Source organism: Nicotiana tomentosiformis, chromosome 6 (genome assembly GCF_000390325.3).
Source record: "Nicotiana tomentosiformis chromosome 6, ASM39032v3, whole genome shotgun sequence".
In the NCBI taxonomy this organism is placed as follows: Eukaryota; Viridiplantae; Streptophyta; class Magnoliopsida; order Solanales; family Solanaceae; genus Nicotiana; species Nicotiana tomentosiformis.
This window is the reverse complement of record NC_090817.1, coordinates 115,982,081-116,054,169: the sequence shown is the minus strand read 5'-3', so window position 1 is coordinate 116,054,169 and position 72,089 is coordinate 115,982,081. Positions and strand designations below refer to the sequence as shown.

Below are 72,089 nucleotides of genomic sequence, written 5' to 3'. Positions count from 1 at the left end.
CCACGCTTGACGATCAACATGGTTTTCGGGGGAAACGAGATTAATGGTGTGACTTTTTCGGCGGTAAAGAATACGAAGGTATTAGTAACCCACAGTAAGAGACTCCGGGAAATCGCTGAGGACGACACTATTTTCACGGAGGAAAACATATATAGACTATTGTTGTCGCACAACAATACCTTGGTAATCTCTTTAAATGTCTTAGATTTTAAAATTAAATGTGTTTTGGTGGACCCAAGAAGTTCAGCCAATATTATCTAGTGGAGTATGTTGGAGCAAGCTAACCTGACCAGAAGTATCATTCCGGCCACAAAGCTCCTCGTCGGGTTCAATCTGGCAAGCGTAACAACCCGAGGAGTGATCTTGTTGCCCACGAATGTCGAGGGGGTGATGAAGATGACCCTTTCCGAGGTAGTAGACGGCGATATGGGCTACAATATTATCCTGGGGAGAATATGGTTGCACGAAATGAAGGCCTTTCCATCGACATATCATCAATTATTAAAGTTCCTAACTCCTGGGGGAATTAAGAAAATAAGAGGAGACCAACCAACGACAATGGAGATGAATGCAATCTCAGTTTCCAGTAGCAAAGGGACGGAACATGCAACATAGCAATTACAGAAACCGACGCATGCTCTCGAGCCGAGCGAAGTTAACTAGGGGAGGAGTCGTCGGAATCGTATGAGGTACCAAGATATTTCTAAGTACTAAAAGAAACGGACGCAACAAAATCCACAACAGAAGAACTTGAGCAAGTCGCATTGTTTGAGAAGTTCTTGGAGAGGAAGTTCCACTTGGGGACAGGACTAAAACCCGAGCTCAAGTCTGGATTTATCGAATTTCTTAAATTTAACATTGACTGTTTTGCATGGTTGCATGCAGATATGATAGGTATCCTGTTAGAAGTGGTCATGCATAAACTAAGCTTAGATCCTAACATCCCTCCGGTAAGGCAGAAAAAACGTCCTATCGCCGATATGAGAAATAAATCCGTCTAAGTAGAGGTAACTCGTTTGCTTGATATCGGTTCAATCCGAGAGGTAAAGTATCCTGACTGGCTAGCTAACATAGTAGTAGTTCCAAAGAAGAATAATAAATTTCGCATGTATGTAGACTATAAGGATTTAAATATAAATAAGAATGATAAATTTCGCATGTATGTAAACTATAAGGATTTAAATAAGGCGTGCCCGAAAGACTCGTTCCCATTATCGAACATTGATCAAATGATTGATACGACGGCCAGGCACGAGTTAATGAGTGTCCTCGATGGTTACTTTGGGTACAACCAAATCAAGATGAACCCGGAGGATCAGAAAAAAACTTCATTCATAATGAACTTCGGCATATATTGTTATAATGTGATGCCTTTCGAGCTAAAGCACGCTGGAGCCACTTATCAGCGGCTCGTAAACAAAATATTTGAGAAACAAATAGGGAAGACTATGGAGGTTTACATAGATGATATGTTGGTTAAGACTTTGAACGCAGGTGATCATCTTAAACACCTGCAAGAAACCTTTGACATCTTAAGTAAGCATAACATGAAGATTAACCCCAAGAAATGTGCATTCAGAATCAGCTTCGGTAAGTTCTTGGGATTCCTGGTGTCGCAAAGGGGAATCGAGGTTAACCCCGATAAAATTAAAGCCATCGAAGACATCATGAACTGGCTAACAAAGCGTGAAAGAGGTTCAAAGGTTGACAGAAAGACTGGTCGCTTTAAGTAGATTCATTTCCCGGTCTTCGGAAAAATGCCATCATTTCTTTTCACTCCTAAAAAAGAAGAGAAACTTCGAATGGACTCTGGAATGTCAACAAGCTTTGAAGTATTTGAAGAGGTATTTGTCGAGTCCTCTATTACTGTCAAACCGGAGGAAGGCGAACAACTGCTGATCTGCTTAGCGGTCTCGAAGGTAGCGGTAAGTGTCATTCTAGTCCGTGAGGACGAAGGTAAGCAATCTCCTATCTATTATGTTAGTAAAATTTTAACACGAGCAGAAACTCACTACCCACATTTGGAAAAATTAGCTTTTGCTCTCGTAGTCGCCGCTCGAAAACTTAGGCCTTATTTCCAATGTCATCCGATAGTAGTGGTGACCACCTTTCCCTTGCGGAATATCCTTCATAAACCTGAACTTTTAGGTAGGCTGGCCAAGTGGGCAGTCGAAATAAGCGAATTTGACATAGAGTATAAACCTAGGACTGCGATTAAGTCACAAGTATTGGTCGATTTTGTGGTCGATTTCAGTCTGGGACTGTTTCCTTTGGCTACCAAAGAAGCAGTAATGGTGTCAGAATCGACATCAGGAGTTTGGACTTTGTTCACAGATATAGCTTCCAATATGAAATGGTTCGGGCTCGGCATAGCGCTAATCACTCCCTCGAGAGAACCCTAAGGCCGGCCATAAGAACTGTTCCTCCGACTAACAATGATGCAGAGTATGAAGCTTTAATTGCAGGACTCGAACTGGCTCGGGGACTGGACTCCGAGGTCATAGAAATCAAATGCGACTCCCAATTGGTAGTAAATAAAGTCTATAGGATCTTCGAAGCCAAAGAGCAACGCATGCAACAATATGTAATGAAAGTCCAGGCTCTGCTTGCACGGTTCAGGGAATGGTCGATTACCCACATCTCGAGAGAAGAGAACGTGGAGGCAGACACACTAACCAATTTGGGATCGTCCACAAAAATGAAGGGATCAGACTCTGGTATGATCGTACAGCTTATGCATTTGGCATTGGACACAGACAGCTATTACAAAGTAAACGCGACCAATTTGGTCTTGGACTGGAGAAATGAGATCATAGACTATCTCGAGCACGGAAAATTGCCTGAAGATCCCAAGGCATCTCGGGCGCTGCACACTAAAGCGGCTCGATACAGCTTCAAGGGAGGTCAATTATACAGAAGATCTTTCCAAGGTCCATTAGCCCGATGTTTTGGAGCTTCCGAAGCTAACTATGCCATGCGAGAAGTCCATGAAGGGATATGCGGAAACCACTCAGGCGCGGATTCCTTAGTACTAAAATTAATTAGGGCAGGATACTACTGGACCCAGATGAAACAAGACGCCAATGCCACGCATCGTTGGTACATCAACTGGCAGAGCCACTACACTTAGTTTTGTCACTATGGTCGTTCATGAAGTGGGGGATGGATATAGTCGGTTCGTTGCCACCGGCCCCCCGATAAGGCAAGATTTCTTTTGATTTTAACTGACTATTTTTTTAAATGGGTTGAAGCAGGTCCTTATCAGAAGATCGGTGAATACGAAGTGGTAGATTTCTTGTGGGAAAATATAATTTGCAGATTCGGGATACCAGAAGAGATAGCCTGCGACAACATGCCACAATTTATAGGGACAAGATCACAAAATTCCTTGAAGACTTAAAAATCAAAAGGGTCACAGAGTCACCCTATCACTTGAGTGCACACAGTCAGGAAGAATCAACAAACAAGGTGATTATCCAAAATCTCAAAAAGAAATTGGAGGTAGCTAAAGGAAAATGGTCCGAAGAGTTACTAGGAGTACTATGGAAATATCGAAAAATGGCCAAATAAAGCACGAGTGAGACTCCTTTCTCTCTTATGTACGAAGCAGAAGCCTTGATCCAGGTGAAAGTAGGGGAACCTACCTTGAGATATTTTCGGGCGGACAAAGAGACAAACAATGAAGCAATATTGGTCAGATTGGAGTTGCTCGACGAACGTAGGGACTTGGCACATATAAGGATGGCAACCCAAAAGCAGAGAATGGAAAGATATTACAATCGAAGAGCCAACCTCTGTTATTTCAAAGTAGGAGACTTGGTTTTAAGGAAAGTAACTTAAAACACACGGGAGCTTAACGCATGAAAGCTAGGTCCAACATGGAAAGACCCCTACCGGGTTTCAGCTGTCATCGGGAAAGGGTCATATGAATTGGAAAATCAAGACGAAGCAAAGTTGTCGAGCAACTGGAATGTGGCACACCTCAAAAGATACTATTGCTAATGAGCCTCGCCTACACTGAAAGTATGTGCTGTACTCTTTTTCCCTTCGCCCAATTTTTGTCCCAATTGGGGTTTCTGGCAAGGTTTTTAACGAGGCAGCAATGGAAATCATGCTACGAAGGAAACTTTGTTAGCAGAAATAAAACCTTTAAATAAAAAGGCATGCAAGCAATGACCCATTACAGAGCGGTTAGATAGTCTTTTTCTCGGTAACAAAGTTCCTGCCGGGAAGTAAAGTTTGCTATCCGGCAAAGATTACCCGACCGTTCACAAGTGAAAGCTACTAGGGGATTGTTAGATAATCTTTGGCTCGATAGCAAAAGTTCCTAAGGGGAAGTGAAGTTTGCTATCGAACTGAAGATTATCTTACCATTTACTAGTGTAATCTTCAAAGGTGCAAAACTTCCAGTGTTCAAATTCGTATTCTTTGCATTCGAACACTGGGGGGATAATATGAGAATATGGCAACAATGACTGCCACATCAACCGGGGACACGAAACCTGAAAAAATATTATATCATCAGGACTGAGGACTGTGCGGCCAGGCCCATAGAAATATGTTGTACAAGTTAGCCACAAGTAATGACAATTTCTTTTTAGCATAACGAATGCTTATGTACTTTTTGAAATGGAAGGAATAAAGTAAAGTCCTTTTATTTTTATCTTATTTATCGTCCTATCGATGAATTAATTTTATCATTTGAAAGATAAACAAGTACTTCAAATGCTAGTGCCGTAATGAAAAGGAGACATCCTCTTCAAGAGCACTGTAAATATAAGAGGGCCCTCTCTTATGAAACCCTCACGGTAAAGGGTTGATTCATGTAACGACTCTGTCGGTCATTTTGAGAGTTATAGCCCCGTTCCCCCATTTGTTTCTGCTGCACTTGTGCTCTACAGTTGTTATATGTTTTATCGAGTTGGTTGGTTTGGGTCTGGAGTAATTTCGGAGTGAATTGAGACACTTAGTCTCTTAATTGAAAGTTTAGGTTGGAAAAATTGACAGGATATCGACTTATGTATAAACAGCCTCGAATTTAAATTTTGATAGTCCCGTTAGCTCCGTTAGGTGATTTTGGACTTAGGAGCGCATTCGGAATGTGATTTGGAGGTCCGTAGTAGAATTAGGCTTGAACTGGCGAAAGTTGGAATTTTGGTAATTTTTGGCCGGCAGTAAAAATTTTGATATCGGGGTCGTATTTGATTTCTGGGAATTGGAGTAGGTTTGTGGTATTATTTAGGACTTGAGTGCAAAATTTGAGGTCAATCGGACGTGGTTTGATAGGTTTCGGCATCGTTTGCGAAATTCGGAAGTTTAGAAGTTGTTGAGGCTTGAATCCAGGTGTAATATGTGTTTTGTTGTTGTTTTGGGTGATTCGAAGGTTTGACTAAGTTTATATTGGGTTATATGACTTATTGGCATGTTTGGTTGCGGTCCCGGAGGCCTCGGGTGAAATTTGGGAGGTTTTCGGACTTGGTTTGGGATTTGAGAGGCAGCTGAAGTGTAGTTGTTGCTGGTGTAACCGCACCTGCGGAGTGGGAACCGCAGGTGCGAGCCAGCAGAAGCGGCCAAGGTGGAGTAGAGCATAGGTCGCAGGAGTGAAGGTTATCCCGCACCTGCGTTGGTCGCAGAAGCAGTATGCTGGGCGCAGGTGCGAGGTTAAACCGCAGGTGCGATGGGTTTTCCACGCCTGCGATAGGCGTAGATGCGGTCTTGTAGTCACAGAAGCGGAGGTAGCCGGATAAGTGACTTCCGCAGAAGCGGAAATTTTGTCGCAGAAGCATCTCCGTAGGTGCGGGTAAATGGCTGCAGGTGCAAAATGTCTGGGCACAAGGTTTAAAAGCAATGGTTCGCGATTTTAGTCTTATTTCAATATTTTGGACTCGGATTTAGGCAATTTTGTAGAAGATTTTTGAGGAGATTATTAAGGTATGCTTCTTGTACTCGTTTTGGATCATAAATCTTGTTTCCCACTGATTTTCCCACCTAATTAGCGAGATTTTGAAGTGAAATTTGGAGATTTAGGGCTTGAGAATTGGAGGGTGGATTTTGGGGATTTGGGTGACCAAATGGTGTCGGATTTTGATGAATTTAGTATGATTAGACTCGTGAGTGAATAGGCTTTTGGTTTTTGTGACTTTTGTCGGATTTCGAGACATGGGCCTGGGGGCCGTGTTTGACCTGATTTCGAATTTTGGGCTATAATTTAGTAGGTTTCTTGTGGAATTGATCCCTTTAGCCTTTATTGATTATCTCGTACTATTTGGGCTAGATTCAGGACATTTGGAGGCTGATTCGAGGGGTAAGGGCACTTCAGAGTAGGATTTTGCACAGTTGAGGTAAGTTATAGTCTTAAATCTGGTCTTGAGGGTATGAAACCCCGTAATTTGGTATGATATAATTATTTGGAGGTGACGTATATGCTAGGTGACGGATGTGTGAGCGTGCATCGTGAGGGATTGTGACTTGGTCCGTCCTGTGAGACTGTAAAGTCGAATAGCCTATTGTTGCTTACATGTTTTCCTTGTCTTCTAGCAATTTGACTGCCATTCATGTTAGAAATCATGTTTAGGCTATATATTGGTGTTGTAGAGACCCTCAGGGGTCATGATACCTGTTGAATCTTCCGGCTTATTGATATTGTACCTAGGCGTAGGATTTCTTGTATATTATACCTTAGTCATTGTTATTCCCTGTTGATACATTATAGCATTATGTTTTGGGTTGATTCTATTTCATTACCGAGGGCCGTGAGACTAGAGAGGTTCACGATTAAGTGAGGCTGAGGGCCTGTTTGTGAGGTATTGATATGATAGCACATGAGTTGTCCGTGCAGATTCTGATATGATACTATAGCACGTGAGCTGTCAGTGCGGATCTTGATAGGATACTATAGCACGTGAGTTATCCGTGGAGCACGTGAGTTGTCCGTGCGGATTATAGCGCTTGGGCTGTAGGAGCCCCTCCGGAGTATGTACACCCCTAGTGAGCGCAGGAACCTATTAAGTATGTGTATTGAGTGCTGAGAGCTGAGTGTTGAGCTATTGAGAGCTTGAGTGACTGTACCTTGAGAGGTTGCATTTGTCTTCTTTGTTGCTGTATTTAGCTGATTTATGCTACTGTTCTGAACTCCCAGAAATTATTATAACTGGTTTTACTTGAACTTACTAAATATGCAACTGATTTGACTCATATTGCCGGAGTCAACTAATGTCTGCTTTCATTGTTAAAATTACTGAAATGAATTGTATTGTATAGCTCGTCACTGCTTCTCAGTTCCTTTTTTATTTCTGTTACTTGATGAGTTGGTTGTACTCATGCTACACCCTGCACTTCATGTGTAGATCTAGACGTGTCCGGTCATGGAGGTCGTTGAGTTCGTGCGTGATCGAGTATCGGAGACTTACGAGGTAGCTGTCGGCATCCACAGACCTTGTCTCTCATTCTATGCTATCTTTCTTTTCTGTATTGACACTTAGACACAGACTCTTGTAGACGTTGTTTTTATTAGACTTGCCATCTAGATTCTCATGACTTGGTGATACCTCGATGTTTGGGGCTATCTTTCCGCATTATATTTAAGTCAAACTCCTATTTTTTTTATGAAAATCATGTTATGAAAAAGGCTTTTGATTTATCTTTTTGTGAAATGTTGAAGTATTTTTTTGAAAATCGGCTTGCCTAGTATCACCGATAGGCACCATTATGACATGTTAGAGTTTTGGGTCGTGACAAGTTGGTATCAGAGCCTAGGTTACATAGGTCTCATGAGTCATGAGTAGGTCAGTAGAGTTTTGCGGATCGGTACGGAGACGTCTGTACTTATCTTCGAGAGGCTGCAGAACTCTTAGGAAAACTTCACATTCTTGAATTCTTGTCATGCGAATCTGTTGATTCTGGTAACTAAATATTTGTTGTTTCATTATCTTACAGATGGTGAGTACTCGTACTACTGGGCAGGATGGGCAACCACCAGTACCACCAGCCAGGGCCGCGAGAGGCTGAGGTCACGGTAGAGGTCACGGTAGGGGCAGAGGTGTAGCCCGCACAATAGCCGGGCCAGCTCAGGCGCCACCCGTGCCCATCGTGATTCCTGGACTTCCGGAGGCCTTAGCTTCAGATATACCGGCCTTGCTCAGGCGGACTCTATTTCGACGGCAGCAGCCACTTCTTAGGCTTTGGGAGGCACTCAGAGTCCCGCCGCCCGCACACCAGAGCAGGTGATACAGGGACTCCAGACATCGGGGGCACCACCAGCCCAGTCGGTCATAGCTGCTCAGGACTATGTGGTTCCTGCTATGCCTGAGGATGAGCAGTGTAGATTGGAGAGGTTTGGGAGGCTCCAGCCTCCATCTTTCAGTGGTGCAGATTAAGAGGATGCACATGGGTTCTTGGACAAGTGTCAGAGGATACTCCGTACAACAGGTATTCTGGAGACCAGTGGGGTCTCGTTCACCACTTTTCAGTTCTCTGGGGCTGAATTTGGTTGGTGGGAGGCTTACGAGAGGCATAGGTTGGTCGACGCATCACCCCTTACTTGGAAGCAGTTCTCCGTTCTCTTCGTGGAGAAGTTCGTGCCTCAGTCCCACAGAGAAGAGTTGGGCATGCAGTTTGAGCAGCTTTGTCAGGGTGATATGTCCGTGATGTAGTATGAGATGAGGTTCTTAGAGTTGGCCCAACATGCTATTTGGTTGGTTCCCACAGATAGGGAGAGGATCAGGAGGTTCGTAGATGGCCTCACTTTTCAGTTGCGATTGCTTATGACCAGGGAGAGAGTGCAGGGTGCTACTTTTGATGAAGTTGTCGACATTGCTCATCAGATTGAGATAGTTCGCAGTTAGGAGAGGGTTGAGAGGGAGGCCAAGAGACCTCGTGGATAGGGTGGATTTGGCGGTATTCCTTCTAGGTGTCAGTTCCAGCACGGTAAGGGTCGTCCATTCATACATGCTCAGACGGCTCGCCTAGTACACCATGGTTCACCATCTGGCCACGGGTCACACAGTTATCAACAGATCCAGTCGTCATTCAGTGCACTACTAGCACAAAGTTCTCACCATGCCTCGTCAACTCAGGCTTCCACGGGTAGTTCCTCAAGGCATCAGGAGTAGCAGTTCTGTCAGAGGAGGGGTTGTTTCGAGTGCGGAGATTTTGGTCACATTAACAGAGATTGCCCTAGGTTTTTGAGTGGGGCTCAGCAGTAGATTACTCAGTCGATGGCACCAGCACCAACATCTCCACCACTAATCCAACTAGCTCGAGGTGGGGCTCAATCAGATAGGGGTCGCCCGAGAGGGGGAGGCCAATCAGGGGGTGTCCAAGCCCATTTCTATGCCCTCCCTGCCAGACCAGATGCCATTGCTTCGGATGCTGTGATTACAGGTATTATCTCAGTTTGCCACAGAGATGCCTCTGTGTTATTTGACCATGGTTCCACTTATTCATATGTGTCCTGATATTTCGCTCATTTTCTGGATATGCCCCGTGAGTCCCTAGTTTTATCTGTTCATGTATCTACTCCGGTGGGCGATAATATTATTGTAGACCATGTATATCAGTCATGTATGGTTACTATTAGGAGTCTGGAGACCAGAGTAGATCTTTTATTGCTTAGTATGGTCGATTTTGACGTGATTTTGTGTATGGATTGGTTGTCTCCATGTCATGATGTTCTAGATTGTCACGCTAAGACCGTGACGTTGGTAATGCTGGGGTTGCTGAGGGTTGAGTGGAGCGGTTTTATAGACTATGTTACCAGTAGAGTGATTACATACTTGAAGGCTCAGCGGATGGTTGAGAAGGGTTATCTATCTTATTTGGCCTTTATGAGGGATGTTAGTGCAGAGGCCCCTGCTATTGATTCTATTCCTGTGGTGTGTGATTTTTCGGATGTGCTTCCTACAGACCTACCGGGCATGCCGTCTGACAGGGATATTGACTTCGGTATTGATTTGGTGCCGGGCACTCAGCCCATTTCTATTCCACCGTATCGTATGGCACCGGCAGAGTTGAAGTAACAACTTCAGGAACTCCTTGATAAGGGGTTTATTTGGCCTAGCGTATCACCTTGGGGTGCACCAGTTCTATTTGTAAAGAAGAAGAATGGTACTATGAGAATGTGCATTGATTACAGGCAGTTGAAAAAGGTCACAATCAAGAACAAGTATCATTTTCCACGTATTGATGATCTGTTTGAGCAGCTTCAGGGAGCAAGGGTGTTCTCTAAGATTGATTTGAGGTCAGGGTATCACCAGCTGAAGATTCGGGACTCGGATATTCTTCAGATAGCCATTATGAGTTCCTTGTGATGTCCTTTGGGCTGACCAACGCCCAGCAACGTTCATGCATTTGATGAATAGTGTGTTTTAGCCTTATCTTGACTCGTTCGTTATTGTATTCATTGATGGCATCCTGGTGTACTCTCGTAGCCGGGAAGAGCATGCCTAACATCTGAGGATTGTGTTACAGTGATTGAGGGAGGAGAAGCTTTATGCAAAGTTCTCCAAGTGTGAGTTTTGGCTTAATTCAGTGGCATTCTTGGGGCACGTGGTGTCCAGTGAGGGTATTCAGGTGGATCCGAAGAAGATAGAGGCAGTGCAGAGTTGGCCCAGACCATCCTCAACCACGGAGATTCGGAGCTTTCTTGGTTTGGCGGGCGATTATCGTCGTTTTGTGGAGGGTTTCTCATCTATTGCATCGCCCTTGACCAAATTGACCCAAAAGGGTGCTCCATTCAGGTGGTCAGATGAGTGCGAGGAGAGCTTTCAGAAGCTCAAGACTGCTTTGACTACGGCTCCAGTTCTAGTTCTGCCATCAACTTCTGGTTCTTACACAATGTATTGTGATGCCTCACGTATTAGTATTGGGTGTGTTCTGATGCAGGAGGGTAGAGTGATTGCTTATACTTCACGCCAGTTGAAGACCTATGAGAAGAACTATCCTATCCATGATCTTGAGTTAGCAGCTACTGTTCACGCTTTGAAGATTTGGCGGCACTATTTGTACGGGATTCATTGTGAGATTTACACTGATCACTGGAGTTTGCAGCATCTGTTCAAGCAGAAGGATCTTAACTTGCGTCAGTGGAGGTGGTTGAAGCTTCTTAAGGACTATGATATTACTATTCTGTACCACCCTGGGAAGGGCAATGTGATGGCCGATGCCTTAAGTCGCCGGACGGAGAGTTTGGGGAGCTTCGCATATCTTCCAGCAGCAGAGAGGTCATTGGCATTGGATGTTCAGGCCTTAGCTAGCTAGTTTGTCAGATTGGATATTTCTGAGCCGAGTCGGGTATTGGCTTGTGTGGTCTCTAGGTTTTCTCTTTATGATCGTATCAGAGAGCGTCAGTATGATGGTCCCCATCTGCTTGTCCTCTAGGACAGGGTTCAGCGAGGTGATGTCAGGGACGTGACTATTGGTGATGACGAGGTGTTGAGGATGCAAGGTCGAATATGTGTGCCCAATGTAGATGAGCTGCGGGAGTTGATTCTTGAGGAGGCCCACAGCTCGCGGTATTCTATCCATCCTGGTGCCGCGAAGATGTACCAGGATTTGAGACAACACTATTGGTAGAGGAGGATGAATAAAGATATAGTTGGGTTTATAGCTCGGTGTCTCAACTGTCAGCAAGTAAAGTATGAGCATCAGAGACTGGGTGGCTTGCTCCAGAAGTTAGAGATCCCAGAGTGGAAGTGGGAGTGGATCACCATGGATTTCATAGTTGAGCTCCCACGGACTTTGAAGAAGTTCGATGCTATTTGGGTGATTGTGGATCGGCTGACCAAGTCCGCACACTTTATTCTAGTTAGTACTATTTATTCTTCAGAACAGTTGGCTGAGATTTACATCTGAGAGAACGTTCGCCTTCATGGCGTCCCAGTTTCCATCATTTCAGACAGAGGCACACAGTTTAAATCGTAGTTTTGGAGAGCTGTGCAGCGAGAGTTGGGTACTTAGGTTGAGTTGAGCACAACATTTCACCCTTAGATGGATGGATAGTCCGAGCGCACTATCAAGATATTGGAGGACATGCTACGTGCTTGTGTCATTAATTTAGGGGGTTTGTGGGACCAGTTTTTGCCGATCGCGGAGTTTGCATACAACAACAGTTATCAATCGAGCATTCAGATGGCTCCGTACGAGGCTTTGTACGGGAGGCGGTATAGATCTCTGGTGGGATATTTTGAGCCGGATGAGGCTAGGCTTTTGGGTAAAAACTTGGTCCATGATGAATTAGATAAGGTGAAATTGATTCAGGAGCGGCTTCGCACGACGTGGTCTAGGCAAAAGAGCTATGCTGATAGGAAAGTCTGTGATGTGTCTTATATGGTCGGGAGAAGGTTCTGCTGAAGTTATCACCCATGAAGGGTGTTATGAGGTTTGGGAAGAGGGGCAAGTTGAGCCATCGGTTCATTGGGCCTTTTGAGATACTTCAGAGGATTGGGGAGGTGGCTTACAAGCTTGCCTTGCCACCTAGATTGTCGAGTGTGCATCCAGTATTTCATGTTTCTATGCTCCGGAAGTACGTCGGCGGTCCGTCTCATGTTTTGGATTTCAGCACAGTTCAGTTGGATGGTGATTTGACTTATGATGTAGAGCCGGTGGCCATTTTGGAGCGGCAGGTTCGAAAGCTGAGGTCAAAGGATATAGCTTCAGTGAAGGTGCAGTGGAGAGGTCAGCCCATGGAGGAGGCCACTTGGGAGACCGAGCGGGAGATGCAAAGCAGATATCCACGCCTATTTGAGTCTCCAGGTATGTTTCTAGACCCGTTCAAGGACGAACGTTTGTTTAAGAGGGGGAGGATGTAACGACCCAGCCGGTCATTTTAAGAGTTATAGCCCCGTTCCCCCCCCCCCCCTTTTTTCTGCTGTGCTTGTGCACTACAACTGTTATATGTTTTATCGGGTTGGTTGGTTCGAGTTCGGAGTGATTTCGGAGTGAATTAAGACACTTAGTCTCTTAATTAAAAGTTTAGGTTGGAAAAGTTGACCGGATGTTGACTTATGTGTAAACGGTCTCAGATTTGAATTTTGATAGTCCCGTTAGCTCCGTTAGGTAATTTTGGATTTAGGAGTGCGTTCAGAATGTGATTTGGAGGTCCGTAGTAGAATTAGGCTTGAATTGGCGAAAGTTGGAATTTTGGCAATTTTGGCCGGCAATGGAAATTTTGATATCGGGGTCGGATTTGATTTCCGGGAATTGGAGTAGGTTCATGGTATCATTTACGACTTGTGTGCAAAATTTGAGGTCAATCGGACATTGTTTGATAGGTTTCGGCGTCATTTGCGGAATTCAAAAGTTTAAAAGTTCTTTAGGCTTGAATCCAGGTGTAATCTGTGTTTTGATGTTGTTTTGGGTGATTCGAAGGTTTGACTACATTTGTATTGGATTATATGACTTGTTGGCATATTTGGTTGAGGTCCCGGGGGCCTCAGGTGGAATTCAGGAGGTTTTCGAACTTGGTTTGGGATTTGAGAGGCAGCTGAAGTGCTGCTGTTGCTGGTGTAACCACATCTGTGGAGTTGGAACCGCAGGTGCGAGCCCGCATAAGCGGGTATGGAACCGCAGAAGCAGCCAAGGAGGAGTGGAGCAAAGGTCGCAGGTGCAAAAGTTATCCCGCACCTGCGTTGGTCGCAGAAGCGGTATGCTGGGCACAGGTGCGACGTTGAGCCATATGTGCGATGAGTTTTCCGCACCTGCGATAGGCGCATATGCGGTCTTATAGTCGCAGGAGCAGAGGTAGCCAGATAAGTGACTTCCGCAGAAGCAGAAAGTTTGCCGCAAAAGCGTCTCCGCAGGTACAGATAAATGGCTGCAGGTGCGAAATGTTTGGGCAGAAGGTTTAAAAGCAAGGGTTCGCAATTTTAGTCTTATTTAACATTTTGGACTCGGACTTAGGCGATTTTTGAGAAGATTTTCGAGGGGATTATTGAGGTAAGCTTCTTGTACTTGTCTTAGATCATAAAGCTTGTTTCCCACTAATTTCCCCACCTAATTAGCAAGATTTTGAAGTGAAATTTGGGGATTTAGGACTTGAGAATTGGATAGTGGATTTTGTGGATTTGGGTGACCAAATGGTGTCGGATTTTGATGAATTTAGTATGATTAGACTCGTGAGTGAATAGGCTTTTGGTTTTTGTGACTTCTGTCGGATTTTGAGATGTGGTCCCGGGGGCCGTGTTTGACCTGATTTCGAATTTGGGCTATAATTTAGTAGGTTTCTTGTGGAATTGACCCCTTTAGCCTTTATTGAATATCTCGTACTGTTTGTGGGTAGATTAGGGACATTTGGAGACTGATTTGAGGGGCAAGGACACTTCGGAGTAGGATTCTGCATAGTTGAGGTAAGTAATAGTCTTAAATCTAGTCTTGAGGGTATGAAACCCCGGAATTTGGTATGATGTGATTATTTGGAGGTGACGCACATGTGATTATTCCTTGTTGATACATTAGAGCATTCTGTTTTGGGCTAATTCCCTTTCATTACTGAGGGTCGTGAGACTAGAGAAGTTCATGACTGAGTGAGGGCGATGGCCAGTCTGTGAGGTATTGATACGGTAACACGTGAGTTGTCCGTGCGGATTCTGATATGATACTATAGCACGTGAGCTGTTCATGCGAATCTTGATATGATACTATAGCACGTGAGTTGTCCGTGCAGCACGTGAGTTATCCGTGCGAATTATTGCGCTTGGACTGTAGGAGCCCCTCCGGAGTCTGTACACCCCTAATGAGCGCAGGTACCTATTGACTATGTGTATTGAGGGCTGAGAGCCGAGTGTTGAGCTATTGAGAGCTTGAGTGATTGTACCCTGAGAGGTTGCATTTGTCTTCTTTGTTGCTGTATTTAGCTGATTCATGCTACTGTTCTGAACTCCCAAAAATTATTATAACTGGTTTTACTTGAACTTAGTAAATATGCAACTGATTTGACTCATATTGCCGGAATCGACTTATGTCTACTTTTATTGTTGAAATATCTGAAATGAACTCTATTGTATAGCTCATCACTGCTTCTCAGTTCCTTATTTATTTCTGTTACTTGCTGAGTTGGTTGTACTCATGCTATACCCTGCACTTCATGTGCAGATCTAGGCGTGTCCGGTCATGGAGATCGTTGAGTTCGTGCGCGATCGAGTATCGGAGACTTATGAGGTAGTTGTCAGCGTCCGCAAACCTTGTCTCTCCTTCTATGCTATCTTTCTTTTCTGTATTGACACTTAGACAAAGACTCTTGTAGACGCTGTTTTTATTAGACTAGCTATCTAGATGCTCATGACTTTGTGACACCCCGATGTTTGGGGCTATATTTCTGCATTATATTTGAGTCAAACTCCTATTTTTTTTAATGAAAATCCTGTTATGAAAAAGGCTTTTGATTTATCTTTTTATAAAATGTTGAAGAATTTTTTTTTTTGAAAATCGGCTTGCCTAGTATCACTGATAGGCGCCATTACGACAGGTTAGAGTTTTGGGTCGTGATAATTTCGGAAGAATTTATGCCCGGAACCCAAATGATATCGGGGAAAAACACACCCGAAGCCTTGCATCCCTCACATTAAAGGGTTGATTCCGAAAGAACTTATGCCGGAATCCAAATGTTATCGGGAAAAAATACACCCGAAGCCTTACATAATTCAATGCAAAGAGAGAAACTTCTGCAATACTTAAAAAAAAAGTACGCAAAGAGAAAAACTTACACGATACTTAAATGAAAAGATGCTTGTGTTAATAGTAAACGTGCCAAACAACACAAGTACAAAGATATGGAAAAGAAAAGAAAGAAAAAAGTTAAACTACTACACCACCGGAATCCGTGGGAAGGGAAGCATTTGCACCCCAAGGAGAAGTAGACGGGTCCATCACCGACTCAGTATTTTGGTCCTCACCATCTTGGACTTCAACATCATCCCCATCCGGTTCTTTTTCGATTCTCGAGAACTCAGAACCAGAATCAGAAGAGTCAGTAGCATCAGGTTGGACCTGGAAACCCCTTCAGGCAATTGACTCCAGCTCACGAGCCTTAACGATTTTGACATCAAAGTCAATGATGCCTGTTTTGGCCTCTTCCAAAGTTTTTCTCCTCATGTTATACATGGAATACTTCTTTTCAATGATGAAGGAAGCCGCTCGGCGCTAAAGTTCTTCCTTAAGATGGTCAACCTCGATCGAAAGGTGATCTCGCTCAGATATAGCGGCCTAGAGGCTGACATCAAGGTCACGAATAGTAGAGTTAAAAACTCTATTGTGCTCCATGACTCTCTTATGCCTCTCTTTTAACCGGGCATACTTCTTTTAGGCAGCAGCAACTTCTTCAGTTTTGGAGTTCAAGGCCGCCTCCAAGTTATTCAATCTCTTAGTAGAGGCAGCCCCGCGATCGGATGCAGCAAGAACAACATTGTGGACCTCAACCCTTTTTGACATAGTTTATTGAAATTGTACCCTTAATAGGGCAGCCTCTTGGACAAGGGTCATTACCTTTTGCTCGCTTTGCTGCAGCCGAGCCTCCAACTCAATGGCTTCAGCAGCTCGTGCTTCCAGTTTTGAGAGACGAGCATCAATTTGATCTCGCTCGGATAACAATTGATCTCACTCGGAGGTAAGTTCCTCCTTATCAATAATCAACCTCTGAAGGCCCTCGTAATCAAGGAAGTTAGCCTGCAAAATAGAAGTACAAATTAAAAACCTTTCCATAACTACGATAGAAGAAAAAATAAAGAAAACAAAGATTGTATCGCCGTTGCGTTGTACATGGCATTGTTCAACAAACACTCTCCCCAGAGAGATTGTATTTTATTCCTATCTTTTTCTGAAGCCATAGGCTTCAGATAATTAGCAAGTTCCATCGATCAGGATAACAGATGACATCCGGTAGAAATCGAGAGGGAGACGCTCCTCCTCCTTTGGGGATCCTCGGAGGGGGCAGAATAATTTTGCCCCAAATTCTCATGAACTGGAGACTGGGGAAGAGGGACATCCTCCTCTCAAAAAACTGCGGTCGGTGGAGATGATGTAGCAGTTGCTGGTGGCAAAGGCAAAGTTAGTGAAGTAGGAGATGAAGCTGATAGCATTGTAGGTTGAGAAACAGCTGCGGCAATAACAATGCTAGTTGTTGGTTGCTCATCAACCGAAGATGGGAGAGACCCGGTACCCAGCCTCACGATACCGGGAACAACGACTAGTACTTGGAAGCAAAAATTGGCATCTTCCACTATATATACTCCCTCCAAAGTGCCGATGCATCATCCTCAGTTCGACCTACCATGATTTTTGGCCTTCCGCCCGTATTTAAGGGCCAGTTCTTTCTATGTGCAGGTCTCGGGCGTAGTGATATCCATGATTTTCTGGACCCATTAGTCCAACCCTTCAACCCTTGGTGGTGTCCACCAAGTTGCTAAAATAGTGAAAGAAAAAGGATCAATAATAACATGGACAATCTTTAAGTAGAACAAAAGACAAACGATGAACTTACGAGTACAGTTCCATAATTCAGGAAAAGATGAAGTCGTAGCCGAGATGATGTCCCTGGTAGCAACTACAATGAATCGCTCCATCCACCCCCGGTCGTTGTCATCATCCATGCTGGTGAGCAAAGCATGGTGACCACGTTTGCTGAATTTTATCATTACCCCACGAAAACTCTTGAGGGAATAATGGTTCATCAGCCGAGCTAGGAAGAGTTCTTCCCCCATCTCCTGGCATAGCCGCCGAAGACAAGAAATAGTCCGCCACACAGAAAGGCTCACCTGTGCTAAACAGACTTGGTAACGAAGGCAAAACTCCAAGATAATGGAGTCAAGTGCCCCCGCTCAATGAGGACGGGCCCAAAGTAAAGGGATACGTATAAACTTACGTAAAACCCTTCTTAAAGAAGGTTACCCGCTCCACCAGGTCAGGAGCGATGATGTTTAAATCTTGACAACCACAATCTTCTTTCACAACAGGGATACTAGAAGGACGGATGAAAGAGGGATACACGCCAACAACCCATGTTTAAGGGTTAGCAGAAGGGTACTTCTCTTCGAAGTCCTTAGTTGTAATAAGCCTTCTGAGAATAATGGTGCTCACCGTGGGAGGAGCAGCATCTTCAACACTTCCTTTGTTCTTTGAGGAACTGTGATTTTTGGAAGAAGAAGCCATATTTAGTAGAAAGAAGTAAGAAGTCTCTTTGAAGGAGAAGAATGGTAAAGAAAGTTAGAAGGAGTTGAGTAAAGAAGTCGAAAAAGTTCTAAGAGGTTGTGAAGTGTAAAAGAAGTAAATTGAAGTGTATAAGTAAAAGAATAGGCGGCTAAAATTGTAGTTATACTTACCCTGAGATTCAGCGAAATTATTGTTGAATCGTGGCATGACATGTGTTCGGGGCATTAAATACGGAGAGATGTGCGACTAATCAAGCGTCAGAAATTTTTCAGAGGGGATTAGAGAATTTCTCGCCAAGAAAGGTATCTTTACCAACTTTCCGGTGACACAAGGTTATGACACCGGAAAGCAGGGGGACTATCTATATAGGATAAAATATGTTCATATTAAATGCTCACATGATAAAGCGACACGTGAAGCCGAAGACAAAAGACAATCAGGTCCGAAGACAACAATCTCGTTTGTCCCCGAAGGGAACGATGTTCATAAAGGCGAAATAAATGCCTACCACTCGGTAGTATTTAATGGAGAATATTCTATAGCATTAAGTATATAATCCGTTATAGAGAATATGACATTCACTGCCTACCGTTACACACCCTCATAATTGTTATTTAAGAAGGCATTGATCCTAGGACCTTGTTCCCTAGGTGCAATTATAAATAGTGAGCTCAACCACCATTGAAAAGGATACGAATTTTCTCACAAGCACATACTATACTCTGTTCAAAAGCTTAATAATATTTTTATCTTCTTGCTTACTAATATTGTTACCACTGCTTCCGGAAGCTCTGCACCCGGAACCAGGATTTCTGCTGTCTTATCTAGACTTCAACGCTAAGTCTTACATTCTTGTTTATTTTGTTTATCATTTTAGGATCAAATCGATTCACTTGTCTATAAACCACATATAAATTCAATTGTACTATTTTATGAGTATACAGTAAGACTGTACCAAAAGTTTAAAATGAGACTTTTTCATAATATCAGAGGGAATGAGTAGGATTTGACCAAAAGTTTTGAAAAAGAATTTTTCATAACATCAGGGGAGGATAAGATTAGACCTAGAGTTTAACGAAACATAAAGTTGCTCAATTTTAAACAAAATCGACCAATTTTCCTTTTCTTTTTAAATATTCTCCATATGAAAATTAGATGAATAACTACTGCTCACTCTGTTTCAGTTTATGTGAATCTATTTCCTTTTTGATCCGTTCTAAAAAAAATGACCCATTTCTAAATTTGGTAATAATTTAGCTTAAACTTACAATTGTACCTTTAATGAGAAGCTTTTATAACCACACAAATATTCTGGACCCCTTTTTGGCTTGTTTAGGATCACAAATTCCAAAACTCTTTTATTTTTTCTTAAACTCCGTGCCCAGTCAAACATGTTCACATAAATTGGAACAGAGGGAGTATTATTAATTGGGAATCCCTCTCTTCCAGTTTATGTGAACCTATTTCCTTTTTGGTCCGTTCAAAAAAGAATGACCCATTTCTAAATTTGGAACACAATTTTGCTTAAACTTATAATTCTACCCTTAATGAGAAGCGTTTATAACCACACAAATACTCTAGGCCCCTTTTTGACTTGTTTAGGACCACAAATTCCAAAAATCTTTATTTTTTTTAAATTTCGTATAAATTGGAACGGAGAGAATATCTTTTAAGCGCTTGGATTGGGGTTTTGATAAAGTATAAGAGCAGCACTAAAAGAAATCACACTTTAGTGACGACTCTTTTTAATTGCGACAAAAGTTATAGTATATATTTTGTTGTGGCGATCTGACAAGATAAACGTTTAGCCTGTAACAGGTACTGCTAAAGATTGAATTTGTCATTCCCACTGAGAATAAAATTTGAATGCAAAGTTTTATGGCAACTTAAAAATTTGACTCCAAAGTTGTATGAGCTCTTCTCTTTGCTCGTTTCTCTCCATAAATTCTCCCCCCCCCAAACTCCATTTTCTCTCCGCCCAAATCACAAATTATGACCCATCTGTTATCGACCCAAAAGCCCTAATCTGAAATTGTGACTCCATCAGGTATGTGCTCAAATCTCAAATTCTCTTTTTCAGTGGTTTATACAGTTAGCGAGAATGATGATTTCAACAATTTTACATATGATATCGCAGGATTTGCGCAAGTCTTGGCTAGGGTAAGTCGATTTAACTTCTGACATATTTCTTGGCTGCTTGTGAACAATGAAAAGGGGGATCCATGTGTGTGATTTCAGAAGAAGCAATCACCCAGTTTGAAGCATTAATGGAGCAAGGTAACACTACTCTATTGATCTTTTCTTTAACAATGATGACTTGTTGTTTTGCTGCTTCCTGACATTCATATTTGGAAATTCTGAGCAGTTGATGAAGCACTCGAAACTACTTTTCAGGTTTGCATTTGTACCATTTTCTAATTTCCTCGTTTTATATGAATTTATAGTTTCTTTACTTTCTTGTCATGCTTTGTATGCTTTTATTTAAAGTAATTTATCCTAAATTCTTATTTTTTGGGGCAATTGACCTGCTGCCTAGAGTTGACATAAAGTTGAAAAATGTAAAGTAATACAGGGTGAAAGCACTGAAGCATGGGTGGAACCATGTCAGTTATTTGAATCAAGGAACACAAGAAGAAGTTAAGTAGCTAGGCAATTAAACAAATTAAAAGATGAAAATGGTGAAACTAAAACAGAACTTCTGAACATATGCTACCACTCAATATATCCCTATTCGACGTACACAAATCATAGTGGCAATTGGTACTTAAAAGTGTTGTCATAACCTGTAGTTCTCAACGTTCTAAACATATGGGTAATAAAAAAAAATTAAGAATAGTGATCCAAGATGTTGAAGTTCGTTACTTATTTCAAGTTTATTATCTCCAACTAAATGCTTCATTCTGAAACACATATCACCCGTACCTTACATAAACATACTTCTCACAATCACATCGCTCATAGGAACAATCCCATTAAGGTAAAAACAGTGGCAAATCACGTATATAGACTAAACAATGACCTTATTTTATTCCATACTAGGAATGGCAACAAGAGGAACAACCTTCCTCACGTTAACTCCAAACTGTTCCTCCATGTCCAGTTTCTCCGGTGCCATCCCATCAGGTAGCTTCCAACTAAATGGTTGAATAATAGAAGCCAACATCAAATTCACCATCCTTATAGCAAGTGGCATTCCCGGACAAATTCTCCGGCCGGCGCCAAACGGTATAAACTCAAAGTCCCTACCTTTGTAATCCACACTAGACTTTATGAATCTCTCAGGCAGAAACTTTAGTGGCTTTTCCCAGGACTTTGGGTCTCTTCCAATTGCCCAAGCATTCACGGAAACTTGACTATTCTTGGGCACAATGTAGCCCAATACTTCTACATCGTTTTGTGCTTTGTGTGGCAAGAGTAATGAAACTGTTGGGTGAAGTCTCATGGTTTCTTTTACCGCTGCCTGGAGGTATGGAAGTTTCTCAATGTCTGATTCTTTTACTGGCCTTTCTATGCCTATTTGTTGAAGAATTTCTTCTCTTACTTTTTGTAACTCATGAGGATTTAGAAGTAGTTCTGCCATTACCCATTCTGTTGTTATAGCAGATGTGTCACTTCCAGCCATTAATAATTCCTGTCATCGGTTGTCGTGCCACACACATGCAAGAATCTATTAGCTTCATATATATTCTGTTTTGCAGAAGGTACATAATTACTAACTTTGTTAATTTATTTAAGAAGATTATTTAATACAACTTGGTACGCTGAAAATATTTGTTTCTACAAGTTGAGGTCTCTATTTGACAACCCATTGAGTTAGGGATTGTCATAAAAACTGTTCAAGTACAAATGGGATAAAATTCACAAGTAGTCACTTTTCAGCTCTGTAATTAAAAAATCAGACTTTGAAATTGCAGGTGAAATTGAAACTCTGTGACAATAGCTATTTTTCAATTACGGGGCTGAAAAGTGGCTAGTCGTGCTATTTCTACATTCTGGACCACCTAAATATTTGGAGAGAATTTTGAAAAAGTCACTCGTCATCTGGACGAGCTTGTAAAGCCTAGAAACTTTTTCTGTTTTAAAAGGGTTAATTTACATAGCCTTGAAGTACGTGCAGGATCACATCAGGATCACATAAGAATAAGGGGGCATTAATATACTTGGATATAATTTTAACCCAAGTTGAAAGTCTCCTAGCTAAGTGGCCAAGTGCCCAACTTAAGAAAAGTTGGCTAAGTTGAAGCTGGAAGAAGTCATTGAAATCGTGGCCTCAAACGTAGACATGGTTGCCCATCTGTAGCCACGCTTTCATAAGAGATCAAGAAAGGAATTACGAAACTATGGTGTGAACCGTGTGCACAGTTCAAGCGTGGCCCTTTACAGAGAGAAGAGGAAGAGGAAGGCCTAAAGGGCTGAATCAAGAGTCCACCGTGCCAACTGTTCTTTTTCACTTAAGTATAAGGTGAAACTCAAAATTCAAATTTGAAAAGGAAAGAGAAAAAGAAGAAGCAATTACCACCATAAGAGGCTTGATCGTTGTGCCAAATGGGCGCATCTTCTTCACATTGATCAAGAAGTACATCCAACAAATCTCCTTTTTTCTTCATCCCTGAGGTTCTAGCTTCTATTGTCTTCTCAATTATTGTTGGGAAGAAGAAACCATATTCTAATTCTAACACTCGTGGAGATTTACTTAGAGATAGAGAAGAAGGGTGAAGAAGTGGTCGTGCATATTATGTCTTGAGAATATAAGGAGACATAAGTTTGTGGGTTAGTGTGGGAGGAATAAATATATATGTCAAGTGTATAATATATACATGTTCAAGCAATGAAAAATACGGGAGATTTTTTCAATCAGATTTCTCCTTCAATTTCGTACATGGTATCAGAGCAATAAGCTCGATCCAACAGTCCAACCATCAAATCCATTTACATCAGATTCATCATCATAATCAGTAACCTAAAATGTTTAAAAGAACCATCACGTTTACTGGTGATACGAGCAATGCTGCAAAACCAGTTAGTTATGATGTCAATCACCATTATCTTCTCAACAACTCTGACTCACCTGGAATGACTCTAGTCAACACCGTGTTTGATGGAAGAGGATACCCAGTGTGTAGGAGATCTATTCTCCTGTCTTTGTCACCCAAGAACAAACTTGGTTTCATCAATGGAGCATGTCAATCTCCAGATCTGAAATCTCCAGGCCATGAATAATGGAGTTGTGTGAATGACATGGTCATCTCTTGGATCCTAAATGCTCTCTCAAAGGATATTGCAGACAGTGTGATATACTCCAAAACTGCAAAAGAAATTTGGGACAGCTTGGAGCAGAAATTTGGGAGATCAAATGGAGCCAAGCTTTATCATCTGCAGAAGGAGTTATCAGGTTTAGTACAGGGAAACAGTAATATTGCAGCATACTTCACTAAGTTCAAACGACTGTGGGATGAATTAGATGCTTTAAATGTTATCATATGTTGTTCATGTGTTTGTGAAGGAAAGGTAAAGTTGACTAAGTCTCTTGATGATCAGAGATTGATCCAATTCCTAATGGGATTAAATGACATCTATGCACAAGCAAGAGGAAATATACTCATGATGAACCTTTTGCCTAGCATAGATGTTGCTTATTCATTTCTCTTGCAAGATGAAAATCAAAGAGAAGTTTATGCAAATGCACATTTTAATTCTAAATCAGTATTATTCATGGCAGCTGGAGACGCCAAGTAGCCTAATGCACAACTTCTAGCTAATTTTGCCGATTTTATGATCACATGACAAGGGAAGAATTATTAGAAACTTAGAAGCCAAACACAAAGAGGAGCAGCCATATCACCAAAATATAACAACGCAGGGCAAATGTTTGTTAAGCTTCATCAAAGGTTTAAAGGGAAAAAGAAGTACAATCCAAATGTGTCTTGTAGAATAAAATCTAGAAGATTTATTGGATTTCCAGAATCCAAATAATCCAGAAGATATTTTAACTTATCCAAATGTGATTAGTAACCTAAAATATTTGAATGTGTCTAGTACAATCCAAATATGATTAGTAGCATAAACTCCAAGCATATATTTGAACTTATACATATAGACACATGGGGACCTTATAAGTCAAATACTTACAATGGATTCAGATATTTCTTTACTGTAGTAGATAACTATAGCAGAGGAATATGGACATTTTTATTAAGTGCAAAAAGCAATGCTTTTTCTATGCTTAAATTTTTTCTGTCTATGGTTGAAAGGCAATTCAATGAGAAAGTTAGAATGATAAGATCTGACAATGTATTAGAATTGGGAAAAGGTACACAAGAGGCAACTTTCCTAGCTTCAGAAAGAATTATACACCAACTGTCTTGTGTAACAACTCCTTAACAGAATGGAATTGTTGAAAAGAAGCATAGACACTTCTTAGAGATTGCGAGAGAGTTAATGTTTCAATCCAAGCTACATATGTCATATTGGGGTGAATCTATCCTAACTGCCACACATCTTATTAATAAGATGCCTTCTAGTGTTCTTAAAGGAAAGACACCATATGAGGTTTTATTTCAAGAGAAACCCAAGTATGATCATTTAAAGAATTTTGGATGCCTTTGTTATGCTTCTACAATAGCCCAGGGAAGAGGCAAGTTCGATGATAGGGCAACAATTTGTGTTTTGCTTGGTTATCCGCTTCATCAGAATGGATATAAGCTATTGGAATTGTCCACAAGAAGAGTATTTGTGTCAAGGGATGTAAAATTTCATGAATCACACTTCCCTTTTGTTGAAACCAGCACATCACAACATCTTATATTCCCAAGCTCAACATTTACTACAGAACCTACCTATTCACCTTCATCACAAGATCAATCCTCACCTATCTCTTTAGAACCTGAAGTTTGTGATATTTTCTCCTTACCATCACCAAGTTCTTCATACACTCCCTTTCATCACCAATTGTCTACTAGCCCAATTCTTTTTCAGTCTATCCTAGATACACCACACACTACCTCACCTGTTTCTATACCCAAGTAGCCTACACCATTGAGAAAGTCAGGAAGAGTTTCCAATCAACCAACCTACTTGAAAGATTATGTATGCAGTAATATCATGTTCACAAATGTAGCATCAGTTTGTTTCACTTAACCAAGTAAGCCTAGGAAATTTTGTTTCTTTTCTCTGTCACCCAACAATCAACATGTGCTGCAATCCCTCTCTACTCTCACAGAACCTAACAGTTTTGGACAGGCTTGTCAACATCCATGTTGGATAGAAGCTATGAATGCTTAAAGCTCTAGAAGATAACCACACATGGCATGTGGTTGAATTACCTAAAGAAAAAAAAGGCTCTGCCTTGCAAATGGGTGTACAAGGTAAAGCATTCGAATGGAAGAATTGAAAGGTTGAAGGCAAGGCTAGTGGTCAGGGGGGATATCCAAAGAGAAGGAATAGATTATAGTGAGACTTTTTCACCAGTGGTGAAAATGACAACGATAATGTGTTTACTCACTATTGCAGCCAAAAGAGATTGGAATATGTGTCAATTAGATATCAACAATGCATGTTTGCATGGTGATCTACAAAAGGAGGTATACATGAGGTTTTAACACCTCCTAGTCCTAAGCATGTTTGTTAACTAAGGAAGTCATTGTATGGTTTAAAACAAGCTTCCAGGCAATGGTATGTTAGGCTTGCATGAGCTTTGAGTTTTAAGGGGTATTCTTCATCATTAAACGATTACTCACTATTTTTTAAACGGACAGGAAACCTGATTTCTATCCTAGCTGTATATGTAGATGACATACTGCTTACTGGAGATGACTTGGAAGAAATTCAGCATATCAAGGGTTTTCTAAACAGTGAATTCAAGGTCAAAAATCTAGGAGACATATATTATTTTTTAGGAATGGAAATTCTGCGAGAAAAGGAAGGTTTTATTGTAAGCCAAAAGAGATTTACCCTAGATATGCTGGAGGAATTTGATGTATCTCATTTGCCTCGAGTCAGTTCTCCTCTTGATCCTTCCTCCAAGCTTCAAGCTGATGATGGGCACCCCTTGCAATATCCAATAGTATTTCGTCATCTGGTTGGCAAGTTGAACTATCTCACTAACACTCACCCGGGCCTTTATTTCGTAGTCCTTACCCTCAGTCAATACATGCAGAGACCCTGTAAGTCTCATTTCTCTGCTGCCTTATGAGTGCTCAAATATTTAGAGTTGTGATCCAGGACAAGGAATTCTTCTCTCAGCAAAACACTCATTCTCCTTGCTTGCATTTTGCGATGCTGATTGGGCCTCTTACAAGGATTCTAGGAGGCCCGTAAGTGGATTCTTCATCACACTAGGAGGAGTACCCATTTCCTGGAAATCAAAGCAATAAGTGTCAATCTCCCTATCTTCTGCAGAGGCAGAATATAGATCTATGAGAAGAGTAACTGCATAACTTACATGGTTAGTTCGACTTCTTGAAGATCTCTCTGCACCAGTAAGTCTTCCCATACCTCTTCACTCTGACAGCAAGGCAGCCATTCATATCGCCCGGTTTCCAAAACCGTCTTCCACGGATGCACAAAACATGTAAAAATTGACTGTTATTTTGTGTGTCAACAGTTCCTTTCCGGTTTAATTACCCTTTCTTTTATTCCATCTAAAAACCAACTGGCGGATCACTTCACAAAGCCACTTCCGGGGGTTTCTCACTCCGAGATTTTGAGCAAGTTAGAGGTCACAAAGTTACCCTCCAACTTGAGGGGGGATGTTTGAAAGAAGAAACCATATCCTAATTCTAACACTCGTGGAGATTTACTTAGAGATAGAGAAGAAGGGTGAAGAAGAAGAAGGGTGAAAAAGTGGTCGTGCATATTATGTCTTTAGAATATAGGGGGACATAATTAATAGGTTAGGGGACATAAATTAGTGGACATGACGGGACATAAATTAATGGGGTTAGTAAGGGGATTATAATATAAGAAGACATGAGTTAGTGGGTTAGTGTGGGAGGAATAAATATATATGTCAAGTTTATAATATATACATGTCCAAAGCAATCAATGAAAAACACGGAAGATTTTTTCAATCAGATTTCTCCTTCAATTTCGTACAATTATTTTGTCAAATATCTCATGCAACCTTAAATATGCTTGCTCTATACAATGTTTCACTCCTTGCAAATCTAGCCGCTTGAGAACCGGAAAATAATCATATAAGTTAGGTACCTAAAATATTTGAATGTGTCTAGTACAATCCAAATATGATTAGTAGCATAAAATCCAAGCATATATTTGAAGTTATACATATAGACACATGGAGACCTTATAAGTCAAATACTTACAATGGATTCAAATTTTTCTTTACTGTATTAGATAACTATAGCAGAGGAACATGGACATTTTTATTAAGTGCAAAAAGCAATGCTTTTCCTATGCTTAAATCTTTTCTGTCTATGGATGAAAGGCAATTCAATGTGAAAGTCAGAATGATAAGATCTGACAATGCATTAGAATTGGGAAAAGGTACACAAGAGGCAACTTTCCTAGCTTCAGAAAGAATTCTACACCAACTGTCTTGTGTAACAACTCCTTAACAGAATGAAATTATTGAAAGGAAGCATAGACACCTCTTAGAGATTGCGAGATGGTTAATGTTTCAATCCAAGCTACATATGTCATATTGGGGTGAATCTATCCTAACTGCCACACATCTTATTAATAGGATGCCTTCTAGTTTTCTTAAAGGAAAGACACCATATGAGGTTTTATTTCAAGAGAAACCTAAGTATGATCATTTAAAGAATTTTGGATGCCTTGGTTATGCTTCTACAATAACCCAGGGAAGAGGCAAGTTCGATGATAGGGCAACAACTTGTGTTTTGCTTGGTTATCCACTTCATCAGAAGGGATATAGGCTATTAGAATTGTCCACAAGAAGAGTATTTGTGTCAAGGGATGTGAAATTTCATGAATCACACTTCCCTTTTGTTGAAACCAGCACATCACAACATCCTATATTCCCAAGCTCAACATTTAATACAGAATCTACCTATTCACCTTCATCACAAGATCAATCCTCACCTATCTCTTTAGAACCTGAAGTTTGTGATATTTTCTCCTTACCATCACCAAGTTCTTCATACACTCCCTTTCATCACCAATTGTCTACTAGCCCAATTCTTTTTCAGTCTATCCTAGATACACCACACACTACCTCACCTGTTTCTATACCCAAGTGGCCTACACCATTGAGAAAGTCAGGAAGAGTTTCCAATCAACCAACCTACTTGAAAGATTATGTATGTAGTAATATCGTGTTCACAAATGTAGCATCAGCTTGTTTCACTTAACCAAGTAAGCCTAGGGAATTTTGTTTCTTTTCTCTGTCACCCAACAATCAACATGTGCTGCAATCCCTCTCTATTCTCACAGAACCTAACAGTTTTGGACAGGCTTGTCAACATCCATGTTGGATAGAAGCTATGAATTCAGAGCTTAAAGCTCTAGAAGACAACCACACATGGCATGTGGTTGAATTACCTAAAGAAAAAAAAGGCTCTGCCTTGCAAATGGGTGTACAAGGTAAAGCATTCGAATGGAAGAATTAAAAGGTTGAAGGCAAGGCTAGTGGTCAGGGGGGATATCCAAAGAGAAGGAATAGATTATAGTGAGACTTTTTCACCAGTGGTGAAAATGACAACGATAATGTGTTTACTCACTATTGCAGCCAAAAGAGATTGGAATATGTGTCAATTAGATATCAACAATGCATGTTTGCATGGTGATCTAAAAAAGGAGGTGTACATGAAGTTTTAACAGCTCCTAGTCCTAAGCATGTTTGTTAACTAAGGAAGTCATTGTATGGTTTAAAACAAGCTTCCAGGCAATGGTATGTTAGGCTTGCATGAGCTTTGAGTTTTAAGGGGTATTCTTCATCATTAAACGATTACTCACTATTTTTTAAACGGACAGGAAACCTGATTTCTATCCTAGCAGTATATGTAGATGACATACCGCTTACTGGAGATGACTTGGAAGAAATTCAGCATATCAAGGGTTTTCTAAACAGTGAATTCAAGGTCAAAAATCTAGGAGACATACATTATTTTTTAGGAATGGAAATTCTGCGAGAAAAGGAAGGTTTTATTGTAAGCCAAAAGAGATTTACCCTAGATATGCTGGAGGAATTTGATGTATCTCATTTGCCTCGAGTCAGTTCTCCTCTTGATCCTTCCTCCAAGCTTCAAGCTGATGATGGGCACCCCTTGCAATATCCAATAGTATTTCGTCATCTGGTTGGCAAGTTGAACTATCTCACTAACACTCACCCGGGCCTTTATTTCGTAGTCCTTACCCTCAGTCAATACATGCAGAGACCCTGTAAGTCTCATTTCTCTGCTGCCTTATGAGTGCTCAAATATTTAGAGTTGTGATCCAGGACAAGGAATTCTTCTCTCAGCAAAACACTCATTCTCCTTGCTTGCATTTTGCGATACTGATTGGGCCTCTTGCAAGGATTCTAGGATGCCCGTAAGTGGATTCTCCATCACTAGGGGAGTACCCATTTCCTGAAAATCAAAGCAATAAGTGTCAATCTCCCTATCTTCTGCAGAGGCAGAATACAGATCTATGAGAAGAGTAACTGCATAACTTATATGGTTAGTTCGACTTCTTGAAGATCTCTCTGCACCAGTAAGTCTTCCCATACCTCTTCACTCTGACAGCAAGGCAGCCATTCATATCACCCGGTTTCCAAAACCGTCTTCCACGAACGCATAAAACATGTAAAAATTGACTATCATTTTGTGTATCAACAGTTCCTTTCCGGTTTAATTACCCTTTCTTTTGTTTCATCTAAAAACCAACTGGCGGATCACTTCACAAAGCCACTTCCGGGGGATGTGAAATTCCATCTAAACTATTGGAATTGTCCACAAGAAGAGTATTTGTGTCAAGGGATGTGAAATTTCATGAATCACACTTCCCTTTTGTTGAAACCAACACATCACAACATCCTATATTCCCAAGCTCAACATTTACTACAGAACCTACCTATTCACCTTCATCACAAGATCAATACTCACCTATCTCTTTAGAACCTGAAGTTTGTGATATTTTCTCCTTACCATCACCAAGTTCTTCATACACTCCCTTTCATCACCAATTGTCTACTAGCCCAATTCTTTTTCAGTCTATCCTAGATACACCACACACTACCTCACCTGTTTCTATACCCAAGTAGCCTACACCATTGAGAAAGTCAGGAAGAGTTTCCAATCAACCAGCCTAATTGAAAGATTATATATGCAGTAATATCATGTTCACAAATGTAGCAGCAGCTTGTTTCACTTAACCAAGTAAGCCTAGGGAATTTTGTTTGTTTTCTCTGTCACCCAACAATCAACATGTGTTGCAATCCCTCTCTACTCTCACAGAACCTAATAGTTTTGGACAGGCTTGTCAACATCCATGTTGGATAGAAGCTATGAATTCAGAGCTTAAAGCTCTAGAAGACAACCACACATGGCATGTGGTTGAATTACCTAAAGAAAAAAAAGGCTCTGCCTTGCAAATGGGTGTACAAGGTAAAGCATTCGAATGGAAGAATTGAAAGGTTGAAGGCAAGGCTGGTGGTCAGGGGGGATATCCAAAGAGAAGGAATAGATTATAGTAAGACTTTTTCACCAGTGGTGAAAATGACAACGATAATGTGTTTACTCACTATTGCAGCCAAAAGAGATTGGAATGTGTGTCAATTAGATGTCAACTATGCATTTTTGCATGGTGATCTACAAAAGGAGGTGTACATGAGGTTTTAACACCTCCTAGTCCTAAGCATGTTTGTTTACTAAGGAAGTCATTGTATGGTTTAAAACAAGCTTCCGGGCAATAAGTCATTGTATGGTTTAAAACAAGCTTCCGGGCAATGGTATGCTAGGCTTGCATGAGCTTTGAGATTTAAGGGGTATTCTTCATCATTAAACGATTACTCACTATTTTTTAAACGTACAGGAAACCTTATTTCTATCCTAGCTGTATATGTAGATGACATACTGCTTACTGGAGATGACTTGGAAGAAATTCATCATATCAAGGGTTTTCTAAACAGTGAATTCAATGTCAAAATCTAGGAGACATACATTATTTTTTAGGGATGAAAATTCTGCGAGAAAAGGAGGGTTTTATTGTAAGCCAAAGGAGATTTACCCTAGATATGCTGGAGGAATTTGATGTGTCTCATTTGCCTCGAGTCAGTTCTCCTCTTTATCCTTCCTCCAGGCTTCAAGCTGATGATGGGCACCCCTTGCAATATCCAACAGTATTTCGTCATCTGGTTGGCAAGTTGAACTATCTCACTAATACTCACCCGGGCCTTTATTTCGTAGTCCTTACCCTCAGTCAATACATGCAGAGACCCTGTAAGTCTCATTTCTCTACTGCCTTATGAGTGCTCAAATATTTGAGTTGTGATCCAGGACAAGGAATTCTTCTCTTAGCAAAACACTCATTCTCCTTGCTTGCATTTTGCGATGCTGATTGGGCCTCTTGCAAGGATTCTAGGAGGTCCATAAGTGGATTCTTCATCACACTAGGAGGAGTACCCATTTCCTGGAAATCAAAGCAATAAGTGTCAATCTCCCTATCTTCTGCAGAGGCAGAATACAGATCTATGAGAAGAGTAATTGCATTACTTACATGGTTAGTTCGACTTCTTGAAGATCTCTCTGCACCAGTAAGTCTTCCCATGCCTCTTCACTCTGACAGCTTTAAGCCATTCACATCGCCCGGTTTCCAAAACCGTCTTCCACGAACGCACAAAACATGTAAAAATTGACTGTCATTTTGTGCGTCAACAGTTCCTTTCCGGTTTAATTACCCTTTATTTTGTTCCATCTAAAAATCAACTGGCAGATCTCTTCACAAAGCCACTTTATGGGGTTTCTCACTCCGAGATTTTGAGCAAGTTAGAGGTCACAAAGTTACCCTCCAACTTGAGGGGGGATGTTTGGAAGAAGAAACCATATACTAATTCTAACACTCGTGGAAATTTACTTAGAGATAGAGAAGAAGGGTGAAGAAGAAGAAGGGTGAAAAAGTGGTCGTGCATATTATGTCTTTAGAATATAGGGGGACATAATTAATGGGTTAGGGGACATAAATTAGTGGACATGAGGGGACATAAATTAATGGGGTTAGTAAGAGGATTATAATATAAGAAGACATAAGTTAGTGGGTTAGTGTGGGAGGAATAAATATATATGTCAAGTGTATAATATATACATGTACAAAGCAATCAATGAAAAACACGGAAGATTTTTACAATCAGATTTCTCCTTCAATTTCGTGCAATTATTTGGTCAAATATCTCATGCAACCTTAAATATGCTATCTCTATACGACGTTTCACTCCTTGCAAATCTAGCCGCTTGAGAATCGGAAAATAATCAGATAAGTTGGACTGTCCAAATCAATTCCTTGAACTCGTTAGCTGTCTTGAATTCTGGGTCCACCATATCCATCGAGAAAATGGTGTTCGATATTGAATTCAACGTTGTCACAAAAGCAACACGGCCGATGTCAACAGTTGTACCAGTTTGACATTGTTTCCTTATATGATTCACTAGTTATGCAGCCTTTTGGCGACGAAGTTCTTGGAGAGAATCGAGTCTGACAGTCAGTCACTCAGTACCGTATAAGGCCAATCCAGCCCTAGGGTAATTTATCCCCAAATGTAAATGATACGGACAAGATCCATGTCCAAGGAAATTCATTACAATATAAATAAGTAAGGCAAGTCCATGCCCTGGGAAAACCATCCCGAATATATATAATCATCTACGCTCACTGAGGGTGTGTACATACTCCGGAGGGGCTCCTTCAACCCAAGCGTGATATAAAGCCTTTATGGCCTACTGCAGGCGGGCAGTCCCGATCCGTATAATAATAAAGCCTATAAGGGCTGCTGCAGGCGGGCAGCCCCGCTCCATTAAATAGTAAAGCCTATAAGGCCTGCTGCAGGCGGGCAGCCCCGATCCATATAATAATAATATATAAAGCCATTATAGCCTGCTGCAGGCGGGCAGTCCCGATCCATTTAATGTTAATATATATAAAGCCAATATGGCATGCTGCGGCGCGCAGCTCGATCCCATAAATATCCTCACAATGGACAAATATAACTAAGTGTGAAATGTATATTTTATATTTTTGTTCTTGAAATAATTAATTCAACAGCAACACGACCCCATGGGTCCCAAAAATATTGGCACGTAGCCTAAACATGATCTCTAATAAAAGCCTCAACTCAATTTCTTTAACACGTGGAAAATGTTCGGATAATAACATGATTTTTTAATTTTTACAACTTCACAGGATTTATTCAAGTCACAATTTCTATGGTGCACGTCCACACGCTCATCAACTATCGTGTGCATCACCTCCAAACAGTTTGTATAACACCAATTCGAGGATTCATACCCTCAGAACCAAGTTTAGAAGTGTTACTTACCTCAAACCGTGTAATTCCTTATTCCTCTATGCCTTTGCCTCGTGAATTGGCCTCCAAATGCCTCGAATATAGCCACAATTAATTCGATTCAGTCAATAAAATTTATTGGAATTAATTCCATAAGAAAATACTAATTTTCCAGCAAAATCCGAAATTTAGCTCAAAAATCGTCTGTGGGGCCTACGTCTCGGAACTCGACAAATATTACAAAATATGAACGCTCGTCCAACCACGAGTCCAACCATACAAATTTTACCAAATTCCGACATCAACTCGACCTCCAAATCCTCAGTTAAAGTCTATAAAAATTTCTACCATTTTCAACCCAATTCACTGATTTAGGGATAAAAACAACAATGGATTCAGATATTTTAACCAAAATTGAGTTAAGAATATTTATCCCGTTGTTTTCAGATCTTAAACATTATGTCCAGGTTCGCATTTGCGGACAAAAACTTCGCATTTGGGAAGAACAGTTCCCCCCATGAACAATGTTCGCAATTACGACAAATTGTTCGCAATTGCGAGTGAACAGTATTTTCGCAATTGCGAAAATGGTTCGCAATTGTGAATGAACAGTACCTCACCAGAAACCAACAAACTTAAACTTCTCCGAAATGATCCGAAACCACCCTGAAACTCATCCGAAACCTCTCGGACACAAACCATATATGAATTTCAATCATAAAACATGCTACAGACCTGCTCGCACACTCAAACAACTGAAAAGAGGTCGTCTTGACCCGATATTGATGATGGTCAAACTCTCAAATTTTTTAACTTTACTAGTCTCTCAACCAATGATCCAAAAATACAACCAAGTCTTTTGGGACCCGTCAAATCATACCAACAAGTCCTAAAACATCATATGAACTTAGTCGAAACTTCAAATTACATCAAACAACAACAAAAATACAAATCGCACTCCAATTCAAGCCTAATGAAAACTAACAATTTCCAACTTCTACCTTCAATGCCGAAACCTATCAAATCAAGTCTGATTGACCTCAAATTTTGCACACAAGTCATAAATAACATAATGGAGGTATTCCAATTTTCAGAATCGGATTCCGGCCCTAATATCAAAATGTCACCCCCCGGTCAAACTTTCCAAAAATTCAACTTTCGCCATTTCAATCCTAATTCTACGGACCTCCAAATAATTTTTCGGACACGCTCCTAAGTTCAAAATTACTGTACGGAGCTATTAGAATCATCATAATTCAAATCCGATATTGTTTATATATAAGTTAATATCCGGTCAACTTTTCCAACTTAAGCTTTTAATTATGAGACTAAGTATCTCATTTCACTCTGAAATCCTTCCGGACCCGAACCAACTACTCCGAAAAGTCATACAACAACTGTAAAGCATAAATTGAGCAGTAGATGGGGGAACGAGGCTGTAATACTCAAAATGACCGGCCGGGTCGTTACATTCTCCCCCACTTAAACATACGTTCGTCCTCGAATGTGCCTAGAGTTGTTTCCAAGCCACCAAATCACTATCCCATCTTACCACGCACATACCCGGAGGTGACCCCACGTCACCTTATTCCATATAGGCCTGACAATACAACACAATTGACGATCATTACTTTAACGTTTTTTCGTAACTTAGAAATCAAATTTTCAACATCCAAAATTTTTTTCAAGACACGAATCTCACATTTACACACTGTATGAGTCTGAACAAGATGTATCAAGCCATAACCATAACCCCATATATATTCACATAACATACTGCACATTTTGCATGCTCGCAGCACCATTCCTGATCACAGTAACTACTCCAACTAACCCGGTACTAGTATTGAACCCCATATCAAGCCAAACCTCATTCCAAAACATTCATACATTGTTGATAATAAAAGAAACACGCAGAATCTCGTAACCCCTTATCAGATCCACAAGTCATAGAGCTTTCTAGCCCCAACGAGAACCATAATCACTTTCTAAGCCGACTTTCAATGCCGTCCTCCCAAAATATACCGTTTCAAACCTGATAGTACCCATTCTAGAATCAATGACCTTATATTATTAAACATAACTATCCCACAGACACGCCACATCAATATAACTCAAGCCACAACTGCGCAATCCGTATAACCAAATATGGGATATGTCTTAAGGAAGAGAACCGTATTGCAAGTTCAACATCAACCGAATGGCACATCCCTTAAAAATCGCAGTATGGAGCCAACTATTCCGACTCGGTGTAGAATACACATCCTACTTGGGCCTACCAATGGACCCCCAAATCAACTCTGGTCACACACAAATAGATAAATAACCCTCCAAAAATCCACGACGACTGAATCATAATACATACTATCATCTGGCTATCTTAGGCCACGACTCCACAGTCCACCACCATGAAATAATCTGCTCCTGACAACTTCCATTCTCCAAATCCATAGAACACACAAATCACCATTTCTGATCCCATCTCCACCGCCCGAAAGTCTAACACATCTCTCATACACGATCATCCCACGAGGAATACTTCTCCCATTCTTTCGTGTCACATAACATCTTAAAATTAACAGTCGATCAACCAGGAGAGTGCCCCAATACCTATGAAACATCCATAATTCAAAACATAGTGCGCCTTCTGAAATGTACACTCTACTCACGCAATACCAAATAGTTATAGCATTCATCTAAACATCAAAAACCGTCCATGCCGTCTAAGAATTTATGACCTCCCCTTCAAAACTGAACCGTATATTTGAACCTGCAAATCTCAGTCTCACTCCACACGCCGCCTCTATTAGGCCATTACATGAAAACACAAGAACCTCATTAACACTCTGAGTTGCCAGCAAATTACATACCCGATCAGTTAGAATCCTTCCTCTTGCTTCCTTCTAGGAGGAACTCACAATAAACAACACGTTCCCCACACCGATAGAAAATATCCGGTTCAAACCATGGTAGAAACCATCAAGAACACTTTGAAACTCATTTGCACATAACTAAGCTATCAGAACTGAATCTCTCTAAATCAACCAAGCCACGCAGGTCACCAAACCCAAGATTATTGCCACAAAGCACTTGTAGAAAAACCCCTACATCATAAGCACCCCAAGAACCGATCATATCCATTACCATACTGATCCAACTACTACCAAGCTGTCCTATTTCTCCGAGTCCCTTACAAATTTATCTTCAAATTGATACTTCTTCTTGCTAAAACACCACGATCTTTAACCACAACCCTAGCATAGAACCACAACGCCCTAAGGCCCATAAGCCGCTGAATTCCCTCTTAAGTACCCCAAAGTACCACAACCGAGACATCCACTCTGAAAGACCTTATGTGAATTTAAAATTGTTCATCTTCCCTTTTCTTATACTGAAATGTAGAATCCATAGTCATACAGAATTACCGCAAGTCCCGACACTATATATAACTAACCAATTCTAGTGACATACCAATCCGAAAAATTTTCAATTGCCACTTATACATTTTTGAATCCATTAGCACCTTCTCGAGAGTCATCCACTTTGTTCAAATCTAAATTGTACCACCCAAATGGGCCGAAAGACACATGCCCCCTTAGCACAATAACACCCAAAGAAATAACCCTGCCTTAATGACACCGATCAAATTCATACTCCGTTCGTACTACATCCTTCACAATAACAACTCACTCATCCCATAATTTCAATATACTCATAAAGTGCAATATAACATGTATCCAGAAATTTTCTTACTCGAGTCATCCTCGATATCAATCTTTGCAAGTCATAACCGAATCACATGTATGCCTCAAACCGAAACCAGTACAACACATAACCATGAAATCAAATCGTCAATAGCAGGTTCCCCCACTTGGCTCAAAGCCATAAATTAAAATACTCGATAACTTACAATACCCATACTCTATTACTGCCATAATATCGCAGTCAGTTCAATGAAAATTCTTCTCAAGCTCATGCAACGCCAACCATAAAAATACCTCAATCATCCGCTAAACTCGCATTCATTCTCTTGACATTCAAGTCAACTTTTTCAACCAGATTCAAATTCAAGTCTCAACACCTACGCCCCGCTGGCAGAAAAGAAACTCTCCACTCAACATTATAAGGAACACACGTATGTAAATTACTCCGCAGGGGATAACCCACCTGCTTAGCCTTAAATTGGCATCTGGTTATACCCTTTCGCAGCCACAATTACTACGCAATCACTTAATCTTTCTGAGTCCAAACTTATTAACAAGACATGAGAATTTAATTTATCCTACAATTTAATAACGTGAAACATCCTTCAATACACTCACAATTTGAGACTATATGTCAAATGATAGAAATCAAGTACCCAATAGCAAACTCTTGAGTCACAAGTAAACTTTATTCGTCACATTCAACTCATTTGAACACATCCCGAATCACATCATACTTATTATATAGCAATTCAACTGCTCATCGAGCCATAAATTCCACTCGTAGGGACACTACCAGAAATATGAGTCCAAATGTACAAGTTCACACAACTGAAGCTACCGAGCTTAAGCTGCAGTCTAAACTTGGCCTCAAGTCCTCCAGACTGGACCATCACCAAAATACAGAATACACATCTCGAACCTCGTTCATGGAATCACATGCCGGCGGTGCACATCTGATACAGAGCCCTCACATGCGCACACGAATACGTGAAAGGAATTCAAAGAGTTTTGTTTCAAGTTGAATCAATTTTGCACGATAAGGAAAGAAAGATAGAAATTATCCTAAATGCCCTGTAGCGTTTCGAAGATAAGTATGGACGTCATCATATCGATCCGCAAGACTCTACTAGGCACTTGCTCATGACTTGCAGAACCTATGAACCTAGAGCTCTGATACCAACTTGTCACGACCCAAAATCTCACCTGTCGTGATGGCGCCTATTTCACTATTAGGCAAGCCGACAATCTCAACTGAAGAATTCTTAAAATATAGATAAAAATCATTCCCCAAAACCCGGTGTCACTGAGTACATGAGCATCTAATATGAATACAAAGTCTGACTTATAAAATCACTGTCTGAAAATATAGAACAGTACAATAATTAAACAGGAAGGGAATCAAGTCTGCAGACGTCAAGCAACTACCTTGATAGTCCCCAACAGTATTAACTTCGAAATCTAGCAGCCGCCGTATCCGGGAGCACCTGGATCTGCACACGAGGTGCAGAGTATAGTATGAGTACAACTAACTCAATAAGTAACAAGACTAACCTCTGGGCTGAAAGTAGTGACGAGCTCCGCAGGTACAGTCCAGTATAAATAATGGTACAAAAATATAGGCATGCTTTCAAGTTCAACAGTTAATTTTAGTACAAGTGAAATAGATCAATATTGCATGGTATGAGGAATATGACATCTCAGTAGAAAGACCTCATGTAACTACCGGTCAAAAAATATTCGGTCACTCGGTACTATTTATAGCCAATCCAGCCCAGGGGTGTTCCAACCCGTATATATATATACATCGACCGACAGTCAGTCACTCAGTACCGTATAAGGCCAATCCAGCCCTGGGATAATTTATCCCCAAATATAAATGATACGGACAAGATCCATGTCCAAGTAAATTCATTACAATATAAATAAGGCAAGTCCATGTCCTGAAAAATCTATCCCGAATATATTCACTGGGGGTGTGTACAGACACCGGAGGGGCTCCTTCAGCCCAAGCGTGATATAAAGCCTTTATGGCCTACTGCAAGCGGGCAGTCCCGATCCGTATAATAATAAAGCCTATAAGGCCTGCTGCAGGCGGGCAACCCCGGTCCATTAAATAGTAAAGCCTATAAGGCCTGCTGTAGGTGGACAGCCCCGATCCATAAAATAGTAAAGCCTATAAGGCCTGCTGCAGGCGGACAGCCCCGATCCATATAATAATAATATATAAAGCCATTATAGCCTGCTGCAGGCGGGCAACCCCGATTTATTTAATGATAACATGTATAAAGCCAATATGGCATGCTGCGGCGCGTAGCTCGATCCCATAAATATCCTCACAATGGACGAATATGACTGAGTGTGAAATGTATATTATATATATATTTTTTGAAATAATTAATTCAACAGCAACACGACCCCATGGATCCCAAAAATATTGGCACGTAGCCTAAGCATAATCTTTAATAAAAGCCTCAACTCAATTTCTTTAACACGTGAAAAATATTCGGATAATAACATGATTCTTTAATTTTTACAACTTCACAGGATTTATTCAAGTCACGATTTCTATGGTGCACGTCCACACGCTCGTCAACTATCATGTGCGTCACCTCCAAATAGTTTGTATAACACCAATTCAGGGATTCATACCCTCAGAACCCAGTTTAAAAGTTTTACTTACCTCAAACTGTGTAGTTTTTTACTCCGCTATGCCTTTGTCTCGTGAATTGGCCTACAAATGCCTCGAATCTAGCCACAATTACTTCGATTCAGTCAATAAAATTTATTGGAATTAATTCCATACGAAAATACTAATTTTCCAGCAAATTTCGAAATTTAGCTCAAACATTGCCCGTGGGGCCCACGTCTCGGAACCCGACAAAAGTTACAAAATATGAACGCTCGTCCAACCACGAGTCCAACCATATAAATTTTACCAAATTCCGACATCAACTCGACCTCCAAATCCTCAATTAAACTCTATGAAAATTTCTACCATTTTCAACCCAATTCACTCATTTAGAGATAAAAATAGCAATGGATTCGAGTATTCGAGTATTTTAACTAAAATTGAGTTAAGAACACTTACCCTGTTGTTTGCCTGGAAAATATCCCAAAAATCGCCTCTTTCCGAGCTCCAATTCGTCAAAAATGGAAAATCAGATCTTAAACATTCTGTCCAGGTTTGCATTTGCGGAGAAAAAAACTTCGCATTTGCGAATGAACAGTACCCCCATGAACAGTGTTCGTAATTACGATAAATTGTTCGCAATTGCGAGTGAACAGTGTTTTCATAATTGCGATAAATTGTTCGCAATTGCGAATGAACAGTACCTCACTAGAAACCAGCAAACTCAAACTTCTCCGAAATGATCCGAAACCACCCTGAAACTCATCCGGAACCTCTCGGACACAAACCATATATGAATTTCAATTATAAAACATGCTACGGACCTGCTCGCCACTCAAAAAACTAAAAAGAGGTCGTCTTAAGCCGATATTGACCATGGTCAAACTCCTAAATTTCTTAACTTTACTAGTCTCTCAACCAATTATCCAAAAATACAACCAAACCCCTCGGAACCCGTCAAATCATACCAACAAGTCCTAAAATATCATATGAACTTAGTCGAAACTTCAAATTACATCAAACAACAATAAAAATACAAATCGCACTCCAATTCAAGCCTAATGAAAACTAACAATTTCCAACTTCTACCTTCAATGTTGAAACCTATCAAATCAAGTTCAATTGACCTCAAATTTTATACACAAGTTATAAATAACATAATGGAGGTATTCCAATTTTCAGAATCGGATTCCGGCCCCAATATCAAAAAGTCAACCCCCGGTCAAACTTTTCAAAAATTCAACTTTCGTCATTTCAAGCCTAATTCCACTATGGACCTCCAAATAATTTTTCGGACAGGCTCCTTAGTCCAAAATCACCATACGGAGCTATTGAAATTATTAGAATTCAAATCCGAGGTCGTTTAGACATAAGTCAATGTTCGGTCAATTTTTCCAACTTAAATTTTTAATTATGAGACTAAGTGTCTCATTTCACTCCGAAATCCTTCCGGAGCCGAACCAATTACTCCGGAAAGTTATATAACTGTAAAGCAAAAATTGAGCAGTAGATGGGGGAATGAGGCTGTAATACTCAAAACGACTGGTCGGGTCGTTACAGTTACGTCGTGTTTATGGAGGATCTCTTTGGCTGTTTCAGGTGAGGAGGCAACTATGGTAGTGACTGAACCAAGTTTAAGAGTCATGAGAGGGCCGTGGATTTTGGCAAGCTCCGCTAGTGATTGGTTGGGTCTTGAGCCTAGCTCTAGTAGTGAACTGATTATGGGGAGACCAGCGGGACCACATTACTAGAAATTCGGCAAAAACCGACCAAGGTCGACCGACCAACTTTGGTCGGTCAAAAAATCGACCAAAAAACTGACCAAAGTTGGTCGGTTTTTTAAAATATTTTTTTTTAAATTTTTTTTTACGAAACCGACCAACTTTAGTCAGTTTTCTTTGGCGCAAAAATGCGAAAAACTATTTTTGAGTCCCGCGAAATTATGTTTCAAGAAACCGATCAACTTTGGTCGGTTTTTTAATTAAAATAAATAAAAATTAATATTAAAAAAACCGAAAAAAATTGGTCGGTTAATTCGGCCGGTCATTTAAAAAAACCGACCAACTTTGGTCGGTAATTTTACTTTTTAATAAAACCGACCAACTTTGGTCGGTTATTTTCGTGCGAAAATACAATTAAAGAGTATAAATCAAATAAAAGATAGTCTTAAAATAAAATGTACCAATGATCTAGTGGTAGAATAATATCCTGCCACATTACAGACCCCGGTTCGATTCCCAGATAGTGAATCTTTTTATTACACAATTAAAATACCGACCAACTTTGGTCGGTATGCCTTTCCGACCACAAAAATACCGTCCATATGTAAATGGTCGCATTTTGGTTGGTTTTTGGCCATTACCGACCAACATTGGTCGGTTTTTACCGGATTTCTAGTAGTGCCAGGTGGTAGATTTCTGGATTTAGAATGGATTTAAGGTTTGAGGAAGAACCAGCAGAAAAGTGAGACGCAGCAGAGAAGGATATTGTGAAGTTCCATTTTTGTATCTTGAGGACAGATGCACAGAAATATAACTCCTTATATAGACTTACTAAAACCAGCTCCATCTTTTGAAAATGGGGCATGGAAAATGCCACTAGCTAGTATTACAATTTTATATTAAACTCTTTTTGCCATTTTGTTGTTTTACTTCTAACTTTTTAATAACATTGTACTATTTCTTTAAATCCATCGTGTGTGTTTTCTGTCTAATAAATCCTGAAAACAGACAATTAAAAAAACGTCATACCTTGTCCATTTCCATGACACTCGCGTATGACGTACCTCTTAGTGTGTGTGTATTTTTCTGGCTTCCAAAAAGAATGTTGTTATTTCTAAAATGCCAACCGTGGATTTGGCAATTTTTCTGTGTCTTCATTAGGGGATTCCGTGATTCTACTTATACCTGCCCCGTGCAAGTAGGCTGAGTGGTTTTAAAATGTGACAATATCTTTTCTTGTTCTCTCCTTTATTATACTCAAAACTTTTAATTTAAGCTAAACTCAGGCTATAATTACATTCTATATTCCGCATATAAGAATAAATAATACATTCTACTACTACTTACTTGTTTTAATCCTTTTTGGTGTTTTTCCTAGTAGTTGTCTTGCTGACTTTAGTGTTTCTTTATCTCCACTATTTATCCTGAAGCAATACAAACAAACAAAAAAATAGCTTAATCTTTGGGCAATGGCAGTTCACTGATCCGATAACCTCAAGATTTACACGGAGTACAAGAAGAAATTCTTTAACAAGTAGGCATGAAAATTCAGTGCAAAAATCATACATTGACAAATAAAACTCTTATACCTTCAAGCAGTTGTAAAAGAAACCATGAGACATGATCTAGCAGCACCCTTACCCCTACCACAAAAATCTCAAGACTTCGGTTTCACTGTTCCAAAGAACAGTAAAGTTTTCCCGCATCTATGACCAAATAATAGGCATAGTTGAATGGTAGTGTAGGCACGTAAATTTTAATAGAATTAAATTCATATAATGATTTGGACTATATTTAAATTCAAGATATATTAGTTTAAATAAATTTATTGTGCTAATATAATTGGATTAGCCATATAAGTCCAATATATATGGATTAATAAATAAGTCCAAATTCATTGGGCTAGCCCATTTAATTGGGCTACAAGTGATGAGCCCACTTCATTCAGCCTAAGATATCATCTTCCTAGAGGTCAAGTTTGGTGCCGCGTGTCAAATGGCGTAGCACACCAAGTCAATTAAAAGATCCAATAGGATCATGCCGCGTATAAAAAATGATAAGGTGTCACGACCCAAAAATTCACTAGTCGTGATGGCACCTAACTCGACCCGCTAGGTAAACCAACTAACAATCAATACAATCCAAATGAGATTTATAAGAAAACAGTGAAGAATTATCGGAACATTTATACAATAACGCAAGGACCGGTAGTACAAATTATGAGCTTCTAAGATTTAGAATTTACAAAAAAAAAAACCGGTACGAATAAATACGTCATATGTTTGAAGTTTACATAAATAGATTAGCAAAATCTAAAGCTACCAAGGACAAGTGGCAGCTATAGTCGGAACGCAGGTACATCTTCAATGCCAACTCCCGCCATACACAGCGACTCTAGCTCCAAAATCTACACGCAAGGTGTAGAAGTATAGTACGAGTACAACCGACCCCATGTACCTACTAAGTATATTGTCTAACCTCGTTGAAGTAGTGGCGGGGATTTTTTTTAGTTAAAAGATACTCACTGTTATAACATGTGCGGTAGACTAGCAATAGAAATAATTCTAGAACATAACAGATAAGAGTACAAGAAAACAACTATGCGAAGTAGTAAATGATTACTAGAAGAAATCACGGTAGTAAATTCCTAAGTTTCATGGTGTGAGAAATGTACTCAAGATATCAAATGGCACGGGAACACCCTTCGTGCATTTATCTTATCCTCACCAAATATATGAATGTAGGTCAAATCAATTGGCACGGCAACACCCTTCGTGCATTTATTTCTTTCTCACCAAGCATACGTATAACAATATCAACCAGGTAAAAGAAATGCCAATAACAATAACGATAAAGTAGGAGACACACAGAAAGCAATAACGAGCAACGCATTGCATATGGGAAACAATAATAGACTAGATAGAAGGCATAGAAGTAATGATAACATTTAAGATAGAGGAATATAAATTTTACTAGCTAACATGGTAGAAGACTTAGATGTAGATATAACAGCCATGAAGGAAAGCGTGATATTTATAAGCTAAACAAATAGAAGGCATGAGTAACTAACATGGTAGAAGGCTTATACAAAAGTGCAACAAATGAGAAACGACATGGATGTAGATATGAAAAACAAGAAAGAAAGCATGATATCTGCAAGTTAAGCAGATAGAAGTCATGGATAACACAACAACAATTGAGATAGAGGACAAAGACAAAACAACAACGACAAGTCACATAGAAAACATAGGTGCAATAGTAACAACTCAAGATAAAGGCATGGATGTATACACAAGGAAAAGATATTACCACATAATGCATGTCTCTCGTCCTCGTCTGCACGGAAACACCCTTTGTGCCATGAACACATGATAATATAAAAATATGGTAATGTAAATGAAATGGCACGACATCACCCTTCGTGCTTTTACTCTCATCCTCACATGATAATATAAATAAAATGGCACGGCATCATCCTCGTGCTTTTACTCTCATTCTCACATGACAATGTAAATAAAATGGCACGCATCACCCTTCGTGCTTTTATTCTCATCCTCACATCCTCACATGACAATGTAAATAAAATGACATGGCATCACCTTTCGTGCTTTTACTCTCATCCTCACATGACAATGTAAATGAAATCATGATAATGTAAATGAAATGGAACGGCATCACCCTTCGTGCTTTTACTCTCATCCTCACATGATGATGTAAATGAAATGGCATGGCATCACCCTTCGTGCTTTACACTCTTTCTCACATGATAATGTATATACAATGGCACGACATCACCCTTCATGCTTTACACTCTTCCTCTCCAAGCACATGTATATTAATGACAAGCAAGGTAGGAAGCATGAATAACATCAAGGAGAGTGTTTAAGCAAATATTCCAAATGAACATCAATCACAACTTTCAAGCCAATAATAATTCAATAAACCTCAAGAACCTTATTGTGCAAGTATTTCAACAAGTCTAAAAAATTATCTTCAATTCAAGTATAGAATCCAATATCTCAAGAATAACGGTCATAGCGATGTATTAGTGATTAAGTGTCACGACCCAATGTAGGATCATGACCGACACTTGGGAGCAAGTGCCCCCAAGTAAGCCTTATCATTATTTTACAGAAAATTGGACAGAGTTTTCCCTAATTTAGGACTATCTAAAAGTTTTTCAGTCTCATAAACAAATAACAACCAACTCATATTCACCTAAATCAGTCACAATCTTCACCAACTAACCAAAAACGAGTCTTCACCAACATTACCAACCTTATCAACATAATAATACTAAACTCATCTCAAAAATACGGAAAGAAGTATAATACTAGTAATTAGTCCAATATAACGAATGAATGCTCATGACACTAATAAAAATGACTATGGAGCGACTCTAAGAGTTCATAAGAAAAGACAATAACAAATAAATAAACTCTTTGCCCACACGAACAAGTGCGAGGCTCACCAGGAACTATCAAATCGTGTACTCTAATTAACAAAATTCTCGCTCGCGTCAACTGCTATCTCTGTAAAAATAAATAGCGGGGAGTGAGTCGCTAGCTCAGTAAGTAATAACACTTAACCACAACTATTTTTAATTGGGGACAAGTCAGAAAGCATGCATGTTTAATAATAATCAGAAACTATCATAAAAATAAAATGCCCTCTCAAAAACGGTTAATATAACCAGTCTATTCATGTACTTCCTGTGACAGAAATCAATTTAACAAATCGATAATAAACACGGTAGACACTGTCTCATAGCAAATCTTTATGTTTGGGAGGTTTTCAAGAAAAGATCATGTAATCTGTATCACTGTGTGGATCCCTTCGTAAAAGAAGTCAAATATAACTTGTAGGTCCATACTAGAGGGAAAACTGTAACTGTATGCTAGTTCTACCTTCGCACTAGCGAGGGTTATAACTGTAATCGGTAATCTGTAAATACAAGGTGCACCGGGTCTAACGAACCCGCCGTTAGCTACGGGATCCTTCAAAGTCTCCCCCCATTTATACTTTTCTCTTGTAACCATTAAATATTCATAAGAAAGCATTTTCAAAATAATAAAGGGCATATTAATTCTTGTCAAATCATGTAAATCCATTTCAGTAATGGTAACCATATCTCAAGTAACATTAAAACATGTTTAATAACAGTGCGAACATTTTAAATAACGATAAACATCTCCAGTGAACTATTCAGTACCATATCAAGTAAAGGACTTGTCCCACATGCAATTTCAAACATTCGGTAACACATTTATTTTCAAAATAACGCATAAACCATGCAGGTTATGAAAACACAATTGTGGTAAGATCGCTACTCATAATACTCGTGTCAAATACCAAACCCGTCACCTCGAGCGAACCGCACAGCTTCCTACGATCAATCTATAATCATGTCATATCAATCTCGTGTCAATTATCTAGTTTAAACTAATTCATAACTATTTTAAAATATATATTAACCCTCAGAGGTTCATGTTTGACCATAATTTGCTGAATTATATATACCCATACTATGAGTAATTTAACTAGTCCATAATCAATAACTTTTTAGCGTATTCATGTAATATATTCGCTTAATTCATGAAAAGGCTTATGGATTTCTCTCAGTTCCCTAACCTCCTCTTCTAACTCAGAATCAAATTTCACATTATATTTACTTAGTCTTGCGAGGAATCATGTATATAAATTACTATTGTTTCAGAAAGAAAGAAAATATATGTAATTACATGGGCCTTTTCGCTCAGACTAAAGATTATATGCCAATGGTTTGAATGGAAACAATATTTTGCACGAGGCAACACCAGAAAACTTTTTCCCCTTCTCGTTTTTTTTTCGTTGTGCGTTAGCCAAAAGGGGATTTCCTCTTATTTTTCAACCCCTTTTTGCTTCTGTTTGTCTTAGCCGCAAGCTTGTTGCGTTCCCCTTTTACCCTTTTCTTTTAGTTCCAGTGGGCTTTGCCCCTTCTTTTAATTTGACTAGGTTTCTTTTTTTTGTTTTGTTTTATTAGTTTGTTCCCCTTTTTTTTTCTTCTTCTTTTTTTTCCTTTCTTTGGACTTTAATTATTTTCTAAATGTCTAATATGTCCTCACTTAAAATATTGGGGTATTACATTAAGCATAGTGATGACCGAATTTAACACATCAATAGTTTCATGAAAATTCGTCAAATTTTAATCAAGTTATAATAAGCCAAATCTTAGTTTCTAGTATGTAATTTTACATTCTTAGTAGTCTAGAAGTCAAGTAAGACATGAAACAAGAAGGTCACGTAATTCTACAACGCACAATTAATCATATAATTTACCCTGAGCATGCATATACGTTCGTCACCTCATATATGCATCACCCACACATGTAAAAAATAATGGCAATTAGTAGAAAAAATTTCTCCAACAAAGTTAGGCAAGACACTTACCTCAAACAAGCCCAATTGATACACTAGAAGCGTCATCACGCTCAGATCATCCTCTGAACGGCTTGAAACTAGCCAAAAGCAACTCAAAATCATCAAATAATATCGTAGGAAGCAAACCCAATTGATAAAGATCGAATCTTTACACATTTACTCAAAGTCAACCAAAAAGTCAAATCCGAGCTCGCACCTCGAAACCCGACAAAACTCATAAAATCTGACAATCCATTCAATTACGAGTCCAACCATACTAATTTCACTCAATTCCGACTCCCAATCGATACTCAAAACTCAAATATTCACTTTAGGAAAGTTTAGACAAAAACCCCAACTTCTCTTTTGAAATTATCAATCAAATGCCAAAATCAAAGATGGAATCATAGAATATAATCAAAACAGAGTAGAAAACACTTACCCCAATCCATGTGATAAAAATTTTCTCCAAAATCGCTCAAATCCGAGTTCCAAAACCATGTGACAAAAAGTGACTAAATTCCGGAATAAGTAAAAAATGCAGCAGTTATTATAGCTCGAATCAGATCCAAGATGACTCCAAAACTCATATTGATAAGCCCAACATAATCCTTGCGAGATTACGCCCAAATAGCCTTTTGAATCACTCAATTTGGCCTTAAAATGAGAAAGATAGGTTATTTTGAAGTTTTAAAGGAAATCTGAAAATTTAAGAGACAAAAATGACATTTTTGTAATTATTTTATACCAGAAAATCAGCAATAAAAGAATTTTTATTTTAGCACCCAAAACTCATTCGGAACCTCCTGTATACAAACCATATATGTATTTCAATCATAAAACACGCTACGAACTTGCTCGCTCACTCAAAACACCAAAAAGATACTCAAAACACCAAAAAGATGTCGTCTTGACCCGATATTGACCATGGTCAAACTCCAAATCCTAAACTTAACTAGTTTCTCAACCAATGATCCAAAATATACACGAGCCCTTGGGACCCCATTCAATCATACCAACAAGTCCTAAAATACGATACAGACTTATTCGAAGCTTCAAATCACATCAAACAACATAAAAACCACGAATCACACCTCAAATCAAACTTAATGAACTTTCAACTTTCAAAACTCGTGCCGAACCATATCAAATCAACTCAGAATGACCTCAAATTTTGCACACAAGTTTCAAATGACATAACGAAGTTATTCCAACTCTCGGAACCAAAATCCGAACCCGATATCACCAAAGTCAACTTCCGTTCAAACTTATGAACATTCCAAAATTTCAAATTGCCAACTTTCGCCAATTAACGTTAGAACCTTCAAGAAACATCCAAATGCAAATCCTGGCATACGCCCAAGTCCAAAATCACCATACGGACCTAACGAAACCATCAAAACTCCGATCCGAGGTCAAATACACAAAAGTCAAACTTGATCAATTCTTTCAATTTAAAGCTTTCTAATTGAGAATTGTTCTTCCAAATCAACTTTGGATCACCTGAAAACCAAAACCGACTATTCACAAAAGTCATAATACATCATATGAAGCTACTCAAGGTCTCAAACAACTGAATGCAATGAAAATGCTCAAAATGACCGGTTGAGTTGTTACATAAGGCATGCCAAGTCAATTTAAAAGGCTAATGAAACTGTGCCACATCTGCAAATGACATGTTCTGACCAATCTAACGCGGCTTTGTTGCGCTTCAATTTGATTGTTCGGAAAGAGTTTGTTCTCATCAATAATTTTTCTCTCCTACAACTATAAATAGGGGTCTTCATATCTCAAAAAAGAGATTAGAAATTATAACAAGAAGCAAAAGAAAGTTCGTGGATCAAACGCCGCAAATATCTCTATAAGCTTCAAGTTTCAAGCAATCAAGATCAAGTTCAAGTTCAAGTTCAAGCTCAAGAACGAAGAACAAATTAAGGTTCAAAGAGTACGAGTTCAAATTCGTGCTAGTTGAATTCAAGATCATCGTTCGTGGAAACAAGCATAAATTCAAGATCAAGCTCAAAAATCCTTGAATTTATATTAGAAAAGAAGAATTAGAGAAATCATAGAGATTGTACACTCATATTACTTAAAATAAAATAATACGATTGTTGCAATATTTTTTGGCCTCGATTATTTTTTTGTTGCCATTTTATTGTCTACGCCTAGAAATTAGCATATGCTAGGAACTATTAAAAGGTCTCTTCGAGTTTCACCATATTCATCATTTGTTTAATTTTCTTCTTAATTTCTTCTTGGGCTTTCCTTTTTTTATTATAGCATGATCCCTGGATGGCAGTGAAGACAGAAATAGAACCTGTTCATAGTTATCTTTACATAAATGTCCGTCACTTATTGTCACACCTTCTTTTTTCGAAGGGAGTAGGGGAATTTTTTCAATTAAAGTGACAATATTCGAAATGAGATTATTTATTTGATCAGAGTCGCCACTTGGAATAATTTATGGTGTCCCAAGTCACCGGTTTATTTTAAATCACGAATCGAGGAAATTGACTTTTATTTATGGTCCACAAACACAGAAGACCGGGTAAGGAATTCTGTTAACCCGAGAGAAGGTGTTAGGCATTCCCGAGTTCCGTGGTTTTAGCACGATCACTCAACTATTAATAATTGGCCTAATTATCTGAATTATTGCATGTTTTAGAACCTTTTGTGCATTATCGCTTTTAATATTTATGAAATTTATTTAAATAAGTCGTGATGTCGCGCACCTATTGTTTTTGAAATCGTAACCGCGTCACGCGAATGTGTACATAATCACGATGATTTGATTTGCTTAGGAGTGTGCTTAAAGCCATCTAGCGTATTGATAAACTGTTTCCCTATATTTGAGACTAATTGTAAAGGCCCGGTGTGCTTGTGAATACAAAAGAAGATATTAGAAGCAATTTTTGAACAATCAATACTAACGAACTCCGGCAAGTTGTCCGTTGGCCCATTTAGCCAATTATTCACTTTGCCCAACTGTCCTCAACATTGAATCATCATTTTAAAGCCCAAATTTCCAAGGTAATATCAAACCCCAATTCTGGTTCCTTGTAACCTACTACCCACTAATTGTAAGGGTTCAAAACTCATTTCTTAATCCCAAGACTTAATTTAGTTAGCTCAACCAAACAAACTTAATATTCATTAACTCACAATGAAAATTAACAGAATGTAAGGCAGTAGCCCAAACTCAATTAGCAAGTTAATACTAAAAAATGAACCTATATTAAAGCTAACAACATCTAGCAGCCACCAAAATAATGACCAACGAAAATATGGTAGAGCTTATTAAATCAAATCTCATCACTCAAATTCATTTGAGCTAGTTAAGCAAACTTACTGTCCATATTAAAATCAAACTATTACACCAATGTAACAATTGTATAAAAAAAAATATGATTTAATTCCAAGCATCAAATGATGAACCGATCCAAATAAGGACAAGCTAACACCGAAGAACAACAATTCACTAAAATCATTCACTATATTGGAGAGATAAAATCTGAAAATACAGATGTGAGAGAACAAAATAAAAACGTACCTAAAGCAGTAAAACATCACTAAGGACGAAGCAAAGGTCGGGAAATAGACGATGAATTTCAAGCTCCCGGCAGCGACAGCAAACGACAAATAATCCCAACTAGCTCCGATTTAAAGCCCAGAAATAAAGGAGGACTTGGTTTTGAATCAGCAGAAATAGTTACGGTTTCATTTTATTGTTTTGACTGTAAACCAATCTCAGATTCCATTGCTTTTCTTCTTCTTCTTCTTCTCAGAACTCCTCTTGCGTTTTTTAGATCCCAAATTTTGTTTTGAATTTTTGTTTTTGCTGCTATTATGCGTGAATGCAGTGAGTGGGGATCAGTGTAGATGAAGGTGAGAGAATTGGGGATTGATCGCGGCGGCTGACTTGGGTGTTGAAGAAATGGGAAGGCTGCTAGTTTTTTTTTTCAAAATGGGGAGGGTCTCCTCTGATATGTGTGTTGATGGATAGGGAACTAGGCTGTATTTTAGAGATGAAGAGGGGATATTGGGCCGGCGGGTGGTGGGTTGGGGCGAATGGAAAGAAAATGGGCCACTAGAAGTACCTGGCCAAAAGCTGTAATGAAACCCTATAGCTTTTTTTTTTTTTTTTCTTTGTATTTTGCAAAACTAATCAATTTATTTAATACTCCTAATTTCAATTAATTTGCAAGATTAACCTAATGACCTATTTTTTTACAATTAACTAATTCATTTAGCTAACCAATGCATGTAGAGTTACTAATGTATTTTTTGGTATTTTAGTATTTTACAAATGCAATTGATTATGCAATTAAAATCTAAAAAATGTAAAAATTAAAAATATTTTTGTATTTTCTTTAGGATTTAAAATGCAACTTAAAAATGCATCAAATATGAATACGTACAAAGCAAACTAAGAAAAAATATAGAAAAATAATTTAAAGCTATTTTTTGAATTTTTTAGAAGTAATTTTATATTAGGGCAAAAATTAGGTGATCACACTTATGAGCCTTATAGTAATAATTGGTCTTCAGCCCACAAAAAGGGATGTATACAGTCTTTATTGTGGGCCTTAAGTTGGGATTGAGTTCAGGTTTCTCTGAGCCCAAGGCAGCAGAACCATCACTTTCTTTACGAGTCAATTCTTTGCAATAGAGTAACCATTTTTTTGTTTTTTTGTTTTTTTCTTTATGAAATGCTAGTTCGGAAGATATTTACTATATTATAATAGTAAGTAGTAGAGTGGACATAAAGTTGATAATGTAAAGGTAATATGGGGTGAAAGCACTATGGAGTTTGAATCAAGGAACACAAGGAATGAAGTAGAAATTATTTAAACAAGAAAGCGAATATATGGTGAAAGTAAAATAGAACTTCTAAGCCTATGGTAGAATTCAATATTATCCCTAATCGGACACAAATCAAAGTTGCAATTGGTACTCACCTAATGAGTAGCCATAAAAATATTAATCAAGATGTTGAAGTTCGTTATTAGTTTCAAGTTTCTCCTCTCCAATTAACACTCAAACCTTACCCATAATAGTTCTCACAATCAAATAGCTCAAAGAAACAGTCCCATAAGGTTATTAAAAAATAATAATAAAGAAATGGCAAATCACATTATATAGACTAAACAATGACCTTGTTTTCTTCCATAATAGGAATGGCAACAAGAGGAACAGCCTTCCTCAAGCTAACTCCAAACTGTTCGTCCATGTTCAATTTCTCTGGTGCCATTCCATCAGGTAGCTTCCAACTAAATGGTTGAATAATAGAAGCCAACATCAAATTCACCATCCTTATAGCAAGTGGCATCCCAGGGCAAATTCTTCGGCCGGCGCCAAACGGTATAAACTCAAAGTCCCTACCTTTGTAATCCACACTAGACTTTATAAATCTTTCAGGCATAAACTCCAGTGGCTTATCCCAGGATTTTGGATCTCTTCCAATTGCCCAAGCATTCACGAGAACTTGAGTGTTCTTAGGCACAGTGTAGCCCAACACTTGTATATCATTTTGGGCTTTGTGTGGCAAGAGTAATGAAACTGCCGGATGAAGTCTCATTGCTTCTTTTACAACTGCTTGAAGGTATGGAAGTTTCTCAATGTCTGATTCTTTCACTGGTCTTTCTGTGCCTATTTGTTGAAGTATTTCTTCTCTTACTTTGTTAAGTACTTGAGGTTTTCGAAGAAGTTCTGCCATTGCCCATTCTGTTGTTATAGCAGATGTGTCACTTCCAGCAATGAATAAATCCTGTCGTCAAGTCATGGCACACACTTAACTTATTAACATCATATATTGTATTATGTTCTGTCTAGCACAAGTATTTGTATTTAATAAAGAAGGTTGTTTAATACAACTTGATGCGTTTAAAATATTTGTTATCTACAAGTTGAGGTCTCCATTTAAGAACCTGTAAAGTTAAGGCATCATCATTAAAAATGTGCTGTACAAATTAGGTACTTAGCCCCAAAATGAAATGGAGAAGAACATAATCTGGTCCACATAAATATTTATGAAGATTTTTTTTTTAATTTAAAAAGTTATTCGCCGCCAAGGATACTTGATCACGTGTTTATTACAACTTATGTCGCACGGTATTATTTACTTTTCTAAATATGAAATATCTATTTCTTAAAATTTTCCCTTATTTAATGGAGTGGAGGGAAGGGAAATTCCTGGACATACTACTAATTCTTTTGTTCACAATTGCTCGACCGAAAGCAAAATTATTTTGTAAAAGGATAAACAAAATGTAGCACTTTAGTCACAGATGATGGTGCTATAAGAAATAATTTATATACCGTACTTTCTTGAATTGTTGAAAAATTAATTATATGCATTAGAAATAATCAGGTAATTCTTGAACTGTTGAAAACTAGTAATTTCCTTAGTGATATAAGTTATATGTATTGACGTTTGTAAATTTATTTTTATTTTATTAGTCTAGTTTAATTTATGAAAGTAAATTAATTTACATTTTTACTAGATAATAGTTAGAGATTTACTAGTACGTCACACGTGATCTCTTTTCCAAGTTATTATTTTCTCTAGTGTTTCGTAAGAAAGAAGCTCAGTGTACTTATTTTTCAGCTCTGACGACTATGTATGCTAAAAAATTGATGAATTTGAAATTGCTTATGTATTATTGCACTTATTTTTCAACTTTGACTGTTTTGATATACTTATTCCGTCTCATTTGATGCGAAAGTTTTGACTACAGAAATTAGAGATTTTATATATATATATATATATATAATGGTAAGTTTCAACTTTATACTCCATCTAAATGCACTCAAGTCATATTATTAAGAATACATAAAAATAAAATAAATATATTTATATAAGGAGAAAGATATTTTTTTGGGCTAAAAAGGAGAGATATGTTATTTGTTTAGAACCGATTATGAATGCGGGTCACCTAAATAGGATACAAAAGCAATGATTTGAGGAATCTAGGAGACTTGGAGCCCAGCTGGATGACAACTACTTACTAGACCAATAAGAGCTCGTTTGGTTTGAAGTTTTAGATAATATAATCATGATATAAAAAATAGTATTGATTTTTTTACATGATTGATTTATATTTTAAATCCATTATAGCTAACTCCTTTTTAATTTAATACACCAATTGATCTGTTATGTTATACCTACTATATAGTGGATGACAATGCATGAATTAGTTAATATGTTTTAAATATCAAAAGATAGAATTAGTCTTTATCTTTTCCACAAATCGATCATCAACACCATTTCAATTATTATGTTTAAAAAGATTCATATATTTAAATTTTACCCTATATATTCCCTTCCTAATATAAAGATTCAAACACTCGATAAAAAAAAATGTCTACATTTCAATCGTTGCATAATTAATTTTTGCGTTACTTTATCACTACATAACTTGTTTCTGATCAATCTCTACGGAGTGATAACTTCATGATCTACGCCCACGTTAACTTAAAATATTTTATTCCTTCTATTTTAATTTATGCAAATATATTTGATTCGACTCGAAATTTAAGAAAGAAATAAAAAAATTTAAATTTGATTTTTAGCACTTCTGATCTAAAGCATGTCATCATGGTAAAACTGTAAGTTTAAATTAAATTATTTTTAAATTTATAAAGAAATCACTCTTTTGTAAACTGATTGAAAAGAAAATAGGTTTGCATAAGCTGAAACGTAGGCTATACCAAATAGAGTAAAAAGGAAATTTACGATTATATGTTCGAACAATATATTGTCTGAGTTTAAGTTATACATTCTTTGTGTAAACGAATTTGACGTTTGATAATATTTTCCCCTCGCACCCAAAATCAACACAAAAATAAATAATATTGTTTGAGTTTAAGTTATACATTCTTAGTGTAAAGAATTTTTACACCAGATTATATTTACCTGATGTAATAGATAATTTGTCTTATTTTTCAGATTATAAGTCCTACATTTAAATAAGGCTTACCTATAAATATCCGACTAACTTAGTGGTATAAAAAACTATGATTGTATATATTTTCGTTACTTCAAAAAGAATGAACTTATTACTATTTGAAAAATCAAACAGGATGTTATTTGACTATATCTGTTTTTGAAATAATTTTTAAATTTTTTGAATTGCTAATTGTTATGGCTTATAATACTTTTTTATTTAATTTCTAAATATATAGATTCTAAAAAAAATTTAAAGAATTTATATCGAAAATTAGTCAATTTGACTCTCGGACTCCGAAAAGGTTCAACTTAATTGAAAAATAGGAAGTATAACTTAAACTGCTAAGTATTTCATTTGAATATAAGGTGAATTTCAAATAAAATTTAAAAGGAAAAAAGAAAAAGAAGAAGCACTTACCACCATAAGAGGCTTGATCTCTGTGCCAAATCCAGTCACATCAGCTTCTTCAAATTGATCAAGTAGTACGTCCAAGAAATCACCTGTCTTCAGCACCCCTTTGGCTCTAGCTTCTACTCTCTTCTGAATTACTTGGTCAAATATTTCATGCAACCTTAAATATGCTGGCTGTATACGACGCTTCACTCCTTGCAAATCAAACCGCTTTAAAACCGGGAAATAATCAGACAAGTTAGGTACCCCAGCATCCTCCATAATTGTCCAAACTAATTCCTTGAATTCATGAGCTGTCTTGAATTCAGGGTCCACCATGTCAATGGAGAAAACGGTATTCGATATTAAATTCAACGTCGTTGCAAAAGCAACACGTCCTATGTCAACAGCTGCACCCCTTTGACTTTGCTGCCTTATGTGACTCACTAGTTGTGCAGCCTTTTGGTGACGGAGTTCTTGGAGCGAATCGAGTCTTTGGTTAGTGAACATCTGCGTGCTAAGAAATCTTCTCTTTTTCTTCCACAAGTGATCGCCGTTGACCCATGCTAGGGTTGCTTCTGGGTTCGGCTGGGCAGCAACAGCAACGGGAACAATGCGTGCTGAGAATGTTTCGTCGTGTTTATGGAGGATCTCTTTGGCTATGTCGGCCGAGGAGGCTACTATGGTTGTGACTGAGCCGAGCTTTAGAGTCATGAGAGGGCCATGTATTTTGGCTAGCTCGGCTAATGATCGGTTTGGTTTAGAACCTAGCTTTAACAGTGACCCAATTATTGGGAGACCAGTAGGACCAGGTGGTAGCTTTCTCGCCTTAGAATGGAGATATGGTTTGATAATGAACCATAAAAGAGAGATGAAGAAGAGAAAGATGGAAAGGATGGGAAGTTCCATTTTTGTATGTTGGGATAGATGATGCAACGATATAAAACTCCTTATATAGACTTAAAAAAAGGTTCCATTTTATGGAAAATGCTACCCCGTACAATTTATTGTTGGAAATGTTCCTTTTTGTGTGTATGTTGGGACAGATGCAAAGATATATCACTCCTTATATAGACTTACAGGTTGTTTGCATGGTTGTTACCGGTTGCTATTGTTATTTTAAATATAATATTTGTTTTAATTGTTACTTAAATTTTATTGTATCGTATCGTTAAATCCGTCATTACGTAATGACGAAATGTGTCACTTTATGGAACGACCGATTTGGTGTGGTCGCATCGTTTCCATATTTTTTTCTCTCATCTTGCCCTTCTTTATTATTAAATAATCATATTTTAATTTATTTTTTACCTTACCTTTTTATATAATAATTTCACCCCGTACCTTACTTTTTCTTTATAATATTTCAAGTTTATTCTTTACATTATTTGTGCATGATATTATGAAACGATGACACACAATATAATTTATTTAAATATTATATACATCAAAATAATATAGTACACAATAATAATACAATACTATACGATTAGACTTAAAACGAGGCTCCATCAAACGGAAAATGACATAAGTAAAATGCTAGTACCCCGATTTATTATTGGAAATATTCCAGTTGGCATACAGTGAAAGTGAACTATTTGTTGCCATAAAATATGAAAAGATACCTTGTTTTATATAAATACAACACACAGAGAGAAAGAGTCATAAAACGTACGTGTGCGCACGACGATTGCTCGGTAGTTGACAATACGTTTCTCCAACTCATTTTGAATTATCAAACTAGAATCCTATTTGTCAATTGCCACAAGATATATTCAAAAATATATGTAAATATATTTCTCTTATTATTAACACTCTAAGAAAGTTAATAAAATTTTGCCTAAATGTTTTCCTATTCGTTCGACCTTTTTTGTAGTTAAAACAATTCTGCCTATACTAAATTTTCGTCCCTACGTTCAACTCCCTATGTTGGAGTATTAAATGTGTTTATTTTGTAGTAAATACCTTTTAGGTTTAGGAGATCTTTTTGGTTAAATTCTTTTGCCTTATATCTCACACACAATTTTCTTTTTGGTTAGCCGTCTTTATTATTTGGTAAAATTACCTAATCGCAATATGTAAATATACTTAGTAAAAGTTATATTCGAGTATAAAATAAAAAGTTTAAATTTTGTAAATTGATGAATATTGATCCTATATATAGCTAACTCAATAAAGGGAGAAATTGTACTCTATAAAATTCCCCAATCATCATTCAATATATTCAAATTAAACTTAGTTCAAGTTCTATATAATCAACTTTTCAATTTTAGCAAGAATACATAGCTTTTGAAGATCTAAGAGCTTTCCTAAAAAAATTTAAAAGCTATTTTCAAGTTCATTTTAATAGAAAGAAGACAATTTTTTTTTTCTTGCGAGCACAATACATATTGTTATATTTCTTTAATCAATAAAAGTATATATAAAAACTATTATAAAATCACAAAGATTCAGAGCGAAATATTAATAAACCCTTTTTACCCTTAAAAATAAATTTCAAATAGGATAAAATTGACATTTAATTATTTTTCCTAATATTTATAACTTTGAAATCAATTATAATATTATGATAAAAGTATTAACTAAATTGTCCATTTTTATTTATTACTACATTACGAATCATAATATACATGGTTACTAAGACAAAAACAATTTTATAAGATATTCTAATTTCAAATTACTAATAAGTTTTTTTTGTATACGTTAATTTAATTTGTTACTTAAATAAATATTATTAGAAAAGATCATGAATAAATGAATAAAATTCTTTATATGTGTGTCAATATCATGATCAATATTTATCATTTTGAAGAAGTCAAATTTTTACTTAATATTTTTTTGTGACTAAAACCATGCTTTGAATGTTATTTGATAGTTCATGCTCTCAAGATTTTGAGGCATTATCTTTATGGAGTGTCATGTGAGGTTTAGCCCTCATTATCTTGGTAACTCGCTATAATGTTTATTAAATCATGGGAGATAGGTGTTAAGCTCATTAAATACAAAGAGATGTGCGTCCTTTTAAGTGTCAGAAGCCGTTCGAGAACTTATCCCCACGCGCATGGCACCGTGCGCATGACGCACTACCGTTTCGCTGCCAAAAGCCAACAGGTGTTATGAGCAATGCCAGCACCAGGCACAACCCACAAAAACACAAATATCTCTCTACTCCGATGTTGTATCGACGAACGGGTTAATGCGTTGGAAACTAGACTCGTAGACCTTCAATTTGGTATGTGTATCATCCCTTAATTCCAAGTATATTAGGAGGAGACAAAGAAAGTCGGGAGTACAAAACCGTCCCATGGACGTACCATCAGAAGGGAAAAGCCAAAATGACTATGCCGCTGCCCATGGTAAGTAAAGCAAGTCCATGCCCTGGGAAAACCATCCCGAATATATATAATCATCTACGCTCACTGAGGGTGTGTACATACTCCGGAGGGGCTCCTTCAACCCAAGCGTGATATAAAGCCTTTATGGCCTACTGCAGGCGGGCAGTCCCGATCCGTATAATAATAAAGCCTATAAGGGCTGCTGCAGGCGGGCAACCCCGCTCCATTAAATAGTAAAGCCTATAAGGCCTGCTGCAGGCGGGCAGCCCCGATCCATATAATAATAATATATAAAGCCATTATAGCCTGCTGCAGGCGGACAGTCCCGATCCATTTAATGATAATATATATAAAGCCAATATGGCCTGCTTCGGCGCGCAGCTCGATCCCATAAATATCCTCACAATGGACAAATATAACTAAGTGTGAAATGTATATTTTATATTTTTGTTCTTTAAACAATTAATTCAACAGCAACATGACCCTATGGGTCCCAAAAATATTGGCACGTAGCCTAAACATGATCTCTAATAAAAGCCTCAACTCAATTTTTTTAACACGTGGAAAATGTTCGGATAATAACATGATTTTTTAATTTTTACAACTTCACAGGATTTATTCAAGTCACAATTTCTATGGTGCACGTCCACACGCTCATCAACTATCGTGTGCATCACCTCCAAACAGTTTGTATAACACCAATTCGGGGATTCATACCCTCAGAACCAAGTTTAGAAGTGTTACTTACCTCAAACCGTGTAATTCCTTATTCCTATATGCCTTTGCCTCGTGAATTGGCCTCCAAATGCCTCGAATATAGCCACAATTAATTCGATTCAGTCAATAAAATTTATTGGAATTAATTCCATAAGAAAATACTAATTTTCCAGCAAAATCCGAAATTTAGCTCAAAAATCGTCTGTGGGGCCTACGTCTCGGAACTCGACAAAAATTATAAAATATGAACGCTCGTCCAACCACGAGTCCAACCATATAAATTTTACCAAATTCCGACATCAACTCGACCTCCAAATCCTCAGTTAAAGTCTATAAAAATTTCTACCATTTTCAACCCAATTCACTGATTTAGGGATAAAAACAACAATGGATTCAGATATTTTAACCAAAATTGAGTTAAGAATATTTATCCCGTTATTTTCAGATCTTAAACATTATGTCCAGGTTCGCATTTGCGGACAAAAACTTCGCATTTGGGAAGAACAGTTCCCCCCATGAACAATGTTCACAATTACGACAAATTGTTCGCAATTGCGAGTGAACAGTATTTTCGCAATTGCGAAAATGATTCGCAATTGTGAATGAACAGTACCTCACCAGAAACCAACAAACTTAAACTTCTCCGAAATGATCCGAAATCACCCTGAAACTCATCCGAAACCTCTCGGACACAAACCATATATGAATTTCAATCATAAAACATGCTACAGACCTGCTCGCACACTCAAACAACTGAAAAGAGGTCGTCTTGACCCGATATTGATGATGGTCAAACTCTCAAATTTTTTAACTTTACTAGTCTCTCAACCAATGATCCAAAAATACAACCAAGTCTTTTGGGACCCGTCAAATCATACCAACAAGTCCTAAAACATCATATGAACTTAGTCGAAACTTCAAATTACATCAAACAACAACAAAAATACAAATCGCACTCCAATTCAAGCCTAATGAAAACTAACAATTTCCAACTTCTACCTTCAATGCCGAAACCTATCAAATCAAGTCTGATTGACCTCAAATTTTGCACACAAGTCATAAATAACATAATGGAGGTATTCCAATTTTCAGAATCGGATTCCGGCCCTAATATCAAAATGTCACCCCCCGGTCAAACTTTCCAAAAATTCAACTTTCGCCATTTCAATCCTAATTCTACGGACCTCCAAATAATTTTTCGGACACGCTCCTAAGTTCAAAATTACTGTACGGAGCTATTAGAATCATCATAATTCAAATCCGATATCGTTTATATATAAGTTAATATCCGGTCAACTTTTCCAACTTAAGCTTTTAATTATGAGACTAAGTATCTCATTTCACTCTGAAATCCTTCCGGACCCGAACCAACTACTCCGAAAAGTCATACAACAACTGTAAAGCATAAATTGAGCAGTAGATGGGGGAACGAGGCTGTAATACTCAAAATGACCGGCCGGGTCGTTACATTCTCCCCCACTTAAACATACGTTCGTCCTCGAATGTGCCTAGAGTTGTTTCCAAGCCACCAAATCACTATCCCATCTTACCACGCACATACCCGGAGGTAACCCCACGTCACCCTATTCCATATAGGCCTGACAATATAACACAATTGAAGATCATTACTTTAACGTTTTTCCGTAACTTAGAAATCAAATTTTCAACATCCAAAATTCTTTTCAAGACACGAATATCACATCTACACTGTGTATGAGTCTGAACAAGATGTATCAAGCCATAACCATAACCCCATATATATTCACATAACATACTACACATTTTGCATGCTCGCAGCACCATTCCTGATCACAGTAACTACTCCAACTAACCCGGTACTAGTATTGAACCCCATATCAAGCCAAACCTCATTCCAAAATATTCACACACTGTTGATAATAAAAGAAACACGCAGAATCTCGTAACCCCTTATCAGATCCATAAGTCATGGAGCTTTCTAGCCCCAACGAGAACCATAATCACTTTCTAAGCCGACTTTCAATGCCGTCCTCCCAAAATATACCGTTTCAAACCTGATAGTACCCATTCTAGAATCAATGACCTTATATTATTAAACATAACTATCCCACAGACACGCCACATCAATATAACTCAAGCCACAACTGCGCAATCCGTATAACCAAATATGGGATATGTCTCAAGGAAGAGAACCGTATTGCAAGTTCAACATCAACCGAATGGCACATCCCTTAAAAATCGCAGTATGGAGCCAACTATTCCGACTCGGTGTAGAATACACATCCTACTTGGGCCTACCAATGGACCCCCAAATCAACTCTGGTCACCCACAAATAGATAAATAACCCTCCAAAAATCCACGACGACTGAATCATAATACATACTATCATCTGGCTAGCTTAGGCCACGACTCCACAGTCCACCACCATGAAATAATCTGCTCCTGATAACTTCCATTCTCCAAATCCATAGAACACACAAATCACCATTTCTGATCCCATCTCCACCGCCCGAAAGTCTAACACATCTCTCATACACGATCATCCCACGAGGAATACTTCTCCCATTCTTTCGTGTCACATAACATCTTAAAATCAACAGTCGATCAACCAGGAGAGTGCCCCAATACCTATGAAACATCCATAATTCAAAACATAGTGCGCCTTTTGAAATGTACACTCTACTCATGCAATACCAAATAGTTATAGCATTCATCTAAACATCAAAAACCGTCTATGCCGTCTAAGAATTTATGACCTCCCCTTCAAAACTGAACCATGCTTTGAATGTTATTTGACAGTTCATGCTCTCAAGATTTTGAGGCATTATCTTTATGGAGTGTCATGTGAGGTTTAGCCCTCATTATCTTGGTAACTCGCTATAATGTTTATTAAATCATGGGAGATAGGTGTTAAGCTCATTAAATGCAAAGAGATGTGCGTCCTTTTAAGTGTCAGAAGCCGTTCGAGAACTTATCCCCGCGCGCACGGCACCGTGCGCATGACGCACTACCGTTTCGCTGCCAAAAGCCAACAGGTGTTACGAGCAATGCCAACACCAGGCACAACCCACAAAAACATAAATATCTCTCTACTCCGATGTTGTATCGACGAACGGGTTAATGCGTTGGAAACTAGACTCGTAGACCTTCAATTTGGTATGTGTATCATCCCTTAATTCCAAGTATATTAGGAGGAGACAAAGAAAGTCGGGAGTACAAAACCGTCCCATGGACGTACCATCAGAAGGGAAAAGCCAAAATGACTATGCCGCTGCCCATGGTAAGTAAAGCAAGTCCATGCCCTGGGAAAACCATCCCGAGTGCGGGTGGAGGTATATTCACAATCATAATTTCTATACAAAGCGGCCCCGCCTCCTCATTTTCACTCCTATTTGCAAGTATCAAGATATGAAAGCTTAATCTTTGTGCTCTCTATGATTGCTTTTAGCTCTTTCTCCTTCTTCTCGCCGTATTTCTCAAGAACTAGGGTTTGTGACCAGGCCAAATCTCCAGACCCAACCTCTCCTTCACGAATGCGATTCCCCACTCGCGAATGCAAAATACCTCAGCCCCAAGCCTTCGCGAACACGTACGAGTATTTTGTGCTCGTCAAATTGTGGCGCTGTTGCCGGGAATTGGCAATCAATAGTGTTCAAAATAGTTTTTGGTGCTAATTCAGGAACCAATTTTATTTTATTCTTTATGATTTTTCTCTTTCGCGTGTAGGCAACAGGTTAAGTTCTTTGGCAAGCTTCTGAAGAATGAATGCATATATTATTTTACGCAAATTTTATCGAAACGGAAGTGGAAAGTAAAAAGCTTTATAAGACATATCACAACTTCACCGGGTACGCGCATGTTTGGGCTCAATGATGGCATAGCTCAAGGGATAAATTCATGAATTCTGTTGGATCAAACCAGACAATACGTAACATGAACTTGGATCGTGACTCACGCAAGAAGTGAACTCTTGATAAAGATCAAAAAGACTAGATTTTCTTTACTAAAAAAACAAATAATAGCTCGTTCTCTTTTGACTTCATGGCTTGAAGTCGAAGAGAATAAAGTATTACAGTATAGTTTTGATCGTAGGCTTAGAGCACGGATCAAGCACTTCTTGTTGATAAGTTGTCTTCTTCTTAAATCTGTGCAAAGTCTTACAAAATCCAAAGGCGTTAGATCTAAAAATCGGAGTAATACTTATTAGATTAAACTAAACGTCTTAGAAAGAGGCCAGTAGAGTCGTGAAGTTTGGCTCTTGATATGAGGACATAAACACTTCTCCTAACAATCAAATTGTACTCTTTTTTTCCCCCTTTCCCTTAGCTTTTAACTAAAGGTACACAAAAGTCAAATATTAACAGGTCATTTTCATTTGGAATTGAAAGGGGACATTTCTCATAAACCATTCATCTAGCGAACGACAAGCTATTAATTTCATGTGGCTTTGATCCATTCTCGCCGGAAAATTTGAGGTCATTAAATTGTTGTGGTGCTTTTTCTGTGGCTTGAATCTAACGGTGATAGTGTTGAAGTAAATCATGTGACTATAGTATGTAATATGGTCATTAATTTGGCTTATTTTTAAGTAGGGGCCAAATTTTCATGACATTTGCCATGATATAATATTCACTTGTAACAATCCGACTTATTGATTTAAGAATTTATACCACGTTCAGTGACTTAAGGTCTCGAGCAGCTTCGTAATATGTATTATGACTCGCGGGTGTGGTCGACTTTGATTTTCGGAAGATTTAGAATTAAATTGAAAGAACAATTCATATTTAGAAGCTTAAATGGAAAGAGTTGACCGGAGAGTTGACTTTTGAATAAACGACCCTAGAATCGAATTTTTATGATGTCAATAACTTCGGGTAATTTCGGACTTAGGCGTATATTCGGATTTGGATTTGGAAGTCCGTAGGACTATTCGACGCATTTTGGCGAAAGTTAGAAAATGGAAGATTTTTGGAAAGTTCGACTGAAGGTTAAATTTTTGATAACGAGGTCGAATTTCGATTCTGGAAATTTGAATAGCTCCATTTCATCATTTATGACTTGTGTGCAAAATTTAAAATCATTCCGGATTGATTTGATACGTTTCGGTGCAAAATATAGAAGTTGGAAGATTTAAAAATTCATAATTCGATTTGATGCGCGATTCGCAATTTCGGCGTTGTTTGACATGGTTTGAAGCCTCGATTAAGTTCGTATTATATTTTGAGATGTGTTGGTATATTTGGTTGAGGTTCCAAGGGCCTCGGGTGGATTTCGGAAGGTTAATGGAGCAATTTGGACTTGAAGAAAAGCTGCTGGAATTTCTGGGTAGCAGCATGAATAGTGATCGCAGAAGCATGAACAGTACTCGCAGAAGCGGAGGCAGCGCAGAAGCATGAATAGTGCCCGCAGAAGCGTGAACAGTACTCGCAGAAGCAGAACTGGGCAGAAACATAAGGACCAAAAATCAATCACTTTGCCATTTCGTTTTGGAATTTTTGGAGCTTCTTGGGCGATTTTGAGTATTTCTTCACGATTTCAACTCAGGTTAGTGTTCTATATCCTAAATTGATTATATTCCATGAATTCATGGTTATATTCATCTTTTAATTCAGATTTAAATGGAGAAAATTAAGATTTTTGCAAAATCTTCCAAAAACAAAATTTTAAGATTTGGAGGCCGAGTTGTTATCGGAATTTGATAAATTTGGTATGGTTGAACTCGTATCGGAATGGGTTTTCGGATTTCATAAAAATTATGTCGGGTTACGAGAGGCGGGCCCCGCGTTGACTTTTGTTGACTTTTTTGAATAAATTTTTAAGTCAACGTATTATTATCCGGAATTATTTTCGATGAATTTTAATGAGGTTATACAATTAATTTGGATAAATTTGAGAGGTCCGGAGGTCAATTCAAGCAAGAAGACGATTTTGAAATATCGGCATAACTTCAAAAAGGTAAGTGTCTTGCCTAACCTCGAGTGGGGGGAATTACCCCTTAGGCATCGAGTCTTATATGCCATTTGTGAAATGTGAAAAGCCGTGTACGCAAGGTAACGAGTACGTACAAGGGCTTATATGTGCAAAATTTATTGACTTAAAGTCTTAGGCATATTGTGTAGTAAATTGGATAAATGTTGGCATATATTTAATCATCTAATTGTCATGCCTCGAATCACATTTATTGAACTTGTTTTTATACAACAATTTGATGTAATTATTACTTGTATATTTATGTGAATTCCGTGAGTTCGATGGTTTGATATTTCTTGAAATTTAATTTCATTATGAATTTTTCCTATGTAAATAATTAATTAAGCAAGCTTAAGAAGAAGTGTTAATATAATTATCTAAATTTGGATTAATAAAGGCGTTGCCCTATGCTGATTATTTTCTATCTCTGTTGATTGATTTTGAGGTTTTATATACATTGTGTGGAGCCATGGGCTATTTGTTGTGAAATTAATTAATTTTATTATATCCTTGGAATTGATTGTGGCCATTGGACAAATTGTGATATGAATTGATTTTGTTACGTTGTCGTGATAATATTCCATGTAAATTGTTGTGTTAATTGAGTTATTATTTTGAGAATATAAGGGTAAAATTTCACTATTGATATTATGTGGATATAAGGGAAGTATTTCACTGTTGTTATGTGTGTTGGGATATTGTCTGGGCGGAGCGATAAGGGTGGCTATAAGAGAGATAATGGTGACTATAGGAGCGATAAGGGTGGCTATAGGAGCGATAAGGGTGGCTATAGGAGAGATAAGGGTGGCTATAGGAGCGATAAAGGTGGCTATTGATATTGTCAGGGCGGAGGGATAAGGGAGGCTATTATAGGAGTGATAAGGGTGGCTATAGGAGAGATAAGGGTGGCTATTGTTTGGGATGATATGTGATGATGTGGAGTGGTTGGATTAGTGATTTTATGTGATGTTGTGATTTTCCTTGTGTTTATTTTTATACCTTGTGCAATTTGTCTTGTTGTTGGTAAATTGATAATAGTCTGATTTATGTTGAAATTGGGAGCCTGTGGCTATTGCCAGGTGGATTATGAAAAGAAATATGGGCACGAGGTGCCGTGAGTAAATAATGATGATATTGGCACGTGAATTGTCTGTGTGGTTTAGATATGAAACGTGGGCACGAAGTGTCGGGGAAAATATGATGGTTTTATTATTGGCACGTGAACTGTCCATGCAGATGTGATATGAAAAATGGGCACGAGGTGCCGGAGAAATATGATGATTTAATTATGGGCACGAAGTGCCGTGAAAATATGAAAAGGGCTGAGACCCGTACTTTTATGATTATGAAATGAGGTGTCACATAGTGACTTTTAATTGAAAGAATTATAATAAAAATATTTATTTGGAAGAATTTTTATTCAAAAAGTAGTATTTGAAGGAATTGTATTTGAAAGATATTTATTTGAGGAAATTATATTTGAAAAAGATTTATTGAAAGAATTATATTTGAAAGATATTTATTTGAGGAAATTATATTTGAAAGAGAGTTATTTGGAAGAATTATAAGTGAAAGATATTTATTTGAAGAACTTGATTTAATTGGGTGTACTTGTATTTATTATTTGTTGAGCAATATTAATAGTGTTTTTGTTGCCATGCCGGGCATATTACTGGTTGATTTGTGTTGCCCTTATTGTTATTTGTTTCCTATTATTTTGTATACTATATTGCACAAGTTATTAGACTAGTGAGTGTCTTGACTGTACCTCGTCTCTACTTCACTGAGGTTAGTCTTGATACTTACTGGGTCCCGACTGTGGTGTACTCATACTATACTTCTGCACAGTTTTGTGCAGAGCCAGGTATTGAAGATATCGGACTCGGAAAGAGTTAAAGTGAGATCGCAAGAATTCAAGGTAGAGTTGTTTGGTCGTCGCAGTTCCTTGGAGTCTTTCCATTTTATTGTACTGTTAATTATTATTCAAACAGTATTGAGTATTCGATCCTTGAGATCATTTTATGTATTCAGTTAAAGTTCGTGACTCAATATTACCAGTCTTGGGAGGTTGTATTAAATTATATGTTTTTAAAAAAAAGGCTTGAAATGTAATTGTACTCGGCTTACCTAGTCTTAGAGACTAAGTGTCATCACGACACCTGTGGTGGGATTTTGGGTCATTATAAGTTGGTATCAGAGCTCTAGGTTCATAGGTTCTACGAGTCACGAACGAGTCTTGCGGATCGGTACGGAGACGTCTGTACTTATCTTCGAGAGGCTACAGAACTGTTAGGAAATTTCCACTTCTTTCATTCCTGTCGTGCGGATTTGTTGATTATGGAATTTAAGCCTTTGTATCTCTATGCTCTCACAGATGGTGAGGACACGTGCTACCAGGTTAGATGAGCAGGCATCCGCACATACTGCTAGGGCTGCAAGAGGCCAGGGTCGAGGTAGAGGCCAAGGTAGAGGTCGAGGAAGGGCACGTGCCGCACAAAGAGTTTGTTCCCCAGACTCTCCGAGATGCGTGGCGCGCATAGTTTGAACGGTTGCGTCAGGACACTGTGACAGAATATGCTATCAGGTTCAGTAAGTTAGCCCGTCATGTATCTATCTTGGTTCCTACAGTCAGAGAGCGGGTTCGCAGATTCATTGAGGGGCTCGATTATGATCTTAAAATATGCATGGCTCGAGAGTTGCAAATTGATACTCAATTTCAGCAATAGTGGAGATTGCGAGGAGGATTAAGGGTGTTCTAGGTGAGGAAAGGGAGTATAAAGAGGCCAAAAGGTCTCGAAGCTCTGGAGGGTTAAGTTGATTTTACTCTTTGTCTATGACCCATTATGGCGGAGGCTCAAGCAGTCGGCCAGCTTATTCCGCACATCAGGTTACCCGGGGTGCTCCAGTAAGTTCTTATAGTGCACCACTGATACGAGATTCTTACAGTGATTATTCTAGTTATCTGGCACAGACTCAGTACGAGCATCAGCGACCTCAGAGGAGTTGTTATGAGTGTAGTGATACTAGGCACATTATGAGCGATTGTCCCAGACTTGGGAGAGGTGGATTTCATCATAACACCGAGGCTATGGGCCCCAATGCAATTACTACCCCATGTGCACAACCAGTTAGGGGTGGAGGACAGGCGGGTAGAGGGCGTCCTAGAGGAAGAGGCCCAGCCCGTTGATATATTTGCTATGGTGTGGCGGGGGCCACTACACCAGATGGTGTCGTTACAGGTATGGTCCGGATTTGTTATAAAATGATATTTTCCCTTAATTTGATTCGCTTCTGAATATTGAGGTGAGTCCTCCTATTATGCTCCACTTATGGGTGAGCCTCGTAACTTTGTGACCCACTTATATGTTATCCATGTTGGGAAATTTGATTATGATAGCCCGAGTCTATAATTTTTATTTTTGTACACCATTAAGGGCTATAAGTCCAAAAGTAATTTGTATTATTCACTAGAGTAGGTTTTGATGTGATTTAGGAATAATTGATTCTAATTTTATGCCCTACCAGGATGAGGGTTCATTATGTGTTGAGAAAATTATTTACGACATTAATTGAAAACAAGAAAGAAAGGAAATTGAAAAATTTCAATTGGCACAATGTGCAAAATGCTTGTGATTCATAGTTGAGGACGAGATCCTCGCATTTTTATATATAATGTGAAATAGTTAAACCGGGCTACAAGCCGCAGTGGAAGTTATATAAGGACAAGGTCCTTGTGGTGAAAATTTTTACGAGTTTAAAATTCTCCCTTTGTGAAATTAAATTTGTACTATAGTATAAATAGGGAGTCATGCTTGCTAGGCTTATTCGATAATTCTTGTATATTGTTCTGTGCATATTTAGGCATAATTGTGCTGTAACCATTGAGTTTTAGCCTATAAGATGAGTGCCCAGGTAGCGCTAAATGTGACTCGTTAATTCGGATAAATAATTATGAGGTATTCATGCCTCGCGTGTTGCTGTCACTGTTACGAAAAGTTGAAATGAGATTTTGGTGAATACGAGATTAATTGAAGATGCTGGAATAATTATAAACAGTTAGTACGACCAGAGATGTGGTTATGGACATACGTATGTCGTGTTCGTAGGCACGAATTGCTACAGGCGGTTGAGACTAATACCGTGTGTTGATGTCAGGAATTTAAAATTTATTGGGAGTGTTAAGGAATTGGCTTAAAGGCTTATAAGTGTAAATAAAAGAAATAATCTCCACTGAGATGATGTTGTCAGACCCCTATTAAATTTACGGTGGCGTAGAATCACCCATGAGTATGTGTGAAATAATGCACTTAGTAAGTTAATGTCATCAAAAATATTCTTGGCACGTTCGAGGATGAACGTATGTTTAAGAGGGGGAGAATGTAACGACCCGACTTGCCGATTTAAGAATTTATACCTCGTTCAGTGACTTAAGGTCTCGAGCAGCTTCGTAATATGTATTATGACCCACGGGTGTGGTCGAGTTTGATTTTCGGAAGATTTAAAATTAAATTGAAAGAACAATTCCTATTTAGAAGCTTAAATGGATAGAGTTGACTTTTGAACAAACGACCATGGAATGGAATTTTTATGATGTCAATAGCTTCGTATGGTAATTTCGGATTTAGGTGTACGTTCGGATTTTGATTTGGAAGTCCGTAGGACAATTTGACGTATTTTGGTGAAAGTTGGAAAATGAAAGATTTTTGGAATGTCCGACTGAAGGTTAAATTTTTGATAACGAGATCGGATTTCGATTTCGAAAATTTGAATAGCTCCATTTTATTATTTATGACTTGTATACAAAATTTGAAGTCATTCCGGATTGATTTGTTATATTTCGGCGTAAAATATAGAAGTTGAAAAATTTGAAAACTCATAATTCGTTTTGATGCGCGAATCGTAATTTCAGCATTGTTTGACATGGTTTGAAGCCTCGACTAAGTTCATATTATATTTTGGGACATGTTGGTATATTTGGTTGAGGTTCCAAGGGCCTCGAGTGGATTTCGGAAGGTTAACGGAGCAATTTGGACTTGAAGAAAAGCTGCTGGAATTTCTGGGCAGCAGCATGAACAATGATCGCAGAAGCGTGAACAGTGCCCGCAAAAGCGTGAACAGTACTCGCAGAAGCAGAGGCAGCGCAGAAGCGTGAACAGTTCCCGCAGAAGCATGAACAGTATCCGCAGTAGCGTGAACAGTGCTTGCAGAAGCGGAACTGGGCAGAAACATAAGGACCAAAAATCAGTCACTTTGCCATTTCGTTTTGGAATTTTTGGAGCTCGGTTCTTGGGCGTTTTGAGTATTTCTTCACGATTTCAACTCAAGTAAGTGTTCTATATCCTAAAGTGATTATATTTCATGAATTAATGATTATATTCATCGTTTAATTTGGATTTAAATAGAGTAAATCAAGAATTTTGCAAAATCTTCCAAAAACGAAAATTTAAGATTTGGAGGTCGAGTTGTTATCGGAATTTGATAAAATTGATATGGTTGAACTCATATTGGAATGGATTTTCTAATTTCATAAAATTTATGTCGGGTTACGAGAGGCGGGCCCCGCATTGACTTTTGTTGACTTTTTAGAATAAATTTTTAAGTCGACGTATTATTATCCGAAATTATTTCCGATGAATTTTGATGAGGTTATATAATTAATTTGGATAGATTTGAGCGGTATGGAGGTCAATTCAAGCA

At 38.5% G+C, this 72,089-nt stretch overlaps 2 protein-coding genes and 1 long non-coding RNA gene across 5 annotated transcripts; all 3 read right to left on the bottom strand.

Annotated features, from left to right (window-relative positions):
• Positions 1–21,049: 21,049 nt before the first annotated feature.
• Positions 21,050–32,784, bottom strand: LOC108948651 (cytochrome P450 76T24-like). Its single transcript, XM_070177712.1, has 3 exons — positions 32,647–32,784; positions 22,655–22,684; positions 21,050–21,769 (listed from the first exon to the last, which is right to left on the bottom strand). Exons 2-3 carry the CDS (start codon positions 22,658–22,660, stop codon positions 21,164–21,166), a joined length of 612 nt encoding a protein of 203 aa, XP_070033813.1. The 5' UTR covers positions 22,661–22,684; positions 32,647–32,784; the 3' UTR covers positions 21,050–21,163.
• Positions 32,785–45,193: 12,409 nt separating this feature from the next.
• LOC104117276 (uncharacterized) lies at positions 45,194–52,144 on the bottom strand. Of its 3 annotated transcripts, XR_001973401.3 has the most exons (4): positions 51,602–52,141; positions 48,800–49,554; positions 48,082–48,708; positions 45,194–46,184 (listed from the first exon to the last, which is right to left on the bottom strand). It is a non-coding gene; the product is annotated as an uncharacterized lncRNA (long non-coding RNA). The 3 variants fall into 3 exon arrangements; XR_011408809.1 differs by having other exon boundaries at positions 48,082–49,571; positions 51,602–52,144; XR_011408808.1 differs by having other exon boundaries at positions 48,082–49,554; positions 51,602–52,142.
• Positions 52,145–53,159: 1,015 nt separating this feature from the next.
• LOC104117302 (geraniol 8-hydroxylase-like) lies at positions 53,160–57,396 on the bottom strand. The gene is made up of 2 exons (XM_009628341.4): positions 56,418–57,396; positions 53,160–53,818 (listed from the first exon to the last, which is right to left on the bottom strand). The coding sequence occupies exons 1-2, from the start codon at positions 57,297–57,299 to the stop codon at positions 53,195–53,197; spliced, it is 1,506 nt and encodes a 501-aa protein (XP_009626636.1). The 5' UTR covers positions 57,300–57,396; the 3' UTR covers positions 53,160–53,194.
• Positions 57,397–72,089: the final 14,693 nt, after the last annotated feature.

Coding starts and splice junctions, on each gene's coding strand:
- LOC104117302 (XM_009628341.4), bottom strand. CDS start 57,299: ATGGAACTTCCCATCCTTTCCATCTTTCTCTTCTTCATCTCTCTTTTA. Junction 53,819..56,417: donor AGATCAAGCCTCTTATGGTG/GTAAGTGCTTCT, acceptor ACTTGACGACAG/GATTTATTCATTGCTGGAAG.